Below are 72,089 nucleotides of genomic sequence, written 5' to 3'. Positions count from 1 at the left end.
TTGAGACGAAGATTAAAACCTCGTCCATGTAGGAAAAGCAACATCGGATTCTCGGGTCGTAGATCAACATCGTATCGAGAGCCAACATTACAAATTTGGGATAAGAATAACACCGTGGCGAGGAAGCAACAGAGAGAGAGTTTTGAACATTTTCAATGTGTAAAGGACAATAACTAAGAGCTGGGAATGAATATAGATAAGAAATACGATAAAATTTAACAAAATACTTAATTCAGTACTCCCACAAGAAAAGAAACTATGGATGTCTCCTCCCACATTCTCGCAAGAGAGCTCGAGCGAGAATGTGGGGGAGGCTCTTAGATCAGCTCGTGGTGTCTCTCCTCGCCTCGTGCTGTCTCCGATTGTAGTCAGTGTCAGTCTTAGGTCCATGAGTCAAAGAAGACCTTCCACAGTTTCTCTTTTGCTCGTGCCGGGAGAGAGACCAAAGTTTTGGTCACTTTGTTTCCTTCTTAATTCAGAACGATCAAACGGATGACGATCGTACAAAATACCGCCGATCCTTCCACATTTATTAATGCAGAGAATATAATCAAATGCAATTACTCGCCCTTTTAAATTATTCATGCTACAAGTTGTGTAAAGAAATTAGTTTACCAAGCGAAATACAAGACTTCGTGAATTTTTTGCTATTTTATGCTAGAGGTTTTTTTTTTTAATTTTAATTCTGTAGTGCAGGGTTTCCAAAACTTTATAGCAAGCCAAGCGGATCAATTTCATAGACCAATATTCAGTGCGGACCTCTGTTATTAGTGTATAGATACTTGTAACGCGTAGTTAATGGAACTTAATTAAATTAACCGTAACTAATTCGAGGGGGACATCACTATTTAAAAAACACAGATAGGTAAACTTCATTCAGAATTTCTAGAGTACAACACTCAAATTGAACAGACAGAAATCAATAGTTAGCAAAATCATTAAAATTCTAAAAGTGAGCGAAGTAACTGGAAGAGTAACACACTGTTTTGACTTTCACAATTTTAATGTACTAAGTTTAATTTTTTCGAGTGTCGAGTAAGGAGTCGAGTGTCAAGGTTAGCACTTATATCGCTCGTTTTTTAGTTTTTGTGGCTGGCATTGATGGAAAATGCAGATTCACACACCATGGCTCGACTAGATGGCGCTGGCGCTTAACGGGCCTTGGCAATTTATTACTTTTCTGTGTTAAACCGATGCAGGTCATGCATCCACCAATCAATGTCAACGTTTCACAGTTTGCTAATTTTTGATTGGACGTCGCTCATTTTGACCGCATGAGGCGCCGCAGGGAACTCCTGCATCCACCAATCATTGGCAAGAAATGGAAACAGGGGGTTCCTAGTTGCGCCCTCTTTGTTGCAATGAGTTTCAGCGATTGTCATGACCTATAAAAAATTAAGTGGGGCCGTGCACAAATGTATGTTATGGAAAAAGAAAAAACATGATTTTCTTTTTCAATGATCAAGTTTCATTTCTTGTGTTCTAGACAAAGAGGGGGGTAGGGTTAATTGTCTTGGAAGGTAAGCTTAGCATTGCAGCCAGGAGTTATGTCTATCAAATATTCATTTTGACAGAAGTGAGCGGAGATATACTCCGGCATTAAAAGCGCAAAGAACTTCGGTAATAAAAGAGCAGTAAAGAACACAATGGATAACTCACCGAATAGTTTCTCCCTCCATGGCTATGACACGTTTGATGAGCTTCTGGCTCGGGTCTCTGGGGCACCTGCAAAACAATCAGCAACTAAGATGAATTTCCCTTCTTTTCCGTTCATCTCACGACCAGAGTGAGATGCAATTCAAATGATTGTAACCATTGGATCGCGACCCAAGTCTGGGTCGTGGATGTTTAAAATGGGTCACAAGTTGCAAACACTGAAAACATGGGAGCAGAAGTCGCATTCGTCAGATTTGAATGAACTACTTCCGCAAGTCCTCTCTACCATTTTCAATAGCTCCCTTGTCGACAACTGGGTTTTCAACTTTGAATTAAAATTAAATACAGAAATTGGCATCAAAGTAGCGATGCCATGTTGCGGATTAGATAAATTACATCAATTGAACCTAGAATAGGCAATGTAAGGTAAATAAGGATCAGCCGTAATGGCATAGGGACACTGTTTTACAGGATCTGGTATGAGAAATGAAGACATGTGGCTTAATGGTACCGCTTCGCGTTACCGGGTTCGACATTCGGCTTGGGCACGGTCAACTCAGCCTTTTATTTCTTCAGTAGGCTGATAAAATGAATACCAAGCTTGTTTGGGAACTAATCACTGGGGGTTCCACGTTCGGTTAACCCATTGACTGAAACATCTGTCCTGTACCCCAGAACCCTCGGTCACGAAAACTGTGATGAGCACAGTAGGTCTGGGCCTCTATGGGTTATTGTGCCACTGGGTTTAATTAATTTGTGTTTCTGAACTTTTAGGCTCGAGCATTACATCTTGAGCGTGTTGCATGGATCCCGTACAAAGGTTTGCCATTGAAATGGATCGGTTGTGAAATGAACTCTCTCGACTTTTCCAGGTTAAAGTATCAACGCTGTTAAAATTAGCAAAACCAGCGCACAAAATCCAACTTCCCGGGTGCGAAATTTGTTAACAGAAAGTGAATAACTCTAAGAAGATCAAACAGCTAATTACTCAGCGCAGAAATTTAGTATGTTTAATAGTAATGACGTCATTCTTTAATATACTAGACAGTCGCCCGTCATGGTATGAAGGGTGAAAATTGCTTCTACTCTTCTCCATTTGAACGAAGCAATTGTCTGTTTGGTGCTGTTTTGATAGTTGAAATTTTAACCCTAACCCCTGTGGATTAAGCCTAAACTCCAGTAGGCAGCATTCATTGTTAACCATTTTTTCCGTTTCTTCATTCCCCTGAAACTATATAGTCTTACCATTAAAACAGTTAAGTTGCCAGATCGAGTTCAGCCTTGTCACAATAAAGCCTGTCCCTGCATGTTAAACACTGCCAAAACACATTATCAAATCAAATTATCATTCCGTGGAGCGAATTTCATTGTTGAAACTCGAGGGTTACTCAATCATTGGCTATTATTTATATGAGGATGATTACATATGGAAAGTATTGGAGCGATAATTTATCCCAGAGCTAAAACTAATTTCAACTATTTTATGTGATATACGCAGCTTTTTACAAGAGGAATGATTCGCCTTCTTAACAGCATTTTCATCTACAAGTGCAAGCGCCGACATGTTATTTGCTTGAATGAGGATATATATATATATATATATATATATATATATATATATATATATATATATATATATATATATATATATTAAGTGCACTGTATTCGCACATAAATATGCCCAGCTAAAAAAAAAAAATGACGCAGCCATGAAAGAATATCTCTAAAGGATTCTCCACTAAACCTCATTTCCACGGTAGAAGAAACGTTTCCTCATTTTCGCAAACTTCATTTGGGCGAGTTTTCCCTTTTTACATAGGGCGCTCTGTCATCAAGAAACCATCAAGATGAAGAAGCTGTCGCCGTCGAAGAGATTTCTCATTGTTTCAGCCACAAAAGGCTTTGTTTTCTTCCTCCGGAGTTCGCTTCTGCTGAGGCTCATTTGAGACGACGCGGAAAGAAAAAAAAAGATGGCTGAAATTTAAAAGATAAATCTGGTGCTTTAGCATATCTGCTTGGGCAAACCCGAAGTACGTTCTTCGTGTTTAAAAAATAAATAAATAAATGAAAAATCATTGTAAGGTTCATAATATCGCTTCTCATGGTCTCAGGCTCATGAGTTCTTAAGGATTTGATGAAAATGGCATCAACTTTTGTGAATCTTACATGGACTACAGCCATACAGACTAGCATTTTGAGGCTGGTCATGCTGAAAAATTAGTTTTGGGTACGAAAAATTTCTGAAACTGTTTGGGTGTCAATAAAAAGCACAAAGTCGACCAGGAATTAGGCGCTTATTAGTAAGATACCTATTACTAATTAATTTCAGAAGCAGTGAAAAGAAGTTATTTCAAATATTAACTTAAACAAATAATTAACAAATTGAAAATATTACGGTAAACACTAGTACATTTTATTTATACAGTTATCATGCAAATATATTATTTCAATGTGAAATAATATATTTGCATGATATTCATCTTGTATGCAATTATTTAGTTATGACTACATGCAATAATGATAGATGGATAATATTGTCGACGATTTGAGGGGCCATGATCTCCCCTTGTAGAAATAGAATTTTACATAACCACTATTGTAACCTACTATTGTAAATATTGAGAGACGAATGTATTTCAAACATTAATTTTATTTTTAATTGACTTCAGCTAACCGAATGGTCACACTTATAAAGTACTAACATACTTTATATGTAATATACTAACATACAAACATACATACTAAAGCAATACAATAGTAAAGACTTGTATAAAACAATAATACAGTCTCGGTGATTTCACAAAACAATCGATGGAGGAAATTTAACGCAGGGATGGTTTTACATTTATCATTTCGAACTAAATTTTAATTGATCGATCAGAAAAATATATTTAGAATGGTTCAATGCAGTGATTTTTATCTATTATTTATTCTTGTGTTTAAATAACTTCGGTTCGCATGACTCACAATGATGCAGTAAATTGATTTTAAACTTTGAAATTGAATATTTGCGGCAAATAGAAAAAAGATTTGACAACAGTATATGGTGCTGATTTATGGTTAAACAAAAACGGTTTCAAATCCCTAACTAACATTTTCTAAACCATTAATTTGTCAGCATCTATCCCAAAGCACAGACCTCATTTCGCCGACTGTCGATGATGAGGATGACATATTTATTCATCCAAATGACGCAATCGATTTGAATTGGATCGTTTAATCCTACCCCTTCCACGTTCCATGCATCTATAGAAAAGCAATCGCAATGGTCACCCGGTGAGCTTTCCCGCGCATTCCCATTTCACGCACAATACCCTTCGATGAGACCATTAAATCGACGGAGCGAGAGGGGTCCATGGGACGAATGCAGATGAGTCCTGGCCCCTCCCAAACCGTGTCCCCAGATGGAGCGGTGATCATCTTTTCCCGAAGATCACGGTAAATAGGTTGAGGCAACTCGTCAGACATTTTGGATCCCCTTCTCTGTATTCTGATGCGTTTTGATTGTGTGTTCAAGTTATTGCGACACCAAGAAAATTATTTTGCTACGATAAACTGCCATTATGGGTGCCAAACTAAAACAGACTACACCCTCGGCAACGCCTGCTCAAATGTCACCACCTTTTCGGCATATTTGACAAAATGGCTGCTTGGAAAACGCCCCGAGTAAATTCCTCACTAAATTGACGAACGTTTAATGCGATTTGATAGATTGGATATTTAGTTTCTGACCCTGCACTGAAAGGATCGTCGTAAACGACGAAAGTTGTCTTACGACCGAAGAATCCTCGAAATTGAGCGATTCATTTGTGAAAGTGGCTTTCAATGCGGTAATAGTGCACTCAACAAATCACCGTAATCTGGGTGAACTTAGTTTTTACTTCTGGAATAAAAAGTGTCAATGAATCTGCGATTAGCAATACGAGTTAATACAATTATGGAGAGTCGATAATTTACGGGGAAACTCTTAACTTTCGTCGCTGTCGCGATGGATTACAAGCGCATCCTAACGCTGATTTAGAGGCACATTCAACTCTAACAGAATCCGATGGAATCAAATACGATCAGTTGTATTCACAAATAGAGAAATCAGAAATTTCCTTTACCCCCCCCCCTTCCCCCCAGAAAGAACTAGTGGACAGAATTTTATCAAATAGAACACATTTGAGTTGAACCAGGCCCTTAACTCCAGTTGCGACAAAGGAGGAGCATTTTATTCCTTTCCTTTTGTTAGACTTTCTGCGCACACCACTGCTCCCATATAATTTTATTCACACACACTCCTCTACCCCATCCCTAACTCTTTGGCTGTTCATTATTCCATCATTAAAAATCAATGCCACACAGAAAAGCACGATTTGTTAATTGAGCTATGATATACCATGGTACTCCGGTATCTCACGCGCCTGCAGATTTAATTAGTGTATCGGATTTGAATCATACGAGCGGGGACCCAAAAATAACCGGATTTTTGTTCTAAAACGTTTATATATTAGTATATTAGAACCTGGAACAAGTATTCCAGAACCTGGAACTAGTATATTAGAATCTGGAACAAGTATATCAGAACGTGGAACAAATATTCCAGAACCTGGAACAAGAATTATCAGAACCTGGAACAAGTAAATATGTCATGAGGAACGATTTTATTACTCCGAAGTCAGTTGATGCATTGGACAGGTGTCCAAGTATACGAGATTATGTGTTTATTCTTGAAGCTACTATTGACGCACTTGGGTGTAACATTGATGAATTTCCCATAGGTATCTTCAATTCAAAGAATTCGAATCGAAAAGCGGAAGGAGCACGAGGAAAGAATAAAATTGGTTTTCAGTACGAGGTACCACATGTAGTGAATTTACCTTGGGATATGAAAATGTTGCCTGCTTTGAGCGCTCAAAAATCAAATGAATATCGGTTATCTATGGTTATTTCATAAGCTGTGACAAACAACTCATTGCTGAATCTAAACTGGATAAATTTACAAGAAAAGAACAAAAACAGGCTGTTTGAAAGGCAGTTTTATATTGGAATCTTGAAGACAAAGTTCAAAACTCTTTTGTTGTGATACTGCAGCTTCCAAAACAGGTCCTTTCAGTAGTTCTTGCGCTATTCTTGAGCAAATATTTGATAGAGAAATGCTTTCCTTGGCTTGCCGCCATCATATATATGAACTGATCTATCCCACTAAAATACAGTGCTATGGAGGAGCTGCGGAGTTGTTCCGAATTGTACATTAACTTGGAAAATTTATTTGACTTTTACCGTGCTGAACTCGCTAATATTACGGTCAGGGATGGCTATAAAGAGTTGATAGAACTGCCTATCATATTTTTAGGTGGAGATACAGAAAATGAATTTAAGACCACCGGGAGCCATGCTCCAATCTCGATGGACGGCTCGAGCGATTTACTCCCTTCAACTATTACTATTTAGTTCACAACTAAAATTAGATACGAAGGAAAATGAAACATTGTTATGTCTCCTTTTTTTGTAGTAACAATATACGTGAAACCATGGCTTCAATGCGTTTTGGCACTCAAAGCACCCAACAAAGATTTGTGCTTTTTGAAAAAGTGTACGAAAATGTGGATCCAATTATTTCAAAAGCTGCTCTACAAAAATTCATCCAGCTTTTATGGTATGGTCAATAATATTTCATTCTTTGATGTGATAAAGACTGTCTCCATGTTAAGAGCAGTAAGCGATGCAGCTGAAAAAGAGGTAAAAATGATGCAGGACTTTCATGGTTTGCTTACAGCTGATGAGGAACAAAAACAATGTGTGTTACGTTGCGTTTAAGAGCACCAGAAGCTCTATCCTGACTGCAAAAAGCAAACATTGAAATAAAAATATGTACAGTAATGTTTCTTGTAGTCTAATATTGTTGTAAATATCTGCTTTAAATAAATTGATGTCACGTGTAGTAAAGAAATATACAGTTAGCAGTATTTTCACTGTAGTCGCTGTACAGGATTTCAGGTTCAAATTTGACCTCAAGTCGGCACGGGTTCCCGTTATTTTATAGCAATAAAACTTTTTTCTCATGTTTCTGAGGTGAAAAGGAAAAAATTTGGAGGGTATGCGTATTCGGTTTCAAAAATTTTTTTTTTCGCCATTATATCTTGGGACACCCTACCACACACTCATACCTACAAACAGACACAAACACACATGCCTACACACATACACATACCCCCTAAACACAAACACACATGCCTACATACACACACACACACTCGTGATTGCGAAAAACATAATTTGAATTCAAGAGGTCAAAATTCAAAAATTTTTTTCCAATCATTTCAACGATTTTTAAGTGCACATTTGGATAGTTTTTACGGGGGGGGGGGGAGTCGAGCTGCCTCATAGTTTCCGCAAATTTCACACCGTTTTCAGAAAACTTTACTTGAGTCCCCTTGCACCCCTTTCTAGCGTGCAGGCTTGCTATGGCTTTTCATCGACGACAATATCTTTTTGGTTTTACTTTGCATCATAGCACAAATAGATCGTGCGCTGACCGGAATGTATTCGTACTGACACGTTTGACGGTTTGAAAATTGCCACGGATAAGCCCCCCCCCCCCCCTCCCTCCCCAACATATGTTTTTTCTGTTTTCATTTGTTTTCTGTGTACTATATTACAGCTGTTTTGAGCTTCGCAAAGTATCGCGTCGCCAGCGTTCGCTTGCTTATGAATACACGTGCTATTTGCACGTTTAGGCCTTTAGGCGCAAGTCGGCACGGCAAGTCAAATTGCATGAAACTTTTTTTACAACGGTTTTGATGTAAAAGGAAAAAAATAAGAGGGTATGCGTTTAAAAAAAATCACTTTCATTTTTTTGGGACATCCCTAGTGTGTGGGTAGTTGTGTGTATGAGTGTTTGTGTGGGGGGGGGGAATGTGTATGTGTGTAGGCATATGTGTTTGTGTCTGTGTGGCAGGCATGAGTGTGTGGGTAGTTGTGTGTATGTGTAGGTGTCTGTATGTATGCGTGTTTGTGTATGTGTGTTTGGCGTTTGTGTATGTGTGTAGGCGTATGTATGTGTGTGTATATGTGTTTGTGAGTAGAGGGAAAAGGACAGTTCTGCGCCAGGAGGCGCAATGCGCAATATTGCGCCTCCCACTTCCTCCCCACCCCCTGCCGACCCCCCCCCCTCCACCTCCTCCCGACCTTGGGGTTGACCTTGGGGTTGCGCCTCGAACCTATCCGAAGAAGGTGACGAGGGTTTTTTCCCGTGATTTCGCTCTTCCTCGCTTCCGCTCTTCCTCGCTTTTGGCTCGGCTACGTTTTCGCTCTTCCTCGCTTCCGCTCGGCTACGTTTTCGCACCATGAAAGGTTACGAATAGTTTTCGCGCGCGTTTTTTTGAATATTTTCCCGCGTTTTCGGACTTAGAATATTTTTTTGCAATTTAACGTTATTTTTTTTCTTTGTAACCTTATATGATGGTTTTCGAGTGGCAACCTGTTTAGGGTATGGCAAAAACGTCACAATTGTTGTCATAAGAATGTGTGATACTTTTTGTCATGCCATCTTCATAAAAGTTGTACAGAGCTATTTCCAGTGTTTTTACAAACATATTGGACTATGTCGTTTTTAGATGCACCTGCCATTATAAATGATGATAGCTCATGTATTTCTATTTTATTCTTAAACATGCATCCTAGAGAAGAGGTTGTATGGATTACGGTCCTTTATCTGAGTTTATGTTGCGTCATGGGAATCATTTATATTTTTCTGACCAGGGAAATCGGATTTTGCTGTTGATTTTCTACTTAAACCAAATGATACCTCTAATTCACTCATTACGTTCCGAGGATGATTCATTTCAACGTGTCGAATAATCATTTTTCCTGCTGCAATGAAGAAGGCTTACCTGGAACCGGCTCAAGAAGCAAGTTTTGGCGGTGTCAATGCATTATTTCGTGCTTTGGAAGGAGAAGAAAGCAAGAAAGCCATTCAGAATTATCTAGCGGGAGTCGATGCGTACACTCTGCACAAACCTGTGAGAAAGAAATTCCCGACGAATCGCGTATTCGTTCATCATAAAGATTTCCAATGGCAAGCAGACCTCGCCGATTTAGGAAGTTTACAGAAACATAATCGTGGTTATCGGTATATATTAACATGTATCGACATTTTTTCAAAATATGCATGGGCGAAGCCTTTAAAAACGAAGCAGGGCCGAGAGATTGTCGACGCTTTCCAATCTATTTTTACAGAGAGAAAACCCAAGTTACTCCAAACGGATCAAGGTGGTGAATTTAAAAATGCACTGTTTCAAAAGTTTCTACGAGACAATCAAGTCAAGTTCTTCACAACGTTCAACGCAACAAAGGCTTCAGTAGTGGAAAGATTCAATCGTACTTTGAAAACTAAAATGTGGAAATATTTCACGAGTCAAAACACTTACAACTATATTGACGTGTTAGATGATTTGATAAAGAGTTATAATACTACTTACCATTCCACCATCAAGAGGGCACCTGTTGAAGTGAATGCGAATAATGAAGGACAAGTGTATTTCGCGATCTACGGAGATAATCAAGATGCGGAAAGGAAACCGTGTGTTTACAACGTTGGTGAAGTCGTTCGTATTTCTAAACAAAAACTCACTTTTGAAAAAGGATACGAGATGAATTGGACGGAGGAATTATTCATCGTCACCGAATGTGTCAAAAGAACTATTCCCGTGTACCGTGTGAAAGATTTAATGGGTGAACCCATCCAAGGAACTTTTTATCCTCAAGAATTACAAAAAGTCAAACTGAAAGAAGATTATACTGTCGAAAAAATATTACGAAAGAGAAAAAAGGAAAACAAAACTGAATATTTTGTCAAGTTTCGTGGTTATCCGGAAAAATTTAACCAATGGATTCCGGCCTCTCATTTATCCAACCTATAAATACTTGAGACACGATATCATTTGCTCACTCTGCAAGATGGGCTCGTTCTATGTGACTTTGCCCAGCGACAGCTCATTAAACTATTTCCCAGATAATAAAATATCCCATTTTATTACACGTCTACCGACCCCAATTGAACTGACTGGACATTGGGATTGTGCGCTGGTAGAAGTCATTTACCCGCATACTTGGTATAATGTGAATCGAGAGAATAATTTAATTGGATTCGATCTAGGTGATGGAAAAGAATTAGGAAGAAATATTCCACCCGGATGTTACGAAAATGTTTCTGATATTTTGAAAGCCTTAAGCATACCTGATCATGATAATAAGATTTCCTTCAATTACAATCATGTGACGAAACGTGTGCGAGCTAAAGTGAAAAACAATGCACGCGTTGTCTTTCATGAAGGATTATCGCAGATGTTAGGATTTCCCCCAATGGTTATAGGGGGTGATAGCGATAAAAATGTGGAACAGACCGTGTTCAGTCCACAGATTGCAGATCCTAATGCACATTTCAGAGTGCTAATGGTTTATACGGATATAATCGAACCTCAAATCATAGGCGACGTGTATGCTCCGCTCCTGCGAACAATTAAAGTCAGCGGTTCCGACGGAGAAATGGTCAGCGTGGAATATGAAAGACCTCACTATTTGCCCGTGAGTCGAAAAATTATTGACACTATCGAAATCGTTATAAGAACCAACACAGGAATGTTAGTGCCATTCGAGCGTGGAAGGTCGTACGTGAAACTTCACTTTCGTCAGAAATTCCTCTCATGATGTATGTTCCATATCAATGCTGTCAAAAATCCTTCGAGGATTACTACACTCATCAATCTGGAAATGGACTTAATTATTATCAAGGTGCACCCTATCAAAGAGGCTATGGCTTCGGTGGACTCTTTAAATCTTTCTTCAGAGCTGCTGTCCCGCTTTTCAAGTCGGGTGCCAAAGCAGTTGGAAAACAAATTTTGAACAGCGGAGTAGATGTATTCAACGACGTGTCACGTGGTGAAAATCTGAAAGTGGCTGCTAAACGGCGTTTGAAGGAAGCCGGTAAAAACTTGACGGATAAAGCTGCAGTTAAATTAAAGACCATGATCGGCTCCGGCAGAAGGAATAAAAAGCGCAAACTTCCCAAGAAACAAGTCAGTGTTCGTAAAACCAAGAGAGTGAAAACACATCACGATATTTTCTCTTAAAAAAATGTCTTCTCTCATTCATCGCGATTCTCCAGTGTGTGTGAAATCAGAACTGGACTTATTCACACTGCCTCCCACTCAAGCTGCTATTGAAAAAGGACAATTTGTCGAATATCATCCCATCGCAAGCATTCGAGACGGATCGCCTCTCGAATTTTCAATATCTGGAAGCGGCGTGGAATATACAGATCTCAACGCATCCTACATTTACGTGAAAGCGAAAATCGTCAAAGCGGATGGATCCCCCATATCACCGAAAACCTCCAAGCCCGATGGATCGGAAGTTGAAGAAGTTGTAGTGCCAACCAACTTATTTCTCCATTCTCTGTTCTCGCAAATCGACATCAGTTTGAATGAACGAAATATTTCATCTGCAAGCAACACTTATCCATATCGTGCATACATAGAAACTCTGCTAAATTATGGAGAAGATGCTAAGAAAAGTCAACTTACCTGTGAGCTGTTTTACAAAGATGAACAACCTGAAGAAATCGACCCCAAGGCTGTGAACGCTGGACCCGGATTGAAATCAAGATATGAACTCAGTAAACACAGTAAAACATTTGATATGATCGGACAATTACATTGCGACTTGTTTAATCAGAACCGTCTTTTACTAAATTTGGTCGATATTAAAATTAAAATGACTCGAAGCAATGCAGCGTTTTGTCTTCTATCGTCAAAAGTGGATGCTGCATACAAAGTGGTATTAGAACATGCGTCATTATTTATACGAAAAGTTCAAGTGAGTCCTGGAGTTTCACTCGGTCATGCAAAAGCTTTGGAAAAAAGTTCTGCCAAGTATCCCATCGACAGAGTTTTATGTAAAACTTATTCCATTTCGAAAGGAAGTTTTTCCTTCATGCAAGATAATGTATTTTTAGGTGTGATGCCGAAAAGAGTCGTGATTGCCTGCGTCGAAAATGCCGCTATGAACGGGCATTATTCAAAAAATCCTTTCCTATTTTCACATCATGATGTGAATTTCATCTCTATATATGTTGACGGTCAACCCGTACCAAGTAAACCTATGGAATTGGATTTTAAAAATAATAATTACATTCGTGCTTATCACAGTTTGTTTGACGGATTTAATAGTGATAAAGGCATCTATTTGTCTCGTGAACAATTCGCACGAGGTACGACACTTTACAATTTTGATCTCTCAGCAGACTTATGCAACGGTCCTCATTTAAATTTACAACATCAAGGAAATTTGAGAGTTGAAATTAAATTTAGCACAGCCATCGAAGAAACGCTCTCGTTATTGATTTATGCCGAATTTCAAAACGTGATTGAAATTACAAAATCTCGTCACGTGCTGTGTGATTTTGCAAATTAAAATGGATTCGAATCAAATACAGAATATTCTACAAAGTGACTCAATTACCAAAAAATATTTTCTGGGTGTGTTTCCCAGTGATCATCTGGCGGACATTGTCATCGATACAACCCCCACCTGTTTTATTGCAAACGTGGATACTTCGAAAGAATCCGGAAGCCATTGGGTGGCTTTTCATGTCGACGGAAAACAATTGGAATTTTTTGATTCTTATGGAAATCCGCCTTCTTTTTTCAAAGGAGCTATTGATGATTTTGTATCACAATTTTCGAATGTAAACTTTAATCCCATGACATTGCAAAGTAATGTCACGGCAGTATGTGGTCAATATTGTATTTATTATTTGTATTCAAAATGTCGCGGTCATTCATTGAAAAATATATTGTCTTCTTTTATAGATTCGCATGTTTGTAATGATAAGATTGTATACAATTTTATTGCGAAACGTTTTCATGTATTTCCGAGTTTTAATCAATAAATATATTTAAACGAATATTTTCTTTGTCTGTCTCTCATTCGCCATGGAGTTTCCAAAGTTGGAGGTTCCTTTTACGATGGTCGCAGCCGGACCAACTTCTTCGGGAAAGTCATTTTTCATTGCCGATCTCATCAAACATAAACGTGAGATGTTTTCAATTGTCCCCGACAAAATTGTATGGTTCTACGGGATCTATCAAGAATTATATGATACGATCCCCGATGTGACGTTTGTGGAAGGATTTCCTTCAAATTATCGAGAGTATTTGGGGAATTATACGGTTTACATAATTGATGATTTAATGCATTCTTGCGGTAAAAATGAAGTCATGACTAAATTGTTCACGCGTGGAAGTCATCATATGAATATATCTGTAATTTTCATCACACAAAACTTTTTCCACAAAGGAAAAGAAATGCGTGAAATTACTTTAAACGCACATTATATTCTTCTTTTCAAAAATAGGAGAGATTTGAGTCAAGTGACTCATTTAGGAAAACAGATTTTTCCCAGACATTTAAAATTTTTTCAAGAAGTGTATGAGGATGCGACGAAGGAGAAATTTTCATATCTGTTAATCGATTTGAAAAATGAAACACCCGAGGAAATGCGTCTGCGCACAAATATTTTACCCAATCAAACACAGTACATATATCAGAGAAAAATAGTATAAAGTGAAAGGATATAAATAATAACATTCATTTGTCATCATGACAATTACCAAGCAACAGCTGAGCGAGCTACATCTTCTGCAGATTTGTCCAGCAAAACTTCAAAAAGAGTTATTAAAAAAGATTGATGTGAAATGTATCAAGGCAATTTGTGAGTGCTGTCACAACACATTGAAAGGAAATATTCCTCTATCAAAACATCAAAAGAAGAACTTGTCAAAGCACAAGACAACTTTGCGCAAATTAGCAAATCGTAAATTAGCTTTGTCGAAAAAGCGAAAGCTGGTTGTTCAAAAAGGTGGATTTTTGAATTTTCTCATTCCTGCAGCTGTAAGTGTGCTATCAACTATACTCGGAAATGGAACACGCTAAGAAATATTCCTTGGTTCCCGAGGAAATATTTCTGAAACATACAGTCACTTCCAATCAGTTGAGTGAATTGGATCGTGAAATGTTAAAGATTTTACAGAGCAAGTTAGCGGATCATGAAAAGTTATTGAAATATACAGAATTGCTACAAAGGAAGTTGAACATGACAGAATTCAACCCAAGATGGACCCAACCTCAAGAAAATAAAGTTATTGAAAAAGAAGAAGAAGAAGAAAGAAAAATAACAAAAACTGAAAATTATGAACCTATGATACTGAAAAGTGTTGCAAAGAATTACCTGCATCAAGCAAGAAATCTGTTGGATCTCCTGAAGAAACATTCCGATCTTTTATCATGGAATGAAAAAGGACAAATTATTTATAAAAAACAAAACATTCCGAATAGTAATATTGCGGATCTGATGAATTTAATTTTCAGCAATCGAAAAAATATTCATGTACCATGGAAAGATGAATTTTTACACATATTGAATGAAATAAATGTACCCAAACATTTTGTGAAAAATAAGTATTTAACAGATGTGACTCCAACTTTTGTACCTAAAGCTGTCAATATGTCTCTCGATACACCCCGAAAGAAAAGGGCGAAAAGACAGCCAGATTTTGTATGGGATACTTTGTATCAATAAAATATTTTAATTCAATATATCTGTCTCGATATTATTTTTATTGCATGCAAATGAAAACAAAATTGTACTTCATACTTTTCCACAGCTATGCGATATCAATCATTTTATATACAAACGCAATAAAATAGCATCAGACAATGTTTACTAAGCCTTTCTTTTCTCGCAGTAAGAAAAGAGTTGAACAATAGCAGAGGGGGTAGGATTTTCTTCAACAGGACATAGAAAAAGTCACTCGCTTTGTTAAACGCTTCCCCCAACCTATTCAAAGCGAAGGGCAAAATTCAATGGAGTGTGAAATTGGATTAGGAAATAAAATGTACTTTCGCGAAGGGTGTTAGAAGTATTTAATTTTCATCTATGGGTTTTTAAAAAATAAATTATTCTAGCAAAATTGAACTTCTTTGCATATTCTCAAGGAAGGGACATAGTCTTATCGCAATAGCGTCAGTGTCTGAACAACGCTCGCTATCAATGATGATTCATGTGCGCGTGATCACACGGGGGTCGAAAGGTGTAATCGTTGCTTGCTATGAGTGTGTTATCAGATGAATCAGAATCACGAGATCAGAGAGGGGGACTGATTTTGTATACGTCACCTTCTAAACTAATTTTAATTGGTCAGAAGTGATGTCACTTTTAAGATCCTGTATTGGTCGATTTCCTCTACGTCACATACCCTTGATTAATGAATTTAAACTTATTGGTTAACGAATTGACGTCATCGCGAGTATAAAAGGGCCTTGATTACGAAAATTACTCACTTCTGAGTTTCGCATCGACCTAACCAGACGTTCTCTCTTGCCTACGTGCATTCTTGCTTTTAAGCTTATTTTTTGAACTTGAATATTTTTAGCAGTTTTAGTAGTAGAAAATGTCTTCAAACATGGAAAACGCTGCCTCTACTTCTGGATCCAACGTAAGTTTAATTCTTAATTTGGTTTTATTCTTGTTATTCCTTTTACTTTTAATTCTTATTTTTGTAATTAATTTTTAACTTTGCAGTTAATTCTTAATTTTAGTTCGAAATTCTTAATATATTATTTTTGAAATTAAGTTTTACGATTAATTTAATTTTAACTTTTTAATTTAACTTTGCAATTAATTTTAACTTTGTAATTAATTTATTTTTTAAACTTTATGATTAATTGGTTTTAACTTTAGAAGTAATTGATTCTTAATTTAACTTTTTGATTTGGTTTTATAATTTAATTTTTAACTTTGCAGTTAATTCTTAATTTTAGTTCGAAATTCTTAATATATTAATTTTTTAATTTAGTTTATTGTTCACTGAGAATGTATTCTTTTTGTAGTTCATCGATTTCGGTTTGGATGTAGCTGAATGGGATCAATTGATGCGTGCCATTCCCGAAGACCAATTAAGACCTGCAGTTGTTATGCCTCCTCCTGGATTTGCACCAATTGTAAGTATTATTCCTTATTAATTATTGTAATTGATTTGGTGAATATGTGTTGTTATCATATTTTTGTTGAATATATATTTATTATTTTTATTATTTTGAAAACAGGCCGGCCCTAGTACCGCGACACCTCTTGTTGCGCAGCCCGCTACCCTGATGGCCCCGGATGTTTCGGTTGTAGTGCCCTCCCCCGCTGTCCCCTCCGGGTCGAAGACTGCTCATGTAAGTCCATTTCACATTTCAATGACGTTACATTTTCAGACATTAAACGTTTTTGATTGTTCATTACAAGTAAAAAATCTTTTTGATTGCTATAAGTAAAAACCTTTTTATAAGCTGAAAGAATACACTTGTATTAACATGTCTGAAACATAGTATCATGTGTTTAAAACATTTTGGATGGGAAAATGTATTTATGTGTTTTTAGATTCGCGATTTGGGATTTGCGTAAAAATATTGAATTGTTTACAACTATTTACGCTAGCCAAAAATTGTGATTGTTTTTCAAAGTCAGAGAAAAAAATGTATTTGTTTACTAGTTTGAGAAATTGATGAGAGAAAAATTTATTTACAGTTCAGAAGAAAAAAAAATTGTTTTGAGAAAATTTTGCTTCATGAAAATTGTTTTTGAGAAAATTTTGCTTAATGAAAATATTATTTTGTTAGTTTGAGAAAAAAAATTTTACATGTGAGAAAAATGGATTAAGATTTAGAAAAATTTTGTTTAGAAAATTTCGCTTAAGGAAAAACACTTTTGTTTAGAAAGATTTTCTTTTCAAAAAGCTTCCCTTTCTTTGCTATGAGCTGGCGAGGGTGAAGAAATTCGACACATTGAAAGTTGGACCCCCTACTGTTTCTCCGTTTGACGCATAGAACGTGACTAACTCCCCTCATGTTTACTTTGGTGATCAATGAAGCGTAAAATTTCTCCTCTGGTCTTTTTCACTGATAAAATGAAAGCACTTAGTGTTGAATTACATAACATGTTTTGGAAGGGGGGAAATTGTATTTCATGTGTTTTCAGACTCGTGCGGGGATTTATTAGAAATTGTATTTTTATGTGTTTTCAGGTTCGTGATAGTATATTGTGTTATTTGAGTGAATAATTTCAGATTCGGGATTGGGTTTATTAGAAATTGTATTTTTATGTGTTTTCAGACTCGCGCGGGGGTTTATTAGAAATTGTATTTTTGTGTTTTCAGATTCGCGATAGGGTTTTTTATTATGAAATGTGTTCGATTATTTTATTAGGATTTTCAGAGCGGCGAATAGGTTTTCGATGGTCATTTGATGGGAAATAAGCGTAGAGATTAGAATTTCGTTATAAACTTTAAGAATAGTTTCGTTAAGAATAAACGTAGAGAATAGCTTCGATGGGAAAACTTTGCTTTTTAAAGCCCGATTCTAAAAGAGATTTTTGTCTCTTTGATAGGTGTGTTCGACATGTGGAAAGACTTTTGCGGCAAAGTTCAATTTGAATCAGCATATAAAGACCCATATGGCGGTGAAACCGTTTTCGTGCACTGAATGTGGCAAAGGATTTACTCGTAACTCTGATTTGACTCGCCATATGCTGACTCATGCTTCAGCACCTGCTCCTGCCGCGCTAAAATGCAAGGATTGTGATATGGACTTTTCAAGATTGGACAATTTGAGGAGACACGAGCGTGCGACTCATGGAGAGCCTCTTCACACATGCTCACATTGTGAGCAGAAATTTTACCGAAAATCTAATTTGATGCAACATGTGAGAGTATCTCATAGCGCTCCAATTAAACGTAAGGCTGAATCTCACAGTCCTGCACCTAAACGCCAAAGGCCCGCACGTAGAAGTGCCCTCAATACATTCGCTACGGAGTTTTTCACACCCTCCCCCACGAATGCCGCCGACCTTAAAATGAGTTTCAAGGAACTCAAGCCACAAATACTTGCATTCTTGAAAGAAGAAATGATGGAAAAACAATCGATGAAGTGGAGAATTATCGTCAAGGCCCTTTTTTCAAGAATTGGATCCGACGGCGAGGAACAAATGAATTCAACATATCTTAGCTGTAAATTCGTGACGGAACTGGTTGAAGAAACCATTGAAAAACATTTAGATGAAGCCATGGTATGTGTTGAAAAAAATTTAGAAGAGTTCCAGCAGCTAGGATCTGGATGGATTTTAGAAGAGATACAACATGTGGAGATCCCAACAGCAAAATATCACCCCTTGGCAGCAAGCTCATACATTCCACTTCCTGGAAAACTTGCTGCCAAAAAAGCCATACTTAATATTCAAAACGAGGACCGAAAATGTTTGGTTTGGTGTCTGCTAGCAGCAAGAATGAATATTGATCGGGGAGATCATCCATATCGGGTGTCACACTACACGCAGCATGAGCAGGAAATAAAATTAGGAGAGGTTCCATGTCCCGTACCTGTGTCGAAGATTTCAACAATTGAAAAATTAAATAATCTGAGGATTAACATTTATGGTTATGAAGAAGAGGAAGTCTTCCCGCTCCATATATCCAAGCATAAAAATGAAGAATCAATAAATCTTTTACTAATATCTAATGACGTAACCCACCATTACTGCCTCATCAAGAATATGTCTCGTCTCCTCGCCGACCTCACCAAGCATGACGGTGCACGTTTTTACTGTGAGAGATGTCTGCATCGTTTCTCGCAGAAAAAACTTCTGGAAGATCATTTGAAGTATTGCAGTGAACACTCTCCACAGAACATTAAGATGCCGAAACTCGGTGAAAATATATTGAAATTTGAAAATGTCCATTATCAACACCCTTTGCCATATGTAATATATGCGGATTTCGAATCGATTATCGAAAAGATCGATGGAGATGTGAGACCGGAAAGTAATTCATATACTGAAAATGTTGCAGAACATACAGCATGCGGCTATGGATATGTCATCGTGGGACCTGATGGGAAATGCATCAAGCCGATACAAATATACAGAGGACCGGAGGCAGCACATCATTTTTTAATAAATATTTTAAAAGAAAAAGAAGAACTAGCTGAAATTATGACGAATATAGTCCCAATCAAGATGACACCACAAGATGAAGCAAATTTTAGGGCAGCTACTCACTGTTCAATATGCAAAAAAGTATTGAATAGGGATCGTGTGAGAGACCACGACCATATTAGTGGAGAATATAGAGGAGCCTTGCATAGTTCCTGTAATTTAAAATTTAGATTACAAAAGAAAATTCCCGTAGTGTTTCATAATCTGAAGCACTACGACGCCCATCTCATCATGCAAGAATTGGGAAAAATTCATGATCATGACATCCATGTAATTCCAACTACTATGGAAAAATATATTTCTTTCAGTATTACAAAAAAGCATAATAATATTAATGTATCCCTAAATTTCATTGATAGTTATCAATTCCTAACAGCATCCCTAGAAAAATTAGCCAAAAATTTAGATGAATCCAAATTTAAAATATTAAAAGCAAATATTAAACAAAATTACAATTTACTCCTCAGAAAAGGGATCTACCCATATGAATACATGGATGACTTCAAAAAATTTGAAGAAAGACAACTTCCTCATAAAAAATATTTCTACAGTAGTCTGACAGATGAAGAGATCAGCGATGATGATTATCAACATGCCAAGAATGTTTGGGACACATTCCAGATACATGATATGGGGGAATATCATGATTTGTATATGAAGGTCGACATTTTGCAGCTCTCCGACATATTCCAAAATTTCAGGGAACTTTGTCTTAATTTTTATTCCCTTGAATGCTTGAACTTGATGACTGCCGCAGGCCTCTCCTGGCAAAGTTGTTTAAAAATGGTTCAACAGCCATTAGAACTATTTACTGACCCAGATATGCATCTATTCATCGAACGCGGCATTCGTGGGGGCATTTCCATGATTGGACAAAGGTATTCGCATGCAAACAACGAATACATGAAAGAATATGATGCAACACAATCGTCTAAATATATCATGTATTTGGACGCCAACAACCTATATGGCTGGGCCATGACACAAAGTCTTCCCTATGGAGAATTTTCTTGGATTTCTGCAGAAGGAAAAACAGTGGAATGGCTGATGTCAATACCTGAAGATGCTGACACAGGATATATTTTGGAAGTTGATATGGACTATCCCGAACATTTGCATGATCATCATTCTGACTATCCGCTGGCGGTCGAAAAAATGAAGATCGAGTTTGCAGATCTTTCTCCCTTTGCTAAATCATTGCTACCGGAAGAAAAATATTTAGGTCAGGAAAAGTTAATCCCAAATTTGAAAGCAAAGAATAATTACGTCCTCCATTACAGAAATTTGCAATTTTATTTAGAACAAGGTTTAAAACTTAAAAAAATTCATAAAATTCTCCAATTTAAACAAAAACCATGGCTTAAAAAATATATTGATTTTAACACCGAGCAAAGAAAAAATTCAAAATCGAGCTTTGAAAAAGATTTTTTTAAGCTCATGAATAATAGCATCTATGGGAAGACGATGGAAAATATAAGAAATCGTGTGGACGTCCAATTAGTAAACAATGAGAAGAGGAGTAAAAAATTAGTTGCTTCTCCGGCCTTTAAACGATTTTCTATGTTCGATAATGATCTTGTAGCAGTGGAAAGGGAGAAAATCTCGCTCACTTTGTGTAAACCTCTTTACGTGGGCATGACGATTTTGGATTTAAGCAAGATTTTAATGTACAGATATCATTACAATGTAATCAAGAATACTTATGGATCAAAGGCCCGCCTACTTTTTACAGACACGGATTCTCTTTGTTATGAATTGGAAGGAAATAATTTTTTCAATCATATGTCCATGAATAAACATCTTTACGACACATCAGATTATGACAAGAATCATCCACTCTACTCTATTGAAAACAGGAAAAAAATAGGCTGCTTCAAGGACGAGTTGAATGGGAAACCAATTGTTGAATTTGTTGGACTTCGTCCAAAAATGTATTCAATCAAGACCGAAGAGACAGAGAAGAAAACGGCAAAGGGTGTTGCTAGGTCAGTCGTATGCAAGAAAATAAAGCATATAAATTATAAAGAATGTCTACAAAATTTCAAGACAACACGAGAAGTGCAATACAGAATTCAAAGTCAAAAACATCGACTATATACTGTGAAGCAAAGTAAAATTGCATTATGTGCCTTTGACGATAAGCGTTATATCATGGATGACGGCGTAACGACATATCCCTATGGCCATTACAGCATCATAAAATGAAGAAAAAAAAATTATGAAAACAGAAGAAAAAAAATTGAAAAAATTTGAAAACGGCAAAAAAAAAATTGTAAAAATTTGAAAACAGAAAAAAAATATTTGAGAAGAAATGAATATTGAAGAAAATTAAGTATTATAATGAGAAGACTGAAAATATAATATGAAGACATGAAAATTTTGTAAATACAATATGAAGACATGAAAATTTTGAAAATACAATGTGAAGACATGAAAATTTTGAAAACAGAAAAAAAGTAAAAAAATATTTGAAGAAATGTAGATTTGAAAATAGAAGATTGGATTGAAATGGATGACGGAGATAGAATCAGATGAGCTCTTTTTTTCTCTTATGGCCATTTAACTTAATGATTTTTTCAGCTTAACTGTAAACATTTATTTTTATTTTATTTTTGTAAAAAATTTAATTTTTAATTTTTTTTTATTTTTTAATTTTGATATTTATTTTTTGATTTTATCTTTATTTTAATTTTTCATTTTTATTTATTTTATTTTTATTTTATTTTTAAAGGTACCTTAGTGTATGCTTGTGATTAATGATTTTTTCCTTTCAGCATTTGCAGCAGATTTTTCATTATGTTTTAATTCCTTTGCTTTTCAGATGCAGCTTTTTTTTTTTGGCCACATTTTAATTGTATATAGTGTATATAGTTTTATATTTTAAATGCATGAGTGAATGTGAGAATGAATGTGTGAGTGAATGTGTGTGAATGTGTGAGTGAATGTGTGTGAATGTGTGACTGAATGTGTGTGATTTATGATTTCCTGGCTGAGCTGAGGAAGGGGACTGATACCTGGGTATCAAAAAACCCCTCGGTCTATGACGCCCTGAATGAAATCTCCAGGTGTCAGGAAATGATTATTTAATGAGTGAATTGCTTGAAACTCTTAATTATGATCCGCTAAAAGTCCCAAATGTATTTTAATATTTATGTGTGTTTGTTAACATAAAATCTATGTGCAGAATGAATTGAATGTGAGTGTTAAATATTCACACCTATGTTCATGTGCACTAAAAATCGTATATGTTGCTAGAAATTGATAGACTTAGTGATATGAAGTTAGCAACTCCAAGAGTGACAATGTAAAGTTGGTAAAAATAATCTGAAGAAGAAGAAGTCATCTGTTGGTGAGTCTACTTTTAAAAAGGACTTTAGAATTGAAACTTTCTTTGATGTTTCAGGAAAAATATTTTTAAAGGAAATTTTATTTCAGGAAATGATTTGGCATATTTTAAATTAATCTGCATTGGTATGCAAATTGCATCGGCAGATGAAAAAAAAAAGTTGATGGGGTGTATTTGATACACCGGGCTGGTTGGTGGGACCATCAACTTAAAACAAAAATTTATTTTCAACGTTCCTATTTCACTTCGAAAAAAAAAAATCACGGAAAATATTCTAAGTCCGAAAACGCGGGAAAATATTCAAAAAAACGCGCGAAAACTATTCGTAACCTTTCATGGTGCGAAAACGTAGCCGAGCGGAAGCGAGGAAGAGCGAAAACGTAGCCGAGCAAAAGCGAGGAAGAGCGGAAGCGAGGAAGAGCGAAATCACGGGAAAAAACCCTCGTCACCTTCTTCAAGTTCGAGGCGCAACCCCAAGGTCAACCCCAAGGTCGGGAGGAGGTGGAGGGGGGGGGGTCGGCAGGGGGTGGGGAGGAAGTGGGAGGCGCAATATTGCGCATTGCGCCTCCTGGCGCAGAACTGTCCTTTAAGGAAAGTTGAAATTTTACTAGCTCTGATCAAATACACTTTATTTACCCCGACTTCTTAACAGTTTCTTCCTTTCTGTATGAAGTAAATTTCACAAATATATATATATTAATTTGAATTTTTGGCATCTTGAATTCAAATTATGTTTTTCGCAATCACGAGCGTGTGTGTGCATGTATGCGCGTGTGTGTGTTTGTGTAGGCGTATGTGTGTGTGTTTGTGTAGGCGCATGTGTGTGGGTGCGTGTGTGTGTGAGAGTGTATGTATGCATGTGTGTGAGTGTTGTGTATGCAGTGCTGTGCGTGTAGGCGTTCTTGTGTGTATATGTAGGCATGTGTGTTTGTGTCTGTGTGCAGGCATGAGTGTGTGTATGTGTGTAGGAGTGTGTGTGTAGGTGTGTGAGTTTGTAGGTGTGTGTATGTATGCGTGCGTGTGTAAGATATGGACGCAACCTGGAGACGGTTTTCGCAAGAGGAGCAGCATCGTGAGCCGGTCGACGCAACGGTGGTGCTGGCAGAGGGTGCTGGCGGGAAAATAAAATGTAGGAATTCAAAACAGTCAAGTGAGAACAATAGGCAATCGTGATTGCGCAATAAAATATGGATTTGAGAAGTATTACATCCAACATGGATACCCATTTTCCAGCTATAAAAAATAATCAAACATTTTATCGGCGTAAAAAGAATTCGTGTGGTGTTCACGTCAGATTTTGCTTATGACGTTTCGTGAAGCAACTACGGCGCGAACACCTTGCTCGGCGCATACGCGGAATCGAAAGCAGCTTTGGAACCAAAATGTTGGGCCCCTCTACAGTGGCTGTACCCGCCTCTGCCCCAACAGAAGCCCGAAGTTCAGGCGGCAACCTCTGCGTCGGCGAAAGAACAGCAAGTGGGAGAGGAAAAGAAGAGCAGCAGAACGCCTGGACAGCATCGAACTGACCCCTACTGGGAGTGACACTACCCGGTGAATAGAACTTCATTATCGCCAGGACGTGTGCTCAATTTATTCAGAAAGAGGGCCTCAGACTTGGGTTATCACAGCAAATGCTTACAATTCTCACCGAAGAGGTTGTGTGTGTATGTTTAACTCAGAAGATTTTTTTCCTTATTTAACACCATCAATCTTGTCAGTAAAATTTCATATAATGCACGTCAGTAAAATAGTGAGCCCAATCACTGGCCTTCCCAACGTTGTACCAGAGCATTAAAAATTTTTTTATAAGATAATTGTTTGAAATATTATCGTTTTATTATTGCTTAATTTAAATTGGTTGATTGTATTGTTAGTAGTAAGTACCCTGTAACGAGGGCAATAAAAAAAGAAAAAAAAAACATCCAGCATTCATTTGAATTTTGACGTATTGAATTCAAATTATGTTTCTCGCAATCACGAGTGTGTGTGTGTATGTAGGCGTGTGTATTTGTGTGTGGGGGGTATGTGTATGTGTGTAGGCATGTGTGTTTGTGTCTGTGTGCAGGTTTGAGTGTGTGGGTAGTTGTGTGTATGAGTGTTTGTGTGTGTGGGGGGGAAGAATGTGTATGTGTGTGTAGGCATATGTGTTTGTGTCTGTGTGCAGACATGAGTGTGTGGGTAGGGTGTGTGTATGTGCAGGTGTCTGTATGTATGCGTGTTTATGTGTTTGTGTGTATATGTGTGTGTAGGTGCATACATGTGTGTGTATGTGTTTGTGTATGTGCGTGTATGTACGCGTGTAAGTGTAGGATATGGACGCAACCTCGAGACGGTTCTCGCTAGAGGAGCAGCATCGTGAGGCGGCCGGTCGACGTTGGTGCTGCAGAGGGTGCTGGTGAGAAAATAAAATCATAGGACATCAAAAGTCAAATAAAAGCAATAAACAATCGTGATTGCTCAAAAAAAAAAAAAAAAAGATGATTAGGATGCGGTAATGAAGATAAAGATTTTATGGCCGATAACCACCAATACACTTAACATAAAGATTATTTACAGCTTATCTTAAATATATAAAAATCTTCTGTGCGTACGTTTGTCACCATAAGGCTTTTAAACGGCTGGACCGATTTTGATCAAATTTTTTGTGTGTAATTAAGTTATGGAAAGCATGGTTTCGAAGCGCAATGGATCGAATCGGAAACGTTTTTGTTAAATAATTAATTAATTTAAACATTGAATGGCAAAATCTCCCAAATGATTAATACTAGCTGCGTTGCCCGGCTTTGCCCGGTCTATTTTGAAAACAAAAATTGTGTCAAGTGACGTATATTCAACAATCAGGCATAAATAAAAGAAAAAAAAAATCATCATGCTAAATTTCAACTCCAAACAATGACGACAGATATTAAAATACTTTTAAGAAATTAAAATAAAAGGAGAAAGATGGATTTAAAAAGCGTAACTATGGAAACACAAAATAAAATAAGTTTCAGAATTGAAAATGAGAAAGATAGAAACAATGGATTCAAAAAGCGTTACCGTGGAAACGCAAAATAAAATGGTTAAAAACTTGAACACAGAACAGATTTTTGAACTTCATTTAATTCGCTTGTAACTTTTTTTCTAATGGAGATAGAGAATTAAACTTCCGACCATAGGTCTAGTTAGATCTGGAGTAAAAAAGGTAGCTCTTTTCAATGGTGTCAAAACGAAAACTGTAGGACAATTCATTCACTTTTTATTGATAAATTTAATGAAGAAAGTAGTGCCTAAATTTCAGCAAAGCCTAAACAAATTCGAGCTAAAAACGTGAATAACTCCCGCCGCAATTAAGTTAGAGCGTTGGAACAAATTGCGTAGAACGCGGAAAATTCTTCCCTTTCCAACGATATATAATATTACTAATTGCGAGTAATTTTTAACCCCCATATTCGGGAATTTATGTGAAAATAGGGCCTAAATTGGAATAAAAAAAGAACTATTCATCGAATTTTTTTCGAACTGGTCTGCACACCTTCTCAGGACTTAAAGGAACAAATTGTGAAAATTTCAGCGAAATCAGCCGGGTAGTTCTCGAGTTTTTCGAGTTCAAACAAACAGACGCTTTTTGGACACTTCATTTTATACTATGTAGAGATTTATTTTAACCTATTGTTGAGCGAAAACTGAAATAAATATTTAACCCGTTGCCAAAGAAAGGACAATAACAAAGCCAGCTCTGCTTTTTGTAATGAAATTTCCTACTGTGATATGTCAACTGAGAATAGATAAAACGTAGAGAGTGAGAGTGAAGCCTTCATTTCTTGAAAGCAACGATTTTAGGTCCAGTGGGAACTACTTTGATATACCCCCCCCCCCTCCCCCAAATCTGAAATTTGGCGACTTTTTTTCTCGCCTAGCAAAATACCTGTTTTTGGCGCCTTTTTTTCCTCCTTCAGATCCCTAGACTGCAGCCTTCAACAATCCAACCTCCATCAAAAAATCAATTAACATCTGCATATCCTGAGCCAAATAATGCACAAATAAACAATTAACAATACCTGGCCTTCCAACTGTCGGCCTACCCGACGAAAATGAAGAACAGAACTATCAATTTTCCGACTCAAACTGAAACTTTTCAACAATACTATATACAGTAGGCATATTGAAAGCTAAAAGATAAAAATAACTAATAGAAATGAATATAATTGGACAATTCAAACAGATTTTCAGCAAAATACAGCAAGTCAGAAATCTGCTTGATCACTTCACAAAGAAATGGCCACTAAAACATATATGAAATCCGAAAATTGTTGTCACAAAACTTTAAAAAAAAATCAAAAGATGGTACAAAATACAAGACAATACTAAATTTAAAAACTTAAAAGCTGAAAAAACCTAAATTGGCAACACCAAAATAAGAAACAGCAACCCTAAAAAGTCCGTAGGGAGTGCCAGATTTGGCGCGTAATTTTTGGGGAGTATATCAAAGTTATACCGTCCAGTGACATATTTTAAAGTAAAGTACTGCAAGGTTCACGCAAAACGTGTATTCTGTTGTCGTAGTTGAACCATGTGACGGATCGGTGCTTTAGGTTTTCCTAACCAAATGATCAGAAAGAACCGTACCTTGCAACATTTGTTTCTCGGCTGAAATCCATCTGAGTTTTGGAAGAATACTTTAAAGATTATCTAAATAATCAGGACATTATTAAAGGAAAAGATGATGGAATTTAAAGACGAATCAAATTTTATTTTCGTCCAGATAAATTACAATATTCTGTACACAAAAGATCAGTGCAGTGGAAGATCTTTATCTTTGGTGGAAAGAACAAATTAGGCAATATGAAGCTTAAAAAGTTTTGGTTCAAAAGATCGGACCACTAATCGGTCGGAGTTGGCTTCGCTCACTGATCGGTTGGATTACAGTAACGTGGTGGCTTGGTGACTTTGGCTATAAGCAATAAAGTTGCGCAATCATTTGTTTACATTTTAAAGATACTGTTAATGTAATTTATTGTATTTTTTGTTTATTTGGCGAAATATTTCAAATTGCAAAGAATTGTTTTTCGATTTTAAAGAGGTCTTAGTCATTTTAGTTGAAGAATGTGTTTATTTTCCATCGGAAGGGGGGGGGGAGGGATGAGTGATTTTCGCTTATTCAGAGAACTGTTTTTATTTTTCTAAACGATATCCTTTCGATTGCTTTATTCTTTTTGATATGGGGGATATTGCAGCGGAATTTCCCGTTTGTTATAGATGGGTAATTAGATTTTTACACTTAATATCTGAGGACACTTTTTATCTTTTGAGTATGGCTGAAAGAACAAACCATCAAGTACGAGAGAAAAAATAGTTAAAAAAACAACTGCTCAGTGGGCATTAGATAACTCAAGTCGTAATAAATAGACGAATTCTGACACCATAGCAGCTTAAAACATTTTTTTTTACTTCTTTTTTTCAACAGAACGGTTCAAACACTTGATAGTTTATTGAAATTTTTTAACTCAACTTATAAAGTTTGAGCAGAACAACGTCTGTCGAGTCCTCCAGTAACAGTTATGTATTTTTGTTTCTTACCAATCTCAAATGATGGGAATTGGTGATCAGGAAATTTTGTATTTTGTTGAAATTTCGCTTTTTAAGTTCATCTATGTTGATTTTTTTCCAGGAAAAAAAAAACGTTAATTTTACACGCCCCCCTCCCTTTTTTCTTAAAAAAAGTAAAATCTTATTAGGTTAAAACTTGAATGAACGTAAACAACGATTTGTACTTATGGAGACGAAAATTTGTCCTCTTAATAAATATTAAAATCATTAAGAGGGAATAATTAGCTTATTCTCGTAGTCATGGCAATCTGAAAAATCAGATCAACATCAACTTTGGTCTAGTGAGGATAATAAGCAATTGGTGATTGCTTTAAAAAAACTTATCGCCACTGATTTTAGAGCCTTCAACTTAGTTGAGCTGTAGATTTTCATTCGTGTTTTCGTGCTCTAATTCTGACGAAAATTCGACAGAAATCAAAGTACAGCGGAAAGAATAGAACCTTCACAGCAAAGAGAGCGTCATTGCTAGATAAAAAGTTTTACAGAAAAGCGCAAAGAGTTAAACCATAAATTCTGGCTCCGTTTCAACCCGTATTTTAGGGTTGTACTCTATAACATTTTTACTTTCTTCTATATCTAATATATAGAAGAAAGTATTGGATTCGTGCAAATTTTCGAATTTCGAAGGATTCGAACGTTTTGAGGTGTACTGAGTCCATTTCGACTATTTTTGGAAAATGTCTGTCTGTCTGTGTGTATGTGTGTGTGTGTGTGTGTATTGTGTGTCACGTCTGTATGTGACCATTTTTTTGTGGCCGCTCTACAGCAAAAACTACCGCATGAAATCGAACGAAATTTGGTACACATATGTGCCGCTATGTGAACTTGTGCCCATTGGTTTTTGGCGCGAATTCCTCCAAGGGGGGTGGAGCAATTGGACGTTTTTTGAGTTGCGCGTGCTTGCTATTACTCAGGAAGTAACTGGCGGAATCAAACAAAATTTGGTCCATATGTTGCCATTAACAGGAACAGGTGCTGATTCAATTTTGGTGTCAATAACTCAAACGGGGGTTGAGCTATAGAACGTTTTTCGTCGTCAATTGTGACTGCTGTATCTCAAGAAATAATGAACAGAATGAAAGAAAAATTTATCGGCAAGTAGCCCTTAGTGGGTATAAGAGCTGATTTTATTTTGGTGTCAACAGCTAAAAAGGGGGGGTAGCGAAATCGCAAGTTCTTTTTTTCCATTGTGAGTGTCCTATCTCAAGAAGTAATGCTACGTTCTGGCTAAAATTTGAAATATATGTGAATCCATATGTAAACAGGCTTTGGTTCAATTTTGACGCCAATCGCTCCAAGAGGTGTTGATTTTTTTTTTTTGAGCAATCACGATTGCTTATTGCTTTTATTTGGCTGTTTTGATGTCCTATCATTTTATCTTCCCACCGCCCCCCTCCGCACCATCACCGTGGACCGGCCGCCTCACGATGCTGCTCCTATAGCGAAAGTCGGCTCCAAGTTGCGTCAATATCCTACACTTACACGCATACATACACGCACGTGCAAACAAACACATACACACGCATACATACACCTACACACATACACAAACGCATACATACACCTACACACATACACAAACACATACATACACCTACACACATACACAAACACATACACACACACGCATACATACAGACACCTACACATACACACACACAACTACCCACACACTCATGCCTACACACACATGCACATTCCCCCCCCCCCACCACAAACACTCATACACACAACTGCCCACACACTCATACCTGCACACAGGCACAAACACACACGCCTACATACACACACACACACACACTCGTGATTGCGAATAACATAATTTTAATTTCAGATGTCAAAATTCAAATTATATATTTTTTTTTTTTTTTTGCGAACAAAAATAGCTTTATTAATGCAACAATAAGAAAGATAAATCGTAATATATTGTCTTCTGCGTATTTCTCGTGATTTTAATTGTATGGAAATGATCGGAAATATTATCTCAATGATTTAAAATTTTTAACTGTTGCCATCTTATGTTTGTTAACAAATAAAATATTTGTAATTAATTCAAGCAAGGCTTTTAAAATAACTTTCAATTTTCGCTCTTTGCTTTGCTTTTGCAATAATTTAGACATTGGGATGGTCGTCAAGTTTTTGCATGTGTAATTTCGTTTTTGTTGGGAATATTGCTTCCTCGTCAAGCATGGGGAGGGATCAGAAAAAAAAGAAAAATATAGAAGAAAGTTTCGTGATAGCCACAACATACTAGTTTACAACTATAAACAGTTTATTTATTCTTTAATCAGTCTATATTCTCTGGAACTAGCAAAACTTATAATTCACATTCTGCTTTCCGCAAAACATTTGTCGAGAAGAAATGAAAAAACACTCGATGCTTTTCTGTAAAACAGGTTTTTCAGCAATAATGGCGCTTTTGCTGTGAAGCGATCTACTTTGTCAGCCACGAGTTAGAATCGGAACGCGCAAACATGAATGAAAATTGGACTCTTAACTAAGTTGAAGGCGCTAAATTCAGTAATGATATTTTTTTTCCCATTAAAAAAAATGAAGTGCTTTAAAGATACAGATAAAAAAAAAAGATGAAACAAAAGATAGGCAATTCCACGGGTAACTGACTGGCATTTTTAGAGCAAAACAGCGTGTATTTTGCAACGTTCAATGCAAAATATACGTTGTACAAACGATCTTTTCTCCTGGATTATTGCATTTTCTAAACTGAATTTAATGAACTAATCGAATTTTTGAAGTATATTTTGGTTTATTTTAAAAAATTGTTAAAAACAGGGAGTTTAAAACAAAATGTATTTCAAGAACTCCATTATAAGAAAATCGCCTAGAATATCAGAAATTATAGTGACCAAGAACTACCCCAACAGACCAAGAACTACCCCAAACACTTCAGTAAACTGAGGTATAAATCAGTATACTTTTAACACTAACATTTTTTTTAAAGGAAAAAATATTGAAGGAATGAAAAAGCGCTTAGAACATTTGCTATTAAAGAACAACACACAGAAAATTGTTCCTTTAAAAGTTTTTCACCAACGGGAATTAGAAATCAAGATTTTCTGAGACAATCTTTTTTTGAAGATGTTTTTATAGAAGTGTAAAACTCTTTTTTTTTCTCTTGCTTACTTCACTGTTACATTGTTTTTGCCCTTGATATAGGAAAATTGAATGTATACATTAGGGTGGTTTAAAAATACATGTGAAAAAAAAAGGTTCTCCTAGATAACAGGACATCCTCAATATTTTTACACTAGTGAATAATAATATACTGGAGGAATTTTAGCTTCCTATTTCAACTGAAAGACGGTGCTCAACCCCCTCCCCTCAAACTTTCTAAGTATGGGGAGGGGGTTTAAAAATACATTGAACTGAAAAACAATGCTACATATTATAATGTACACTAGTAATATGCATATACATTGCAATAAACATACTTACTAGCCCCTGACTAGCCCTTCAACTCGGACTTACTACAATTGAAGGGCTTGGGGCAAGAACATGATAAGCCACATGATGTGAATTTTTCAGTAGGCCAATTTCCAACTTAAAAAAATATTCGTAAAACTTTTCAAAGGCATTATACATTCTATATTCTGCAATACTAAAACCAGATACGTTTTTCTCCAAATGACATAACCCATTGTCATGTTTATTACAATTTTAGTAATGAGAAACAAAAAATTTGATCGAAAAGTCACTCCTTGTGGCTTATCAAATTTTTGCCCCGAGCCCTTCAACTTAGGTTTTTTTTTAGCAATCACATTGCTTATTGTTCTCACTTGACTGTCCTTGGCGTTACGCTGATTTTATTTTCCCCCCGCCTCCCTCTGCAGCACCACCGTCTACCGGCCTCACGATGCTAATCCTATAGCGAAAACAGTCTCCAGGTTGCGTCCATGTCCTACACACACGCGCATACATACACGCACCTACACACACATACACACAGCTACACACACATACACACAGCTACACACACATACACACCTACACACACCTACACATACATACATGCACACACCTGCATACATACACCTACACATACATACATACACACACCTACACACATACATACACACACCTACACACCCACACACACAATTTTACATACACACACCTACACAATCATACACACACACGCATACTTAAACACACCTATACCCTCAGACACCTACACACAATCCTACACATACACACACTTACACACACATTCATGCCTGCACAGAGACACAAACACACACACACACACACTAGTGATTGCGAAAAACATAATTTGAATTCCAGATGTCAAAATTCAAATTATTATTATTATTATTTTTTTATGTAAAAACATTTTTCAACGGTAAAATGTTGGTAACTATTATTTACCCCGAAAAAAGAGTGACCCATAATTCTTCCCTGTGACCCTAAGTATTATAGTATTTGTCATAAACAAAAAGCTTAAACTGCCATTTTCCTACGTTTGGACAATTTAACTCTTATGTGACTATTTCTTCAAGCTATTTGTCGATGAACTTTGAACATATTTTAAAATTTATTTAATTCATTCACTAATTTATTTTTTCCGTTTCAAGCATCAACAAGAAGTTCGGCTTAGAACTAAACGAGCCTACTTTCTCGTAAATCAACATCAACTTTCTAGTATCTAATCAATATTTTATGAATTAGCCAAGACTTCAAATTATGTCAAAATACCTTTTTAACATTTTAAGCTGGTTTCTGGAAACAAAATATGCCACGCTCATTTTGTCGAAATAAACATGTAAAAAATAAAAATTATAAATATTTTATTAAAAACTAAAAACATGTTCTTAATACTAAATACAGCTCCATGGAATGTGAAACGAGTCAAACAGTATTTTGGCGCCATATTAAAATAGAATTAGAGATTTAAAATTTTCTTGGGAAAAAAAAGGTTTTTTTTAAATCAAAAATCCAGATAACCCTTTTCAAAAACCCGGATTTTTCAAACTCCAATTTCAAATCGTTTTTTTGAGTTGTAATATAAATAAATTCAGTTATTTATATTTATTTATTTATTTTATTTATTTTATTTTATTATTTTTTTATTTTTTTATTTATTTTATTTATTTATTTATTTATTTATTTTTTGCAACAAAAGAAAAAGAAATTCATCAGCCTGTTTTCTCTAGAATTGACTGAAGTTCTAACTTAAATCTTGAACCACTTGTACCGCACGTATAATATAATAGGACTGAACAAACAGTGGACTGGAAAAACTCCCGTTTAGTTCACCACATGACATGCAATAAAATTTTAAAAAAACTAATGAAAAATAAAACCAGTTTGTTTGGCACTCTTGGCTTCCTTAAGATGTTTTCCATCTCCAGCTCAGTCACTTTCCTATGCCGGGATGATGAGTGCTAATAAGCACAAAACTGCAGTCCTCGGCTGGAAATGACTGAGCTGGCGGTGTATTTCACGTATTTAAAAAGCACTTTGAACTTTTCTGTAAAACACGTTTTTTAGCAATAGCGGTATCTTTGCGGTGAAGCGATCTATCCTCCGCCTCGCGTTAGTTAAGGCTGAGGTTTCCCAATCATTCGCGAATGAAGTCTCAGACTCAAGAACACGCTAACACGAATGGAAACTTGTCGCCTATGTTGAAAGCACTGAGTTCAATGGCTAGGGTCTTTTTTTAATTTAAATAATAATAAATAATGAGCTTTGGAGATAATTGAAAAAGAAAAAAAAAAGATTTTTTAAAAAAAGAAAGAAAGATACAAGTCCATAAATACCAATAAAAGAAAAAAGTCTAACTGATCCATAATATTGGCACATTAAAGGAAGTAATAATGGACGCAGCATTATCGGTAACTACAAGTTAACTAAGTATACCAGGTGCCGGAGTATTGGCGAGGGGGTTTGAAGGTCAATACCCCGCCCCCACAAGAATTTTTGGTTTTAACACATATTACCAAGCCTGTACCTAGCACGAAACTGAATATTGTCTCGTACAGCGATTCTCAACCGGTGAACCGACACCGGTCCGCAGAAAAATTTGACCGTTTTCCTCGTCCACGTTAAAAAAATTTCCTTTCTCAAAAAAAAAAAAAAAAAGGGAAACGCCATAATAACAGAGAACAAATATTCAGAACAACATCTTTTACTTGAATTTTGTGATTAATTTTTTACTTTTCTATGACTTTTCAGCAATGTTCATTACTTCTGTATAACAATAATTACTTATCTTATTCTTAACACGTAAATATTTTTTGTAACAGTATGTAACTTTTGCGCTCCACCAAGTAATACAAAGTTCCATTCAAATATTTATTTTCTTATTATGATGATCATATTTTGGGAAGAAGGAAAAAAAAAATCTTTAGTCGTTCGCGAAATGTTTCCAAGTATTTATAACGGTTCTCGAGTTCAAAGGTTTTCTTTTCTTTCTTCCTTTATTATTATTTTTTTTTTTTTTTGCAAAAAAAAGAAAAGAGAAAGAAAGAAAGAAAGAAAATAGGAGAAAAATCTTAACAGTCCATAAAAAAATCACAGGTTTTTAACAATCCACAATGATGGTTCTTTCTTTTTCTTTTCTTTTTTCGCAAAAAATAAAAGAAAAAAAGAAAGGTAAGAAAAGATTAAGAAAAGAAAACACATCACCGGTAAGCTAGTTTCTTTTCGAAAGCTCCCGCTGCAGTGGGGTGAAAACACTAAAAAGCGCTTTAAAACATTTTCAAACCTCTCTCGCTTGTTTGTTTACACAGGCATGTTATTATGGAGTTTTTTCGATTTGTTTGGGACTTGGGCCCAAAGTTCGCAGGTTTACGCAGCTAATTCCTTTTCAGGGTTTTTTTACAGACCATTGATGACTAATTAATATTAATTTCTAAGAGGACATTTTTTTGTAGAGTTTTTGAAAAAAATATCCCAAGTTTTCGGGGCTAATCAAAACCGATTTTTCGGTTTGAGAACTCAATTATTCGTATTTTTCGTCCTAATACTATCGTTGGATACCGAGAAAAATTTTAATATACCCGCCTTTAATAAGAAAAAAATGTATTAGACTGCTTAAAAGCAATTTCTTTAAAAATCCGGCACTCATGGTTCTTCAACTTTCTAAAAGGCTCCCTTCAGCTTTGTAGTGGACGAAGGGCTCTAAAATTCCAGTTCTGGTTGCCTAAGAGGTAGGCCTGTGCAGATTTATTAATCCTTAATTGGTTGAATATAGGGAAAAAATCATTTATGAGCACTTTTTTGGCGTTTTCGCCCCACTGTGCGCCGGTCCTCAAGTCAAAAAAGGTTGAGAAACGTTAGTCTAGTAGAACTTCTGAGAATTGCGAGCAAACGTGGCAGTGTATTAGGGATGTAGTGAAGATTGGATGAGATAAGAATTCAAATTAAATTTAAAAAAAACATTACACACAGGTCTACAATCGTTTCTTTTAAAAAAAATAAAAATTTTAGTATTGTAAGAGCAATACTTCCCAGCATTTTATTTTCACTTGTTACCATTCGTTCTTCTTTCGGGGGGGGGGGGGGGACTCGAAATAAAATTCCAGCGAAACACGAAAACGAGACTTCCATTCGCTTGGTCACCTTTATTGAATTCAAACCATAGAGAAAAATCTGAACACGGTTGAAAATGAAAGAAACTTCCCTTTTTTTCGACTGCCAAGGAATCTACGCATTTTTTTCTCTCCCGTCAAATCAATTTCCTCTCAGAGTTTCCAGCGCGATTACGCATTTTTCCCGAATGACGAAAAAAGCCTCATTCGATCGCAAGATATGAGCTCTAGTTTGCTCATCAGCATATCTTTCCTTTTCACGTAGTCCGGGAATAAACGAGGTTCTCCGGGGGAAAAAATGGTAGATAAATGGTTTCTAATGTTCATCTGAAACGTGATCGCTGCCGCTCCTGGTATTTTTTCCTACATAAATGAGTTCTCGTTTGCAAATATTCGGGCCCAAAAGAAGTTTGGTTAGCATGAATATCCTGCTCCTATGTCTTTCGGGGAAATCTGTGTTTTTAATGGCTGGGGTAATTTATCAACCCAAAATACCATATAGTAGAACATACTAACATACATGGTGAAAAGATATTATAGACGAAAGTTTACTCTTTTGCTTCAATTGTCCCAAAATCGTAGAAGTTTTCGACATAATTATAACTTTTTTAAGTCAAAAAAAAAAAAAAAAAAAGTTGAAATTCCGATGAATTTTACCATAAAAATCAAGTTAGTGGGATTATATTTCGAGATGATACTTTAAAAAGGGGGGGGGGGTCATGTGACTGGCCAAGCCAATCAAAGGGGCATGGTTTGTCCCTTTACAACGTATAGGTCAAAGTGAAAGCAATAAGCAATTTTCTTGATTGCTCCGTATGAAAAAGAGAGAGAGAGACGGCCTAACCTCCCCTCTGGTCAAACTTCTCTAGTTTCCCCTACTCTTTTCGCTAAAAAAGCGATACTCTTCTCCCATTACCTTTTTGCAAATGGGAGTTTGATTTATCAATATTATTTTTTAGCGATAACTCCAATGACCAGCAAATGAGAAACCAGTAAAAAATAAAATAAATGAATGCTATTTATACTAGCACACGTTTTCATCAGGTTAAGTTAGAAAAGGCAGATACAAAAAAAGGATTCATGCTCCAATTTTTTTTTTTTGGGGGGGGGAGGGGGGAATATTTCCGAGTTTTCTACGAGTACTCTCAATATTATATAAGAGCTGTCGTAGTGCGTGTTTAGCTATCATTAACCCTCCAATTTTCCAAAAATTTGGCTTTTTAAAAATTAAGAACACTTTGAAGGATATTATGCTGCCAAGCAAACAAGTTTTCAATACAGGGGCATGCTTGAGTATGGACGCCTGTTGACCTTTTCTAGGTTTTACATAAAAATTGCGTTTCTCCCTGAGATTTAAAAAAGATTTCAAACTCCTTCAGAGTTTTAAGTTTCCCCCAAGGCGTATAAACACTGAAAGGCTACATGGGGTTTAAATGAAAAAAGAACTTAGTAAGTTTTTTGTTGAAAAATAGTTACACGAATCTGAAAAAAATCGATTACCTCCTTTAAATACAAAAAAAGAAAAAAGAAAGACAAAAATTAAAATGACTTTCTTCAAAATCAATTCACTGCAAACAATACGCAACCCATGATTGCTCAAAATAATAATAACAATAATATTTTTTTAAAGAAAATAACACTGAAAAAAACATGACACACATATTACACACACGAAAAACGCTTGTAAAAAACGTTAGGGCAGACAGTGGCACAGCCAAAATTTTCTCTTGAGGGTGGGGAATGGTTGTTGGTTTATCACAATTCTTACATGCATGCAGATTTGCATACTAGGATTGAAACTACAACTTAAAATTAAGGGGGGGGGGGGAGACCTTTGGTAAACTATCTACTAACTCTAAAAAACTGGAAAATATTTTTACAAAAATTCTAAATAGGATCTGATGCCATCCATACATCTTGCATCAAAGTAAAACGCACTCTGCAAAAGATTTACTCTCGCGGCTAAAATATATCGTTTCATTTTCACGAACGTTTTCCCTCCAGCTTATCCCCGACGGACGATATTTCTTCATTCACGGGATTCCGCGTCCGGGCGCATGCTCCGGTTCGATCAGAGAGGCGCGGGAGAGAGGGGGAGGGGGCAGCAGACGATCCGGAGCCCCTACTTCCATTTTGCGGGAGGTGCCTCGTGCCATCCAGACACCTGTCTGGTCCCAGAGAACGCAAAGACATCCAGGTAAGTCGCAGCATCCCCTTCTTCATCGCGGGAACGGGATCCCGACCCGGGGGCATACGGGGGGAGGGGGCGCGAAAACGATGCATCCCCGGGACGGATGTTCCGGGCATATTGGTTAAGCGCGATCAACCTTCGCTTCCTCTTCCGCATCCCGAAACATACTCGGAATCGTTAAAACCGATCCCGCTACTGCGAATCATCGGGAAAATGAAGTTGTAAAAAACCGATTCACATTAAATAGACATCGCAAAGGAGGAAGAGCGTTGGAGGAAATAATTGTTTACAGTGAAATCTCGTCTAAACAAACGCCGTTAGAAAAAAAAAAATTGTGCCAAAGATTTTTTTTTCGCGGGCGTTTTAGGAAACGGGTGCATTTTCGGGGTTAAAAGTGGGTTTCGATCACACGTGACAGTTTTAGAGAAATTATTTATTTTACTTATTTAAAGCTACCTTTTGGGAACATTAATCTCCAAAATATTGTGCGAAACTTCAGCTCGTCCTATTTATAAGTCCCATCCTGATAATTCCATTTATCTTCGAGCTAATCTTCCAAAACACACGAGACATCCGAACACACTTTTTCACTCAAAACATCTTCACTTAAAATAAATAGAACAATTTTTTTTTTTTTTTTTGGAGGGGAGGGGATATTTACAGTTAAATCTCACTTGAAAGAATATCGTTAAAAGGATTTTTTCCTTTTTTAAGATTTCAGAGATTTGTTCATTTTCATTGCTAAACACAAACATTTCGGCAGACTTCAATTATATTATGACGTTTTTTAAACAATAAATAAAAGTTTCATTTAGTCAAAGCTCTATATTGCGAACGTTGGCCAAAATTTTAGCTTTCATTTTAAGAGTTCTTTTATTAATCCATAGTTAAGATTCAAAAACCAATTAAAAACATTAAATTTAATGAGATTAAATAGATGTTTTCTTATGTCATTATTATTATCACTAGAAAATCTTCCTGCATGTTAACCAAAACATATACCATTACCAAAACATGTTATCAAATTATCATGCCTTGGCACAAGTTTCATTGTTAATGCAATCAGGAGCGTTTACTCGATCATTGGCTATTACATATATAATGATTATAACTTGTTTTGTTTAGTTCGAAATTCAACGAAGTTTTCATTTCTGTTTAAAGCTAAAACATTGTTTGCGTCCCTACTTTTTTTTCACCTTTGTAATGAAAAAACTTCCAATTACAAGAGGAACTCAGTTATCCGAATCTATTACCTCAAACTCCTTAAATTAAATTTACATTTATTTATTTTGGTGAGCAAACAATATCACTTCAAGGTCACTGGAGAAAGGTCGTTCCTGCTAAAGGCTCCAAATTATCTCCTTGCATTTCTATCACTTCTGTTTTCGTCTTCCTCACAACATTAAATTTTTGAAACACTCTAAAAATTACTAATTTTAATAATTAATCTAATCACTCTAAATATTTAATTTGAAATGCTATTCATGTCGAAAACGATCGAAACTGAAAGAAAAGTGCAGCTGTGCTAAGTAATGACTTTTGTAACCACTTTTTACTTCCTTTTACAAACTAGTATGTTGTGGCCATCACGAAACTTTCTTCTATATTTTTCTTTTTTTTTCTGATCCCTCCCCATGCTTGACGAGGAAGCAATATTCCCAACAAAAACAAAATTACACATGCAAAAACTTGACTACCATCCCAATGTCTGAATTATTTTAAAAGCAAAGCAAAAGAGCGAAAACTGAAAGTTATTTTAAAAGCCTTGCTTGAATGAATTACAAATATTTTATTTGTTAACAAACATAAGATGGCAACAGTTAAAAATTTTAAATCATTGAGATAATATTTCCTACCATTTCCATACAATTAAAATCACGAGAAATACGCAGACGACAATCTATTACGATTTATCTTTCTTATTGTTGCATTAATAAAAATATTTTTATTCGCAAAAAAAAAAAAAAAAATCAACACCTCTTGGAGCGATTGGCGTCAAAATAGAACCAAAGCCTGTTTACATATGGATTCACATATATTCCAAATTTCAACCAGAACGTAGCATTACTTCTTGAGATAGGGCACTCAAAATGGAAAAAAAGAACGGGTGATTGCGCTACCCCCCTTTTTAGCTGTTGACACAAAAATAAAATCAGTTTTTATACCCACTAAGGGCTACTTGCCGATAAATTTTTCTTTCATTCCGTTCATTATTTCTTGAGATACAGCAGTCACAATTGACGACAAAAAACGTTCTATAGCTCAACCCCCGTTTGAGTTATTGACACCAAAATTGAATCAGCACCTGTTCCTGTTAGTACCAACATATGGACCAAATTTTGTTTGATTCCGCCAGTAACTTCCTGAGGAATAGCAAGCACGCGTAACTCGAAAAACGTCCCATTGCTCCACCCCCCTTGGAGGAATTCGCGCCAAAAACTAATGGGCACAAGTTCACATAGGGGCACATATGTGTACCAAATTTCGTTCGATTTCATGCGGTAGTTTTTGTTGTAGAGCGGCCACAAAAAACTGGTCACACACAGACGTGACACACATACATACACACACACACACACACACACACATACATACACACACACAGACAGACAGACATTTTCCAAAAATAGTCGAAATGGACTCAGCACACCTCAAAACGTTCGAATCCGTCAAAATTCGAAATTCGAAAATTTGCACGAATCCAATACTTTCTTCTATATATTAGATATAGAAGAAAGTAAAAAGGAAGTATTGTATTCGCGAAAAAAATTTCACCGAAAAATTGGCCTTAATTTCCTTTTTCCTCACCCCCAAATGAATGTTGAGTTTTTTTTCCAACCCAACCATACGTGGATATGTGCCTAGGAACGTACAGACACCCGAAATATCGATTTTGACGATCCCCGAGTTATTTACGACGAGTTTTCTCGTGACGTCTGTATGTACGTATGTATGTGCGTATGCGTGTATGTATGTTGCATAACTGAAGAACGGAATGTCCTAGAAAGTTAAAATTTGGTACGTAGACTCCGAGTGGGGTCTAGTTGTGCACCTTCCTTTTTGGTTGCCTTCGTATGCTCCAAAGGGGGTCTTTTGCCCCTTTTTGGGGGGAAATCATTGTTAATTTCGATGTAAACTCACGTGGTGTTATAATTTGGCGGACACTTGGTGATATATCGCCAGTCTTTTGGTCGCCAAGTTTTCTCGCAAACTAGGCGACAAATTTGGCGATTTTTTTTAATTTTTTTTTAAAATCTGGTTTTAATTTGGCCACTGTTGGTGATATTTAGAGAGTAACTATTGAATCATATTAAAACTGCCAATGATGAGAAAATGACATTAAATTGGAGTAAAAGGAAGTCATGTGATGCACACATCAGCTCGTTTTTTTATAACAGAAACAAGAAATTAAGTTCATTGAGTTTTTATAATGCAATAGAGGTTGAAGTGTACAATGTTATGTCTTCTTAAATTTACATTGCATTTTCTAAGTTATTGACTCAGTTTATTGTTTGTAGTTATATGGTTGCTGCCGCTTATATGAATTACGTTTGTTCTAAGCAGTTTTGATTCCATAAAGCGGTTGATTCAATTAAGCGGCTAATTCAATAAAGCTGGCTTTTGCTCTGTTTTTGAAGATTTTATTCATTAAAGCTGCTGAGTCAATTAACCACTGATTCAATTGACCGGCGTCCACTGTACTAATATAGTTGAAAAGATTTCTTTTATTTGTCATTTTGTTGGTTTGGTTTGGTTTGTTTATTTTTTATGGCGCAAGAGCCCTTGAGGGCTATACTGCGCCAAACGATTTTTCGGAATAAATTATATAGATAAATATAAAAGTAAGCGTGTTTTCAGGTGAAAGGTATAAACATGGGTAGTTTAAAATAAGTAATAAAAAACATGTAGACATTAAAAACATTTAAAAAGCGTATGAAATAATATGTTGACAAAAAACCTTGAGTAACAAGAAAAAGAAAAAATCACATTTTGATGACACAAACACTAAATTAAAAAGGAGAATCCAATCTCCTGGAGGAAGGAGTATAAATTGCGATGGGCTGGGTCCCCAAGCAACTCCTGTAAAGAGGGGTTAAAATTATTAAAATATTTAAAACGTATTTGGTTAAAATTTGGGCAGTTACTTAAAATATGTAACACTGTCTGATTCACATTACATATAATGCACGTTGGAGCAGGTTCGCGACATAAGAGGTATTTATGAGTGAACCTTGTATGACCAATGCGAAGTCGAGCTAATAATACTTGTTCTCTCCTGGTAAGTTGTAAAGATTTGAAATCTTTAGCCGAGGGCTGGATGGAATGCAATTTATTTTGTGTTTCAAGATTCCAATTCCGCTGCCAATGCGTGTTAAGAGATTCAGGAATGACGTTTTTAATGTCATCAAAAGAGACAGTATCATCAACCAGGATACTTGCGGCTCTGGCAGTTGAATTAGTCATTTTGTGAAAGTGTTCGTACGTATTTACTACTAGATCCCTAGGAAGAGCTAAGGATTCTGCGATCTCCTGGCAGTCATTTTAAAGTCCCTCCAAAAAATTTTCGATTAAACGAAAGAGGTTCTTTTCCGATCACTTTGATTAGTCGAGGTCTTACTGAAATTTAAAATGAATATTGTCGACGCATGCGTAGTCACGAAGGTGTAATCACAGCTGGCAAGTTTTTCGAAAACGGAAAAACCACGGAAAAAGCCATGGAAAACAAAAAAAAAAAAAAAAAAAAAAAACGACCGGAAGAAATCGGTTTCATCCAAGTGAAAGAAATGGGAGAAATTAATTTTGCGATTTACAATTTGGTACGGTAAAACAGATGTATTTTTGAAGAAAATTTTAAGAACATAAACCATATTGTTACAAATATAAACATAAAGCACACATGATAAATTAATAGTTAGACTATTTAATACTAATAGCAACTTCAAACTGAACAGCGCACAATGTACAGCAATATTTATTGATTTCATAAAAATTAGAAGTCCTAGACAAAGTGGCTACAGTAAAAGTATGAATTGTAACAAGAGTTGGGGCAAACCTAACCTGGCAACACTGCGATGACTACGCAGATCCTAATTACAGCGCTGCCAGGTTAAGTTTGCTCCAAGTATTAGTGAAATTTAAATTTTTAAAGCTAATTACCAGCTCGCCTAAAAGAATTCAGTAAAAAATTGGAAAAAACAAAACAAAACAAAAATTAATTTGAATTTTGACATCTGGAATTCAAATTACGTTTTTCGCAATCACGACTGTGTGTGTGTATGTAGGCGTGTGTGTTTGTGTCTGTGCGCAGGCATGAGTGTGTGTATGTGTATTTGTGTGTGTGTGTAGGTGTGTATGTAGGAGTGTGTATGTAGGAGTGTGTATGTGTGTGTATGTAGTAGTGTGTGTGTAGGTGTGTATGTAGGAGTGTGTGTATGCGTGTGTATGTAGGAGTGTGTGTGTGTGTAGGTGTGTATGTATTTGTGTGTGTGTAGGTGTGTATGTATTTGTGTGTGTGTAGGTGTGTGTATGTAGGTGTGTGTGTGTAGGTGTGTGTATGTATGCGTGTGTATGTATGCGTGTGTGTGTAGGATATGGACGCAACCTAGAGACTGTTTTCACTAGAGGAGCAGCATCGTGAAGCCGGTCGACGGTGGTGCTACAGAGGGAGGCGGGAGGAAAATAAAATCAGCGTAACGTCAAGGACAGTCAAATGAGAACAATAAGCAATCATGATTGCTCAAAAAAATCTTAACATTACTTACTAATCATGTTCCACATACTTCATTAGGGTGATACTAACATAAGATATAAAAATATCCAAACACATTAGAAAAATAGTATTTTCACATTGTTAATACGATACAAACGCTGGAATAAATAGATATTTTTTTTTTCAGTTTGGGACTAAAATTTTTAGTATAACATATACTAGGGGTTCCTAAAGTGGGTGCCGCAAGAAGCCAAGGGGGGGGGGGGGCTGCCGCCAAGCGCCCACGATATTAATTTATATACGCATACATAATAATAGAGATAGGCGGGTGCCGTTAGAAATTTCTAATTCTACAAAGAGTGCCGCGAGTCAGAAAAGTTAGAAAGACTCTGATATACAGTAGGGTAGGGGAATGTGGGCCAATGGGAAATAGTTGGGACAACTTACCTTTTTCAAAACTAACAAATTTGTTTTGAAAACTATAGTATTTAAAAAAATAACAATGCATTTTATAATAAAACACGCATTGAAACATTATTTATCCATTTTGGTTATAAATTTGTATCTTCAAAAAAAAAAAAAAGTGTACAATTCGGTCACGCGTGCAACAAGTACAACGCTTTTTTTTTTTTTTTAGGTACAAGAAAGCTTTTTAGAAAGTGGATACTTCATATTATGATCAAAATGGTTCCTTACATTCTAATATATGAGAAATTAAAAGAAAAAATAACAAAATTCCGAGAATATGCGCAAAAACGTCGCATCTGTGCAAATGGATTGGAATGAACGATGGTCACGTTTTTTTCAGGACTCCTTAAATAACTTATTGTAAGTTATTATTTAAACTAATAATAATATTGATATGTATAAATAAATAAACACCGGTGGACAATACACAGAAAGAGAAACTTGTATAATTGAAATGAGAAATTTCAATAATACTTTTTTTTTTCAAACAAATTGCTACTCTAGTCTGTGGCAAAAGAATCGACTTAAACGCCGCTATCATTCTCTATTCAATACTGCCGTGGGCAGGTAAACGGCAGTATCTTCAGAAATGAGTTTTCGAGATATTTGATAAAATGCGTTTTGGATTCAATACTAACAACAGAGAAATGTTGGAATTAGAGCTCTTTTTCGCGCTTTTTTTTTCAACGGAAATCAAACAAGCAAGCTTGTATAATAAAGCTAACGTACAATAGATAAAAAAATTTCAAAAAGCGAGCTGATGTGTGCATCACATGACTTCCTTTTACTCCAATTTAAAGATAATAGTGCCTCGAAGTGAGCAAAAAAACACTTTAAATACTTTCATTCCAAGTCTGTTGAGAACCGAAGCAAAGAAAACGTTTTATACAGATAAATTTTCCCAATATTGTCAGTTTTAATGTGATTCAATATGGTTAACTCTCTAATGGCCAAACTGAAACCAGATTTTAAAAAAACCGCCAAATTCGTCGTCAAGTTGGCGACCAAAAGCTTGGCGATATATTGCCAAATTATAGCACTGCTTGAGTTTACATTGAAATTAACAATGATTTCTCCCCAAAAAGGTGTAAAAGACCCCCTTTAGAACATCCGAATGCAACCAAAAGAGAAGGTGCACAACTACACCCCACTTGGAGTCTATGTGTCAAATTTCAACTTTCTAGGACATACCGTTCTTGAGTTATGCGAAATACATACACACATACGCACATACATACGTACATACGGACATCACGAGAAAACTCGTTGTAATTGACTCGGGGATCGTCAAAATGGATTCTTCAGGTGTCTATACGTTCTAAGGCATGTATCCACGTGTAGCCGGGTTGAAAAAAAAAAATCAATATTCATTTGGGGGCGAGCAAAATGGAAATTAAGGCTGATATTTGAGTGAAATTTTTTTCGCGAATACAATACTTCCTTTTTTGTAAAAGGAAGTAAAAAAAGGAAAGGGGGAAAAATGAAAAATTTGCTGTTACTACCCTTTACCCTTTACCTACCCACGGAAGAATAGCAGATCAAATTAGTGGACAATTTTGAGCTCTTCTAGTGGACAATACATTTTTGGTACATCTTTGTGCAGATGGTGAAATAAAAAGATGAACCAATGAGGAATCCAAATCCATGCTTAACTCATACAGTTGTTGTTGTTGTTGTTGTTGACGTGTCCAAGGTGCAAAAATGTTAAATGGAGCCAAAGGTACGAAGTTCTGCTTTGGCCACTTCTTCGGCATGGCCAGAGAAAACGATGTCTTTGTCCAGTTGATGTCGATGCTGAAGACAGCCGAAGCCATAGCTGGACAATAGAAAAGATGGTGATGGTCTAGTTGTGTAGATGGACAGTGTGGACATATTGAATCTAAGTTCTGGACCCATCAGGCAAGATTGACGTGCCATTTAAGTGCCCAGTCGTAAGTCTTAGAATGGTGGTGGTGACCTCTCGGGAGCATTTGAGCTGTGCAGTAGGGTACTTCCTTCGCGGGCGAATAGACAGTCTATGTTTGGCAACTGCGTTGGCGTCGGCCAGTGTGTTAACGAACGATGAGGTGGTATCGAGAGTTCTGTCTTCTTTAGCTAGAGAGTCAGATTGCTCAATTTCCGGCAATGTCTATATGGGCTGGAAGCTGGAATCCAATGTTAAATGCACTTCTTGCCCTTTTCCACGACATTGTTTAGGATGGTGTTAATCTCTTGACCTAAAAAATTGTTGCCTCCCTGTATCGCTTGTAGTGCAGACTTGCAATCTGAGAAAATGGAAGTGCCATCAGGAACCTTATGATGAGTTGTGGATGGAAAGAGCGTCTCTGATAGCAACGAGATCATTAGTAAAATTTGAGGCAATCACTGTTTTTAGCTACTGCCGTCGAGATAAATGTAGAAAATGCCAGCACCTCCTCTGTCAGTCTGATGAACCGTCCGTGTACACAGCCACCATTTCAGAAGCCGAAATCCTGGTGACGGTCTTTGGGCCTTTTTGCTGATAATTTCTTGAGGTAAACTTATACAGTGCCTTCGAAGTGGTCACCTTAAATCAATGAAATTTTCCGAGGCATCCAAAAACTTTGAAATTTGTTCCAACTGTTCTTCTGATCAGGCTTCACCAAAACACATTCTAGCGTGCTTGGGGCTCTCGAAACAAGGTTTAACTGACATTCTTTTAACGGTGTTGGATTTTTTTCAGGGTATACGATATCATGGACCTGGTCTAGCACAGCTGACCAACAGGGGCGTGCAACAACAACACTGAAATCCAGTTGCAACTAATATAGAGTAAGAGCCCATGGGTGCCAGACATACGTCATAGTATAAAGGCCCAAAATTTTACTGCGTAAGCGCACTGGAGCAGGTATGAAGGGTTCGCTATTAGTTAAGCTGACTCGCGCTGACTTTGGCGGGCCAGAGGTAGCAAAGGCGCGAAAAAATGGTGAACAAAAACATCATAGTATAACGCGTGATTTTTTAATATTTTTATTAGGGGTACTATTACGAGTTAAACCTTACAAAGCCGGACACTTAGCACGCTGGCTTTGCGCAGCCAGACACTTCAAAGCAGGGGAAAAATGGTGCAAAAAAACATCATAGTATAAAGCGCGATTTTTTTATATATTGTAAGGGGTGCTACTAGGAGTTACGCCTTACAATGCCAGACACTTCGCACGCTGGCCTTGCGCGGCCAGACACTTCAAAGTTGGGAAAAATCGTGTCCAAAAACATCATAGTATAAAGCGTGATTTTTTTTATATTTTGTAAGGGGTGCTACTAGGAGTTATGCCTTACAATGCCAGACACTTCGCACGCTGGCCTTGCGCAGCCAGACACTTCAAAGTTGGGAAAAATCGTGTCCAAAAACATCATAGTATAAAGCGCGATTTTTTTTATATGTTGTAAGGGGTGCTACTAGGAGTTACGCCTTACAATGCCAGACACTTCGCACGCTGGCCTTGCGCAGCCAGACACTTCAAAGTTAGGAAAAATCGTGTCCAAAAACATCATAGTATAAAGCGTGATTTTTTTATATATTGTAAGGGGTGCTTCTAGAAGTTACGCCTTACAATGCCAGACACTTCGCACGCTGGCCTTACGCAGCCAGACACTTCAAAGTTGGGAAAAATCGTGTCCAAAAAACATCATAGTATAAAGCGTGATTTTTTTATATTTTGTAAGGGGTGCTACTAGGAGTTATGCCTTACAATGCCAGACACTTCGCACGCTGGCCTTGCGCAGCCAGACACTTCAAAGTTGGGAAAAATCGTGTCCAAAAACATCATAGTATAAAGCGTGATTTTTTTATATTTTGTAAGGGGTGCTACTAGGAGTTACGCCTTACAATGCCAGACACTTCGCACGCTGGCCTTGCGCAGCCAGACACTTCAAAGTTGGGAAAAATCGTGTCCAAAAACATCATAGTATAAAGCGTGATTTTTTTATATTTTGTAAAGGGTGCTACTAGGAGTTACGCCTTACAATGCCAGACACTTCGCACGCTGGCCTTGAGCAGCCAGACACTTCAAAGTAAATCGTGTCCAAAAAATATCATAGTTATAAAGCGTGATTTTTTTTTATATTTTGTAAGGGGTGCTACTAGGAGTTACGCCTTACAATGCCAGACACTTCGCACGCTGGCCTTGCGCAGCCAGACACTTCAAAGTTAGGAAAAAAATCGTGTCCAAAAAACATCATAGTATAAAGCGTGATTTTTTTTATATATTGTAAGGGGGTGCTTCTAGAAGTTACGCCTTACAATGCCAGACACTTCGCACGCTGGCCTTACGCAGCCAGACACTTCAAAGTTGGGAAAAATCGTGTCCAAAAACATCATAGTATAAAGCGTGATTTTTTTTATATTTTGTAAGGGGTGCTACTAGGAGTTATGCCTTACAATGCCAGACACTTCGCACGCTGGCCTTGCGCAGCCAGACACTTCAAAGTTTGGGAAAAATCGTGTCCAAAAAACATCATAGTATAAAGCGTGATTTTTTTTATATTTTTGTAAGGGGTGCTACTAGGAGTTACGCCTTACAATGCCAGACACTTCGCACGCTGGCCTTGCGCAGCCAGGACACTTCAAAGTTGGGAAAAAAATCGTGTCCAAAAAACATCATAGTATAAAGCGTGATTTTTTTTATATTTTGTAAAGGGTGCTACTAGGAGTTTACGCCTTACAATGCCAGACACTTCGCACGCTGGCCTTGAGCAGCCAGGACACTTCAAAGTAAATCGTGTCCAAAAAATATCATAGTATAAAGCGTGATTTTTTTTTATATTTTTGTAAGGGGTGCTTACTAGGAGTTACGCCTTACAATGCCAGACACTTCGCACGCTGGCCTTGCACAGCCAGACACTTCAAAGTTAGGAAAAAATCGTGATGGAAACAGCCCCTTTACGAAATTTTGAAAACTGTTTTTTTTACTTTGTTCGATATCAATAACCTTGACCTATGTGTATAAGAGTGACGGTGTTTCTTTCTTTCTTTGTCTGTTTGTTTGTTTGTACCCGATGGGCAGAAGACCCCATAGCACCTGCAGCTTTTGAAACTTGCCATAAAATTCGAACGTACCCCGGGGGTATGCACCTCGAAGCCCAAATTCTAAACTTTTGATTATATTTTTTCTTAATTAAATGTTTTATGTTTTTTTTTTGTTTTGTTACAGACCCCCCAACCAATCGCGCCGGGAAAATAATTTTTTAAACATTAGTGCAGGGAATTTAATTTTAAGATATGAGGGCCCGAAAAAATTTGAAGATTTTGGTTTTTTTTTTACGAACTTTTGAAATAACCCTTTATTTTACGTTTTTTTCCTGTGTTTAATTTTTTTCTAAAACCCATCCCGCAAAAAAGTATGGGAATTTCTTTCTGAAAATTTAGTATGTAGTAGTCAAAAACATTTATCCCTCTTCAGAAGAAGAAAGTTTTCATATATACGCGATAGCTTTTTTTTTTTTTTTTTTTCAATTTTTTTAATGAAACTTCGAAAAAAAAAAGTTTTTTGAATTTTTTTTTTTTTTGCGTTTTTAATCTTTCTAAACCCATCCCACAAAAAGATGCGAGATTTCTTTCAGAAAATTTAATATGTAGTAGTAAAAACATTTCACCTTCTTAAGAATTTTTTTTCCAAAAATATGCAATTGCTCATTTTTTTACAATTTTTTAAAACACATCGTATCTTCCAGCAATGGCTCACGGGGAATCAACTTCCTTCCTTTCACAACCTAGCTGTGACGTCCATAATAGTGCGAAAAGGTTCCTTCCAATTGCTGTGACGTCCTGCCTAGATTTCGATTCGATATTGACTAATTAAATCTAATTCGCTGCAAACGTTTCTTTCTTTTCTTTTTTTTTTTTTTTTTTTTTTTTTTTTGCTAACGGTAGCACTTGCTTTTTTATTTACTTTTTTTAACTTAGGAATGCTTTCTTTTTTGAATCATCCCTCCCCCGCCGGACGTTTCGCTGTATCATTTTTACGTTACATATTTGCGTAATTAATTTAATTAAAATATGTTTTTTTTTTTTTTTTTTGGCAAATGCTACTTCTTGCACACTACGGGAAACAAGGAGGGGTTTTTTTTTTGCGCTATTTAATTAAATGAATTAAGCTCCTAATAGCACCATTTACAAAATATAAAAAAAATCACGCTTTATACTATGATGTTTTTGGACAAAAATTTTTCCGAACTTTGAAGTGTCCTGGCTGCGCAAGGCCAGCGTGCGAAAGTGTCCTGGCATTGTAACGCATAAACTCCTAGTAGCACCCCTTACAAAATATAAAAAAATCACGCTTTATACTATGATGTTTTTTGGACACGATTTTTCCCAACTTTGAAGTGTCTGGCTGCGCAAGGCCAGCGTGCGAAGTGTCTGGCATTGTAAAGCGTAAACTCCTAGTAGCACCCCCTTACAAAATATAAAAAAATCACGCTTTATACTGTGATGTTTTTGGACACGATTTTTTCCCCAACTTTGAAGTGTCTGGCTGCGCAAGGCCAGCGTGCGAAGTGTCTGGCATTGTAAACGCATAACTCCTAGTAACAACCCCTTACAAAATATAAAAAAATCACGCTTTATACTATGATGTTTTTTGGACACGATTTTTTCCCAACTTTGAAGTGTCCTGGCTGCGCAAGGCCAGCGTGCGAAGTGTTCTGGCATTGTAAGGCGTAAACTCCTAGTAGCACCCCTTACAATATATAAAAAAAATCGCGCTTTATTACTATGATGTTTTTGTGCACCATTTTTTCCCTGCTTTGAAGTGTCCTGGCTGCGCAAAGCCAGCGTGCTAAGTGTCTGGCTTTGTAAGGTTTTAACTCGTAATAGTACCCCCTAATAAAATATTAAAAAATCACGCGTTTATACCTATGATGTTTTTGTTCACAATTTTTTCTTGCCCGCCAAAGCCAGCGCGAGTCAGCTTAAACTAATAGCGAAACCCTTCATACCTTCTCCAAAGCGCTTACGCAGTAAAATTTTGGTCCTTTATACTATGGACGTATGTCTGGCTATCATGGGGCTCTTGGACTAATACCAACACAAACGAATTAAATTTTCAGTTCCTATTTTAAATTCTATTACAGAGCTTGCAGTCCATGATAACGAAATACCCGTTTAAAAACGAACAAAAGTTGCGGTCTCTGCAAGTTGGTTGGAAAGGGAATTCGCTGTATTAAAACTTTTGACCTAAAACCACACCATTGGGGCCCATATGGGGGGGGGGCAAGTGGGGGATCAAGCTCCCCTTAGAAATTAGAACTTCCTTGGTTTTAGTACTTTTTTTTTAGCAAAAAATATAAAAAACATAGCCATTAATGAATAAGTAATTAAAAAATGTCAAATTTTCATAACTCTAATCTGCAGTGAAATTGGTTTTCCATACGGAAAAATATCTTGCTAAACCATGGGGAAAATACCTGCCCCCCCCCCCCTTTAAATTTTTGCATACGGACGCCCATGACCACTACCACTTCAACCCGCCAGAACCATGTGGCCACATTAAACCACTACCATGTGATGGTAAAGGTCATAAAATGTATTGACGTTTTTTCAGCGTGAAAACGAATGAATTTTTTAATTTCCTTTTGATGTTTTCCTAACATTGTGCTTGAGGATGCATCCTACTAAGAATGATTTTTTTTCCCCCCGTTTGCTTGAAAGTCGTTAAATAGAGCACTGAAAAAACACATTGTAGGTCAAGGGACAATGCCCCGCCCCAGGTCTGTCCGTGACTACTGAAGAAGCCCGCGATGCGCTTCCCACTTGAAGAGAGACGAAACTCTATTCCAAGAGAAGGAAAATAAACGTGTTTCATTAAAAAACCTCACGTTCGCTTCCATCCACGGAGAAAAGGCACGATCCGAATTCCGGAGGAGGAAAGAAAAAAGAGGAGAGGAGGGGAAAAAAAAAAAATTCCCGCACCACTTAAATCAGTAGCGGAGCAGATTTGAAAGGCTCCTTCTTTTTTCCTCCATCGATCTCCGCTTAAAGAGAGGCCTCGGAAAAGGAAGCACTTTTATTTGTTTATTTATTGCATCTTCCGAAAACTGCGGGGTTTTTGCATATTTTCAAAAACCGAGTTAGGAATGTTACTAAATTTTAATATACTCAACGTAAGTTTCAAAAAATTCTTTTGATGTTGATTTTATTTTTATGCGTCCTGCTTCTATAAAATAAGTATTTGGCGATTTTACACTGCGGATAAGTTTCCGTTTTTCTTAAATATAATTATTTTCGTATGATACATTAATCACGGGTTTTGAATTTCAAAAATTGCATCTACAGTATTTTATTTGTAGTGGTCTTCCCCACCGACAAAATTTTAGCTTAGTTACCAAAGAGCCAAAAGCGTTTCATTGGTTCTGCGTGATTTAGTCGAAGCGTCCTCGTGCTTCTGCCGCATTCTAATTGGGTGTCATTTTTTTCTGTCATTAAAAATCAAAGCTGCTTCACTGGATCCCAGAGAGTAAAAGTTTGTTGGTTTATCTAAAATGTAAAATGAAATAAGAAATCGCATTTGTGCAGAAAATCTGTTGAAGCAAACGACAGCAAACGTATTTTTGTCACCGTCACGGGTAGTGAGAAATCAGCAGGAGAGTCCAACTCAGGTTGAGGATGACGACGAAAAAAAAAAAGCCGTAAACCAAAAATATTCCACTATAATTTTTGATATTTAGATTTAACTTTGATATACCTATCCCCCCCCCCCCCAAAAAAAAAAAAAAAAAAATTACGCGCCAAATCTGGCATTCCCTACGGACTTTTTAGGGTTGCTGTTTTCTTATTTTGGTGTTGCCAATTTAGGTTTTTTTCTTCTTCTTTCTTTCTTTTGGTGCTTAATTGCACAGGTATATTTTGATAAGGACTACAATCTGTGTGCCTTGCCTGCCTTGCGCATGATTTAGGTTTTTTTCAGCTTTTAGGTTTTTCCTGTCTGCCAAATTTAGTATTTTTTTTGTATTTTTGTACCATTTTTTTGAGTTTTTTTTTTTTAAAGTTTTGTGGCAACAATTTTTTGGATTTCATATATGTTTTAGCGCCATTTCATTCATTCGCCATTTCTTTGTGAAGTGATCAAGCAGATTTCTGACAGTAAACGGGTATTTTGCTTGGCGAGAAAAAAAAAAAGTCGCCAAATTTCCGATTGGGGGGGGGGGGGGTATATCAAAGTAGTTTCCGATATTTTAATTCTCATTTACTGGTGGTTAAACGTCCTTTAATCTAATCACAGCGTAAATTATCCCTCGAAAAAAATTAAATCGTAATCCTTTGAATATGAGCTTATTGGAATCCTTTTTACGTTAGTTTACTACATCTAATTACGTAGCACTTCAATAAACAAAAAGGTAGTTAATCATTTGTTTTTTACCCTGATTGTCCAGTCCAAAAGCATTCGCCATCGTTTTGACTTATTACAGTTTTCTCCCACGCCGGCGTTTCGCTTCCTGCCTACTATACAACGAAATCATCAAAATACTCTCTGGTTTATGTTTCCAACGTACAATCTTCGAAATGAATGAGGATTTAACGTTGCTTCACTATCGGGGCAGGGACACGTTATAGCTTGACGTTGTTGCGAGACCATGCCAGAAATTTTTGTGAGACTTGGTAGAATCAAATTATTTTTATCGCTGCAGCGACGTGGCCCCCAACTTTAGTAATTCATTCTAAACAGAATAAGTAGCCAGATTCTTTGACATGGTACTGTCCACCTCTGGCAAGTTGAGCTCCGCTGCCCGACCGATTCAACGATTCCATTAGTTGAAATAGGGGTGAGGAAAAACGGCTTAAGAACTTGCGGATTTTAGTTTGCAGTGTTACTGTCCATTTGGCGAATAATATTACGATTCAGGTAAGAAGTAGCAAGCGGTACAGGGTTTTCTCTCCATTTAAAAGGGTTGCAATCGTAGCCCAATTCTGCGCAAAAACAATTCCTCTTCTTATATTGATACAGGGGCGCAACCAGAGGGGGGCACAGGGCCCGTGCCCCCCCCCCCCCAGAACGCTAATTTGAACAATTTTCAAAAATACTCTTTTTTTTTTTTTTTTTTTTCGGACGAAGATGAACGCGCTTTGAGAAAACGAAGTTGTTCCAAAGTAAGCAGGGACGACGAGAGGTCATTTAAAACTTCCCCCTCTCTCCTTTTCGGCATTTGTTTTTTCTTTAGTTAGGAACTAAAGATCGTATCCCACTGCCTATTTCTTCTGCTTACCTACCGCGGAGCGATTGTTTTCAACATTGCGTCGTCTCAAGTCCTATTTTTAAGAAGCACAATGATGCAAGAACGCTTAAATGGATTAGCACAGCTTTATATCAACAAAGACATAGTTGTAGAACCAGATGAAGATATTGAAGAACTAACCAAGAAACAACGACGGTTAAACTTTGTATGGTAGACAATAAGACAATTTTATAAGTGTACATATGCAATGTGGATATTTAGGACTCATCACGTGTAAGTGATTTTATTGATTATTTTGTTGTATTTTTCAGTGATTTCATGCCATTTAACGTGTTTCTTTTTTTTTTCTTTCCTTGAGTGATCTTAAAAATATGAATAGTTTAGAGCTTTTGGTGATAAAAATTCGTGTGCATTTTGATTTATTTCATTAATATAGTAAACGAAGTAATAGCAAGTATTGAATTTCATTTACTAATTTGAACATCTTACCGCCATACTGTTGTTTCAAGTACTTTAAAGTTTATTCTTAACGAGATTTCAATTCTGGCATAAGAACAATTAATGTTTTTGCAACATTTTTTGAATAAATTGCAAAACTTATACAATTTTAAGGAAGTTTACTAAATAATATTAATAAAAATAATAAATACAGTTGGCTCTCTGTTTAACGACTCTCAAGGGACCACAAAAAATCGTCCTTAAGTAGAAAACGTCCTAAAATAGAATGCTTTTAGCACTACAGTGGACCATCTGGGACCGTGAAAAGCCGTCGTTAAATAGAGAAAGTCGTTAAATAGAGCGTCGTTAAACAGAGAGCCAACTGTATATATTGATGTAAAGAGAGAGAGAGAACGCTGATAGAGTGTTGTGGAAAAAAAATTGTGCCCCCCCCCCCACCCTAAAAATATTTTCTGGTTGAGCTCCTGTACTGATAGCTCTCCCTTGAAAGAAATAGACTTGCTCAAGGCCATAGCTCAACTTCTCAGAGGTAGACAGTACCTTTATTGAAAAATTCCAAATTTCCCCACTAAACGAAGAGCTTGATATTCTCACTGAAGAAAAGACAACATGGTCTTTTCAAAAAAAAAAAAAAAACTCTTTGAAGCATTTCGTTAGTTAAACGTTATCGCTACCTTTAGGAAACAAACATTGTAACAACTGTACTGACAGCTATTGAATTTTTCTTTTATCTTTTAAGACAGGAACTTATCCGTCCTCTGGAAAATAAATGTGTAATCATTGTTATCTTTTCTCCCACAGGAAATACATTTTGTTTCATATCTCCGCTGACAGTTATTGATTTTTCTTTTACCATTTAAGACAGCCAACAGGTCCTAGGCTCAAAAATTAATGTGCGAAGAACTAAACCATCTTCCCTGGGATATGATGAATGCTTCAGGAAAAATCTTTTAATTTTTCCTCTTTAAGATAAAGATATCAGAAACTAGTGCATTAAGAGCGTTAGTCATTTAACATTGTCAACAGTTAGATGCATTGTTTGAGGTGTCTACAACATCGAAAAGGATAATTATTCCTTCGATGCAATTCAGACGACAGCGGACTTTTGTGAAAGTGATGATGAATCTATATATATAAAAATGAATGTTTGTCTGTATGTCATCCATGAACTCAAAAACTACCCGGCAGATTTGGCTGAAACTTTCACCGTTTGTTATTTTTGGTACTGGGAATGTTTATAGACCAGTTCGAAAAAAATCCGATCGATACTTCCTTTTTTATTCCAATTTAAGTCACAATCCATTGGATAAATACGAATAAAATGCAGAAATTAATTCGCGTGAAAGATCTCATTGATAAGAAGTTAGCTGTTGCCATTTTTCTTGAGTTTGAACAAATAAATTCTTTCTTCATTGTTTTATGGCTTTTCATGCAACGGGGGGATTTAAAACTTTTTCTATTTGATATTTTTAGCGATGGATCGATCTTGCAAACTGCGTGAGTACAAAATTTGAGTATAGTCACGGCTTCACTTGATACCTGGACCGATTGTTATGAAAATTGCTATATATATGTATTTTTCCACGGAGAAGGTGCATAATATGCTCATTGAAGCCACTCGCCACCAGGTGGCACTGCAGAGTAGCAACCCGTTCAACCGATTGACATGAAAATCAGTATAATGATGTCTTTTTTTGTTGGCGTAGCAACGCGCGTCGGGTACAGCTAGTAACTCTATAAAAGAACCTTACACCCCCCCCCCGTCCCCCGTCTCTCTTTCCAGTAGCGCAAATGTCTGTACCGTCAAATCAAGTTTAACTTAATGAAATCATTCATTAATGCATTACTGTTGCGTACTGTAACACAGTAGACCCTCGTTTTACGCGGGGGGTTACGTTCCTCGGAAATGCCACGTAAATCGAAACCGCCTACATTGAGGCCTAATACTAGTGTTAAAATAAGGAATAGGGACCGTAGATAACAAAATACTTCATTCTAGTGATGACTAATTGTATAATAAGCTTACTGTGTACTTATATCGGCTTTTATGCACAACATGCATAAAGAAAACATAAATTAATTTAGCGCTCTCTTTATAAAGAAGAGATGGCTATGATATTCTTTTGGCAGTCATCAAGAATTTTTATCTGTAATTCTTTGCAGAGCATTAACGCATCCATGATCACTTGCGTCACTTCCATGATAAAATCTTCCTTCACTAACAATCCAGAAAGATCATTTCTATTGTCTAGGAATGGCTCTTTGGTGAAAGTTTTTGGTTGTGCGTCACCGACGTCGGTATCCTCGTTGGTTTTGGCCTCCTTTGTCACTCCTGAAAGCTCTTCTTCTAGTGAGTTCTGAACTGTGAGAGTTTAATAACTTTACTTCTGGAAAGAGCTCTGGAACCAATCGCATAAAATGTCTCCAGTGGCCCAAGCTCGATTATTAGCACGAAAAAAATGCAGTTGATTACGTGCAATCTGCAATCTTTAGGAGTTTGGATTTTGAACGAGGGGAAAATGTTATCTGTTTGCATTGCCGCATCCGCGTAAAACCGAAACTCCCCCGCGTAAAATAAAATAAAGGTATCAAATCTTAAACCGCGTATAATCGAAACCGCGTAAAATAAACCCGCGTAAAACGAGGGTCTACTGTAATACTAATTTCAAAAAAAGCATCACTGTTGACACTCTTGGACTAACACATTACATTTCTGTTTTAGTAGATTGTGTTTAAATCAAATTTGAATTTCCGAACTCTCTTTCTCAGAATGGCGTTTTACCGCTAACGATGTTATTGCCCCCAGCTACTCAATCGTTGTATTCCTTCCGAGAGATAAATTTCCTTGGAACAAATTCTCGTTATATCTCTTTTGAGGAATAAATGCGTCGGAAACTAAAACAGCGTTACTTCTTTCTTTCAAATCTTCAGAAACAAAATCATTGAGGACGTTCTTAACTTAAATGCAGCGATTCAATTTTGACATCTTTTCTTTTCTCTTTTTTTTTTTTTTTTTTTTTTGGTGGCGGTGGTGGGAGAGGGGGGGACTTAGTTCTATATTTTCTGCTCTCGGCGCTTGCACGCTTATGTGTTGAAAAAATGTGCTTGCTTTTAAACACTTGCTGCAAAATATGAATAGTTTTAAGTAATTGAAGTACAATGTTTCTAGCAGTTTGAAAAGGTGAATTTGATAGCAGGTGGCGTAGTGATCTTTTACGTCCAAAATCGCGCGGATTCAAGCCCGTTCTTGGTCGGATTTTTATGATGCGGAAAGTCGTCAGTGCCTATGTCAAATAATTATAAAAGATCTCTTAAATACCTATTTGGCTTGAATACGCACGGCTAAATTAAATTTCAGGCGCAATATCACACTATAAGAGCACACGTGCCTCCATTTGGCGAGAAGTAGGCGACAGAATTTTCGAATGGTAATGGCATCCGTTGATAGTGATGCAGCATGAAAGAATGGATACCAGCACCAGTATCTTGGAAATGCCGAGTCAAATTAAAACGCACAACAACAAACAACAGCTTTCACTATAGCCCTTCATCAGTTATGTTTCAAGTAAAAAAAAAAAAACTTATTTTGAGATAAGTAATTTCACCATTAAAACTATATATTTGAAAAAATTTGAAGCAGTAACAAAAACTTACACGGCGACGAATTAATTTTGGAAACGATGTTGGTAAGCAGACTTGAAGACCAGTTCAACCTCGCTTATCCGGACTAACTGGACCAAAGGCAAGCCGGATAAACGAAAATGCTGTTCATCCGGGTAAAATGGGTAATAATTAATAATCAAAACACATCCTCATATAAATAATAGCCGATGATCGAGTAACGCGAGTGTTTCAACAATGAAACTCGCGCCAAGGCATGATCATTTGATAATGTGTGTTGGTAATGTTTAACATGCAGGGAAAGGCTTTATCGTGTCAAGGCTGAACTCGATCCGGTCACTTGACTGTTTTGCTGGTAAGACTGTCATTTCAGGGGAATGAAGAAACGAAAACAATGAACGCTAGCTACTGGAGTTTAGGGTTCATCCACTGGAGTTAGGGTTACCATTTCAACTATCAAACTATCACCAAACAGGCAATGGCTTCGTTCAAATGCAGAAGCAGTTTTCACCCGTCATACCTACGGGCGATTATCTAGTTTAAAATATAAAGTGTGAAAATACGCATGAATACATTTTGGAAACGTATTTTCGATTTTCAGTGCGCGTAACACACACACACTTACACTGCCTCTCTGGGAGACAATGCACGCCATGACAGGTCCGGATTCCGTAATTACGCCGCTATAACACAATGCGGCAAAGTTAATTGAAAGCGACCGATCCTTCTTCGGTGCGCGGGGTCGTCACCTCGGCATCGACCGGGCGGAAAAGGAAATCGATGGCTTCTTTTGATCCGCTCCACGAAATGAAAAGATAAAAGGATCTCCTTCGCCAGACAAAAACCATTCTCCGAATCTCCCAAACAATGGGAAATCCGGCTACGAGACCTGCTCCGAAAGAATAGAAATAAGTAAATGCCCGAGAACTGTAGGACACCTTATAAAATTCAATGTGAAAAATTCAGAGAGAGTAGCAAAATAATTTCATCATCACCTACTTGGGTTGCACGCATTTGAATCATTGAGAAGAGATAAAAATGAGGGAGTGAAGTCTTTCTTACGTGAACCAAAGATCCCAAGTCAGGTGACAGATTTCAAAGCAAAGTATTGGAAGAAATCAGGTTTCTTTCGCTTGTTTCACGCAAAACCATTCGTCGTTGCTGAGTCACGTGACTTGAAATCGTAGCCTCAACTTTTGATAGGCCAATGGTTGGACTAGCTTTATATTGATACTCTAAGATTTGAATCTTATATAATTAAAAACATAAGCGTATGTATCTATGTATGTACCTATGTTTCTATGTAGTCATCTGTGTATCTATGTCCTATTTTCTTCTCCCGAACGACAGTGAACTGACCATCGAAACAGGTATCGATGAATTCGTAATCTTCCCGTCTTTATGTTTGGCTATTTAACATAATCCTCCGATAACAATTAGCGGAGATATCAATTAAAAACTATTCATTATGACACTTAGATTACGACATAAAATCCCTAATTTGCGAAGGCTTTCCTCCATTCAAATTATTATTCAGTGCCTCATCTCAACTTTCCGCAATAATGCTTTTATTGAAATATGTAGCGTGAAGACATTCATTGAGACGAAAGATCTGTTGCCGTTTTTTGTCTCGACTATGAGCAAATAAAATTCTGGGTTTTGTTTTAAATGCTTCTCATGTAATCGGAAGATTTAAAATGCTTATTTTTTGGTTATTTTTCCGATTTTTTTTTTTTGGTTCAAGCCTGATCGTTGAACACGCGTCACTTGACATAAGTTTTATTTTCGAGGTGCACCGTGCAAAGCCGGGCGACGTAGCTAGTACGTATTTACGCGATGTCATCAGAGGCGCACCGGTGGGAGGTCACTGTGACCTTGCAAAAATTTTCCCATTCGGCAAATTTTGTGAGACGATTCGGCAAAATTTGGAGTTACATTCTGCAAAATTATCATCGTTCGGCGAAATTTGAAGTTCCGTTCGGCCTCCCAAAAATATAAGTTCGGGGCGCCCCTGGATGTCACTCACACTTGAGTGAAGTTTTTTGATTCGTTCTATAACTGTGTAACTCGGAGGGATACAACACTATGTCCCTTTTTTTCCCCCAAAATGACATTACCGAGTTAAAATCAGCTTTTCTCGTATTTTCTAGAGGCATAGAGCACTATGTCCAAAACCAGTTATTAATTAATGGATGTGGCGTATTTTAAAAGAACATCAAATCCACTTTCACTTAGAAGGATAGAACACCAAGTGGTTAAAACTACTCATCTGTAAAATTATGAAAATGGACATAGTGTTGTATCCCTCCGAGGTACAGAAATAGACTGAAGTATTTATGGAATTAATGTGATTAGCTGCTACTGTCCCCTATGGGACAATTTATGATACAGTGCAGCACAAAAATTTAAGCACAGAGCAAATATTTAAAGGAAATTTGTCGAAGGAATGCTTTGAAATTCCTACAGTACGTGGATAATATCCACCTACTTTGCATGGCATCCCGAAGTATCCTGCACCTACCGTTTACACGGTTTATCAGTTTTAGATATCCTGGATTTATCTGGACAAATGGGACTTCAGAAATATCCACCTGCAGTAGACAAACAAATTTTTCTTGTAAAGAGTCGTTGCTTACAGTAAGAAATAAGTTTCAAAAGAAAATTCGTGCCAAACTTCCTGATAAGGAGCACACAGTGAACCTCTTGATCTCCGTATCGCACTTACTGCCCTTGACCATTGCCTACGAGTTCAAAGTTTTCCACCGAGCGCAATGAATGCTGAGACACACTATATTTTGTTTTCTTAAATAGTGTAGGAGAGTAACCGCACCAGTAACGGACATGCTTAAGACATCGCTCTCAGGTTAACTCCATTTTCTGAGTATTTTAATCTATTTAGACTTTAAAAACAATTTTTCTATTTGCTCAATTTCGAAAAAAGATCCGATCCCCCAATAACAGGCACCGAAAATTCTGATGATACCCAGTAACAGATATGATGAGGAAAGGATGAGTCATGGGCAGAATTCTCCTTTTCTCTTCAAAACGTGCGAAAGTTCTTTATTTTTAGATTTAAAACCTTATTAAATTCAAATGAACATGGAACACCGGAAGACTTCGTGGTATCTGTTCATAACCTTCCACCACTGCCTTGTAAATACCAACTGGCTCATAAAATTCACTCTGATAACGCTAGATGGTACTCTGTGTTCATGGGTAGCTGGTAGCAGCAACATGAGTTTTATCCCCCTGAAATACCTATTACTTAAATCCAAACTTACGACTGTGTTTTACTGGACCCTTGTCTGCTATTGGTGCTGTTACCCTATGTAATAAAACTTGGGTTTTAAGAAACGTCTCCTGCAACTGTAACAGATAATCGCAACAGACCGTAGTAGACATAGAGTAAAGAAATTTACACTATGTAAATATTACACTATGTAGAGTAATTTCTTTACTCTATGGTAGTATACTAAGTTAACGGTTATACTCCCAGACGCATCAGTTTAAGTTTAGTCATTTTGGATCGGACTTTTCATTGTTGCGGTGCTTGGGTTACCACAGTAAAGTCTAGTGTTTCGGCAAGTTTGCCGTAAATAATATTTTCTTACTAATATTATATATGCGAAAGTTTGTCTGTATGGATGTATGGATGTTTGTTACTCTTTCACGCAAAAACTACTGAACGGATTTTGATGAAACTTTACAATAATATAGCTTATGCATCAGAATAACACATAGGGTAGTTTTCGTCCCGTTATGGGGGGCAAAACCCCCTTAGGGGGGCAATAAAACACAATTTTTGTATAAATTCTCTAATATTGGGATGAAAATATACTTGCACATATTTACATTATATGTCCATCGAAAGCTCTGATTTTTCTGCTGAAGATGGCACCTGTTCGAAATTTCTAAATAGAATAAAAAACGAGTTATGAGCTTTTTAGATCCATGTTCGAAGGCTTTCCTCAACTCAAACAGTATTTAGTGTATCATCTCAACTCCCTGTCGATAGTGACAATTGTTGTATTGTTGACTTTCTTTGCTTTTCGTGATTGTTCAAGGCTTTTCTCAAGTCAAATCTTGAAGTAAGATTTTTGCACAAGATTGGCAAATAATACATGATTTGGCTGATGATTTTCCATTTAAACGGAACTTTAATGTAATTAATGGTTTTTATTATTATTTATGCTGATTGAACACTTACTCATTATCCAAACAACCAGCAGATCGCCAAAATTTTTGCAGAAAGATTTCCGTAGCTGATGCATTTGGCAGTTTTTTCAACGTTGCTGTTTTTGAAGCCGAAGACTACGTCATAATGTTTATCAGCTTTCACCATGTAAACAAAATATCGCCAATCAAAGAATTTTCAAAAGACTTTTTTTACTGTGTTAAATAATTCATCAACTAAATTAGGCAAATCCATAAACAGCACAAAAACTTCCATTAATTTTCCTTTTTGCACAATTTCAAACAATCACCAAATTTTATTACTTATTTTGGTAACATTTCGGATGAAACTGTTTAGCGCCATTTTATGGTGACCAAAAATATCTCAGCATCTGGCGACGATATCTCTGTAACGAAAATTAATATCATATCGTTTTACAAAGTAAGGAAAGAATGGTGGAGCATCATCGAAGGTACCCCGAAACGACTTTCGCAAATTCGGTAAAATCGCACCAAGAGCCACAATGATTGAAATTTCCCGAAATAACTAAAGCAAGTATAAGGGGATTACGAGCGCAGCTACTTTTTTTTAATCACTTCGTACTTCATTAGCCATACAGAGAAGGTTTTAGACTCCATGTTAAAAAAAAAGTATCAACAGATTAATCTTTTTAAACATGAGAAGATTAATTTCATGTTTTTTAAATTTGTATATGCTTAAATATAGTGCTTTCGGTTCTAAATCAATACTACTTTGTTCTTTATACTTATTGCTATTTTAGTTTTATGGGTAAGGAAGAAACTCGATTTTTAATCACGTCAAAAAAGATGTGTTTTAAATTCTTTCACTTAAAACAGAAAACAAAAGCAAGTAACGATTTTTTCTAATAATTATTACTGACCCAGGCAACGCCGGGTATTTTTGCTAGTATTTAATAAATAATTCATGTGCCACTAATAATCTCTCGCAGTGAACAATCACCAAACGCGATAACTTGCCAGAAAGGACAACCACTCAAACACACACTCCGATCCAAAATGCTGAACTGAAGCTGATGCGTCGGCTCGTATATATAGGGGCCTTAACTCCAACTAAAAATTTTAAGATAATTTTATTAACAACCAAAATACACATACATAACAGTAAGCAAAATTAAAAAAAGTAAAGTTAAAAAACTTACAAATTATAAAACATAAATTACAAACTTCATAACAAAACATTAAGAAAATCTTAACTATAGTTCAACACGAGTTAGTATTAAATTCAACACTAAAGAGCGCCAAAGGCACTGTCCGCAGTGTTTTTTAATTGATTTAGTATGGAGTACAAACACAAATATGTATTAACAGAAATATTTACAAATTAATTTTACACAAGTAGTAAAAATTTTACACAGAACAATTATTGGACTGTTTGACTCCAGAAAAAAAAAAACACAATAACTCGCAACACAATATCTAAGGCCCCCATATTTACGAGCCGGCGCATCAGCTTAAGATCAGCCTTTTTGGATCGGAGCGCGTGTTTGAGTGGTTGTCTTTTCTGGCGATTGTTCGCGTTTGGTGATTGTTCACTGTGAGCAATTATTAGCGGCACGTGAATTGTTTATAAAATAAAATATTATTTTCTGCAAATTTGGCGAAATCTGAAACTTTGCTGTGGTAACCCTAGCAGTGCAACAATGAAAAATCCGATCCAAAATGGCTGGACTTAAGCTGATGCGTCGGTCTATCTATATAGGGGCTCTAACTCCCAACAAACTCGTTTCTGGCTACGTCACAAATGACGCACAGGTGCCACGTTCCCACATCGCCATTTCTGACCACCTCCCTCGTCGTCTCCCCGCAGGTGCAAAGGAACCAAGAGCGGGATGCGCCCCATCCGGGCCCCCTGAAGAAGATGGGTGGGCCATGAGGGCGGCGCGCGTGCTGCTGCTCCTCCTGCCGCCGCTTCTCCGTCCCGCCGCCCCGAGCTGCCCCGGGCCCTGCGCCTGCGCACTCCCACGCACCGCCGACTGCTCGGGGCGCGGCCTCTCCAGCGTGCCCCGGGACATCCCCCCGGACCTGGAGGCCCTGCTCCTCTCCGATAACCAGCTCACGGACCTCTACGGACAGCTGCCCGAACTGCCGGACCTGCAGATGCTCGACCTCTCCTCCAATCAGGTAATCCCATCTCGTCCTGTCGGTCGAATCTATCGAACAGAGGTCAAAGTAGAACGCGTAGCACACCTGTCAACTCTCCCGAATTCTCATCAAAACAGCAAAGTTCGCTCAGATCAAAATTTGTTTTCGGTAAAACGATCGCGATCAGAAAAACAAAACCTTTTCACACACGTGTCTGAAAATTGTATTTGTTCGATTAGTTTTGAAACATGTTTATTTCATTTACTCTCTTTCAAATTTTTTCTCAAAAAATTCGTTAAAAACGCTCTCTACTTTCTCTAAGCATCCTAAATTTGTACCTGCTGCAAAAAATGCTTATTATTATTAAATTTAAAAAAAAACTCAAGCCTTTAAAAAAATGAATAAATAAATAAGCCTTAAAGTTGCAGTTCAAAAAAGTAATTGTAATAATAGTGTTTGTTCTCAATTTCCGAATTTCGGGGTCTGCCGGATTTCCGAGGGCCGAATTTCAAGTCCTACAGAGGTTAATTTAAGAAAACCCTGCTTAGCTGAAACAGAATTAAGAAGCACTAATAGTTGTTTTTTAACACAAAAGAGGCGGTATTTACATTACCTAAAAAAGTAACCCCGTAATGACAAAGAGATGCAAAATTAAGAACGATTATCTCTGTTGTTGAAGGTAATTTTTTTAGAACTTATACGATTCAAAATAAGAAAGCACTTGAGATGAAAGAAAAGTACATTTGAAATTAATTGTCTTGCTTGCTGCAGGTGAAACAACTGGGCCGAGGTCTTATCTTCCACAACTTAGGCGAGCTACGAACCTTGAACCTCTCATACAACGACTTCCGGACCGTCTTCAATGGCGTCTTCCGGGGCATCCACAAGCTGAGGTTGCTGGCCATGACGCACGTCCAGATCAAGTTCATCGAGGAGCACGTCTTCGACGGCCTCAAGGAGCTGAGGCGACTCCACCTGTCCCACAACCAGCTCAACGCCATCTTCCCGGAGTGGTTCCGCGATTTGGGGCGCTTGGAGGAGCTGAGACTCGAGAACAATCACATCTCCTACGTCAACAGCGGGACCTTTTCGGGCCTGGTCGCCTTGAAGAGGCTGTCACTGAGCGGGAACAGAATCAGGGGCATCAGCGAACACGCCTTCGACAGTCTCGAGAACCTCACGACGCTCGACCTGGAGGATAATCAGCTAGTAAAGGTGCCCTCGGCGTCTTTCAAGGCCACAAAGAGCATCAAGGTCCTTAAGCTCGGCGGAAACTCGTTCCCGCAGCTGCAGACGGGCGACTTCGTGCACCTCTCGCTGGAAGAAGCCTTCGTGGAAAACATACCCGAGCTGGTGCTCGTGGACAGGGGCGCCTTCTGGGACTTGCCATACCTGAAGGCGCTCCATCTGCACCACAATGCCAAGCTCCGGTTCATCGACGCCCACGCTTTCATCAAAGTGCCCAACCTCAGAATACTGTCTCTGCACGCGAACAACTTGTCCGCCGTCAGCAGGGAAGTGGTGAGAGGCTTCGCGAAACCCGTGCAAGTCAGCCTGTACGAAAACCCGCTGCTGTGCGATTGCAACGTCAAGTGGATACACGAGATGGCGAACGTCAACTCCAACCGGGTGCGAATTCTGAAGACGGAGAGGATGCTGTGCGACCGGCCGCCGAGCCTCCACCGCACCCCCCTGAAAACTCTGAACAGAACGCTCATTCCCGACAACTGCCCTCCAGTTCTAGTGGGTCCTGCCAATCTAACAGTCGACAAGAAGATCGGAGACAAGCACGTGTTCCAATGCAGGGCCCACGGAATTCCTGTTCCTAACGTCCACTGGATTCTGCCCAACGGCGCTGTCCTCAACCAAACGTCCAACGACATCCACTTTCATCTCAACTCTCCCGGTAGCCTCGGTATCTACCACTTGAAACCCAAAGACTCCGGTACCTACACCTGCCAGGCGGAGAACTTTCTCGGTGAGGCCATCAGCCTCACCCACCTGACCGTGGAGAACATCGACATCAACCTCTTTCCCCTGGGGGTTGCCTCCACGTTCGTGACTGTGGTGTGGAACGGCACCGCCCGGAACGCCTTCCCCGAATACGAGATCGTGTACAGGAAGGAGAACGGGGCGAAGAAGGAGTATCAGTCGGTGACCGTCAGCCAGTTCTTCAGGTCCTACACCATCAACAACTTGGAGCCCCGAAGCAGGTACAAGTTCTGCATAGGCGTCAAGTCCAAAGAGGACAAGCAGTACGTCCGATTCTCGTGCATGTGGGTGCAGACCAGGGACGAGAGCTTCATGCTCCAGGGCATCCACCACACGAGCAACGTGGCGGTGGCGGCAGTCTTGGGCATCGTCACCACCATGAGTGTGGTGGTGTGCGTGCTGCTCGTGGTGGCCAGGAAATATCGACAGCGGTACTACGACACGCCAGAAAAGTCCCTCGTCAGCAACATGGCACAGATACCGATGGAAAATCTGCACAGCCCTCTCGTGTCCCAAGCCGGACTATAGAGATTTGCTCAATAGATAAAAGAAACACAAAAACGTAGCGTATACGTTACTCCTGCTTTTCCTTGAGAGCTATTTGTTAACATGGCGAATGCGTGTAACATCAGGAAAAAGTTTACAAGATGACAGACAAAAATATAACGCATAAATAAATGCCTGTTATGACAGCTCATATATGTGAGTGTCCCAGCATTTCACACAAACGTTCTAAATTTTTCTATCGAATAAGCTATACGGGAGGGGAGTTAATGTGACGCGCAGACTAAAAGAAATGTTGATAACTCAAGACATCCATCAAATCTTACGTTATTTTCACAAATTGAAAATATTTCGAATATCATATCAAACTTTAACTGCCAATGTTTAGACGAAGACACATTATTCAATGAAAATAAGGTAAAAAATTAAGAGAGAAAGTATACTTTTATAATGCAGTTGAAACATTAAAAAAGACTGATTCGTATTTTTCATTGTAACCCACTGATTTTGTCCTTTGAATCAGAAACGAAATTCGAGTTTATACACTTTTTGCCCTTATGACAAATCTTATCCAGCAGTTGCCATAAGTCATTATACTTTTTCCTATCTTTCTTGGATATTTTGTTTTAATTAATGCTCGCTTTCTTATAATTTACAATTTATTCGATGCATTGATGTATAATTTATGCTTAGCATGTTCTATTGACATGCAACTTATATTTTTGCTCAAAAACGATAGCCTTGAAATCTTAAACGCTTTTTCTCAGCTCGTTTGAAAGGACAATTTTCAAAACAGGCAAAACAGGTATAGTAATGAATGCTTCATATGCATTATCAACATTAATGTATTCAAACTTGTATTGACATGAAAACGGAGCCGATGTATTGATCAATGACAATGTAGTTCAATTGTTTTTCGATGACAACAAATCGTAGGGAAAATTCTCAGTGCCGAAAAAGGAAAACTAAAATTTTCGTAAGCACAAATCATCAAAAAGGTAGGGGCTTTTTTTTTTTTTTTTTTTTTGGTCAAATAACCAAATAAATGCAAGAGTTATCAAAGGAAAAGATAGACAGAGAAAAAGAGGAACGATAGATGAACATACAGGCTCACGCTTTCAGTACATACGTTTCCAGAATCTATTAAAATCATAAAATGTCGCCCATCTGCTGTAACTAGCGGATGAATCTTTATGGCGAGATGCATTCGTATCCATGATAACAATTAGCTCACAAAACCGTTTAGCAGCTACCAAATAATGCTCACGAAATAGCCACTTAGAGGTTGCATAGATCAAGGAAGATATCAATACAAAGTGCATTAGTGTGACGATTATCTTTAAGGAAATCAAGCGGTAGTTGTCAGAAGGAAAAAAAAAAAAAAAGTTGCAAAGCCCAATATTAGTAAAAGTAGATGAATAACACTGCAGTCAGACTTCACATGAGAAAACTGAACCCGTTTGAGTTGTCTAAGAATGACTGCAATATGTGACGATCGAATGAAAATGCATTAGGATTGTTTTCAAAAAGATCATACGACGTCCATTACTCGAGCACAGCTCAACCTAAACTAACTGGAGGCGGACCACCCTAACGGTATCTCTGCCCTCGTTATATCGCTTCTCAGGGCCTGACTAACTAAAAGAGTGGCCCTAGGCCCACAATAATTTTGAGGCCCCCTGAAGACCCTATAGCGGAGTGCAGTGGTTGATTTACAGGTTTGGGATCCTTCGGAATGCATACATGTATTTTTCGTATAGTTGTAATGCTATCATAGCTGCCAACCTCAAGATAAAAAAAATAGGAGCACTTAAGGGTGAAAATAGGAGCAATGAGGGTTAAAATAGGAGCACGAAATCGTTCTCCTATTCAAAAATATTCTTTCATACATATCCTATATGCATTGAAAATGCATTGCATAAGAACATATTGAAGATTAAAACACAATTACTTCTTATACTTCGAAGTAAAACAACTTCATGGTAAAGGTCAAGATCCGGAAATTTTCTAAGTGGCCAGCGGCCACTAGACTCCAAAAACTTAGTGGCTACCACTGTCGCCAAGTTTTGAAATACAAACTGGAGGGGGGGAGGCAGTTTTTACAGCTTTCATAAGAAAAATAGATGAATAGGACTCTCTCTTTGCACATTCTAAAAGAGAGTTATTCAATACTTTTTTGCACATGGAAAATTTAGGTTAAAATAGTTTTCTGAATTATCTAAAAAAAAAAAAAAAGAGAGAAGTCAGCAGAAACCTTAATTTTCGATGAAATAGTTTTAGTTTTTGGCAAAGCCTCCTAGGCAATGAGAGAGGATCAAATACAGATAAAATTTCCCCTTCAAGAAAATAATTAAAAAAAAAAAAAACATAACTTTTTGCCTTTTGTTATTTTTAATAGTTTGCATTGAGACAAACAACCAATTCTGTTTTCGGAAACTTAGGCTATTAATAGTTTAGTCTACTTCCATGTTGCAAATGACCAAACATGGCGACAACGCGAAAAGTTAAAGATGATAGATTTTTGAATTTTTCGCATTAAAAGTAATTATAAATAATTAATAATCCTTAAAAAACTAAAATTTAGATGAAATAGTCAGTTTTTAGCATAAGAAGTGTCTAAAGCAATGAGGATAAAATAATATTCTGAAGAAAAAAACTTTGAATTTTAAGAGAAAAAATTTTGAATTTTAAGAAAAAAAAATTACGAATTTTCCGAAAAAAAAAAACAGCCCATTTTTGCATTATTTTCAATAGTTTGCATTGAAATAAACATCTAGTTCCGATTTTGAAAACTTAGCCACTTAAGTATCTTGTGTACTTAAATCTCGCAAATGACCAAATATGGCGACTAAGTCAAAAATTCAGATATAAAATTTTGAATTTGTTGCATGAAAATAATTTTAAAATAAAAAATCCCCATGAAACTACAATTTAATTGATAATTTTTAGCACATTCGTGCCCAAAGCAATAAGGTAAGATGAAATTTTAAAAAGAGTATAATTGTTTTCATTTCTCAATAAAATTATTTAAAATAACCAAAAAAAAAATTTTGCAGCACATGTTGCTTATTTTTATAAGTTTTCAGTTAAAAGAAACACCCAATTCCGCTTTGTCTTTGAAAACGAAGGCACTTAAGCATCGTCAACCTCCATCTTGTGAATGACCAAACATGGCGGCTACGTTTTACACGTAGCTGAAATGCTCGATGAATAAACGACGTTCTCCGATTGACGTTCCCCCCTTTGGTGTTTATCTTGACACTAATGCTTCCAAAGCATCAAATTGGCTTCTCTTTTGTTGTGTTTGTGCACGATTCCTGCCTTCGAGGATAAGGAAATTTCTTTTTTCCTCAGAAATCGAAAAGTGCACTACTAGCAAAGTCAAAAAAACGGAGTTTTTTGGAATAAATCGGATTTTCGGAGCAAGCAATAAAAATCGGAAAAACTCCGGGAAAAACGGAGCACTTGGCAGCATAGCAGCTATGCATAATTCTTTAAGCAATTTTTTGGCCCCTTAGGAAGATTGGGCCCCAGGCCCAGGCCTGTGCTGTTATCAGGCCCTGTTGCTTCTGCGCTTGTCATGAGACAAGCGCAGAAACGATGTAACTATTTAATGACGTAGTTCTGGTTGGGCTCAGGCTCGAGTACGGACGCAGTTTCACTTAGATAACTGTATTACAAAGTTCCATAAAGATAGGATGTGGCAGAATTACCTATTGCTTTCAGTGTATGGATTTGAGAAAGAGTAGTTTCGTGGTTATTGGAAAACCGGTGAATTCACTCTCCATTTGTTGCTGCCAGAACATGGCACATACAGTCGAATATTTCCAAAGACTTTTTAATCACATTAAATAGAAAGTTTTCAACGATATGCAGCGTTTCCATTGTGTCGCAGTAGAACGAAATATATCAATCAACGCGTCAGCCAAATTTACAGCTTTTAGCACTCTATCCATAATAACAAATGACACACAAGATATTACGTTACATCGAGTTACTTTTTTTTTTTTTTTTTGAAAGAAAAAAAAATTCTGAGGTACAGTCATACAGGGTAGGGTACGGATCTTTTCCGTTCAGAACAAGATAGCATTCTGAAAGACGTTATGTTATTCTGCCACGCCTAGTGTAATCAGGTACAATAATTTTAATAAAGAAAGTCTATTCCAACCACTAAAAACATTGAAGACATATTTATTTATTTGTTTTGTAATATACAGTGTCGTAGAAAAATTCTGATTGAGCATAGGGTTGCTTTGAAGCATGTCAATGTCTATCAAGGAGGTCAGATGACTCATTTAGCCACTTGCACTGGAAGAATCGAGATGCTTTTGCCACAAAATCGCTAGAAACGTGCTGTACACGTCGTCAGGAAATTTTCACGGAAATAAAAATGATATGTGGGGAAGGTTGCTTTTTAATTCTTTTAATGCAAAAAACATATTTAA

At 37.1% G+C, this 72,089-nt stretch overlaps 1 protein-coding gene across 1 annotated transcript; it reads left to right on the top strand.

Annotated features, from left to right (window-relative positions):
- The first annotated feature begins 18,595 nt into the window (after positions 1–18,595).
- On the top strand, positions 18,596–67,668 carry LOC129216812 (leucine-rich repeat neuronal protein 1-like). The gene is made up of 3 exons (XM_054851028.1): positions 18,596–19,343; positions 64,766–65,187; positions 65,920–67,668. Exons 1-3 carry the CDS (start codon positions 18,596–18,598, stop codon positions 67,666–67,668), a joined length of 2,919 nt encoding a protein of 972 aa, XP_054707003.1.
- The last annotated feature ends 4,421 nt before the right edge of the window (positions 67,669–72,089 follow it).

Source organism: Uloborus diversus, chromosome 2 (genome assembly GCF_026930045.1).
Source record: "Uloborus diversus isolate 005 chromosome 2, Udiv.v.3.1, whole genome shotgun sequence".
NCBI lineage: Eukaryota > Metazoa > Arthropoda > Arachnida > Araneae > Uloboridae > Uloborus > Uloborus diversus.
The sequence above is the reverse complement of the archived record's forward strand: the minus strand, read 5'-3'. Positions and strand labels throughout refer to the sequence as shown.

What these genes read in the sequence shown, in the direction of transcription:
- LOC129216812 (XM_054851028.1), top strand. Translation starts at nt 18,596, where the DNA reads ATGAGTTTCAAGGAACTCAAGCCACAAATACTTGCATTCTTGAAAGAA. An exon ending in TGACGGTGCACGTTTTTACT is followed by an intron (nt 19,344 to 64,765) that starts GTGAGAGATGTC and finishes CTATCTATATAG; the next exon opens with GGGCTCTAACTCCCAACAAA. An exon ending in TCGACCTCTCCTCCAATCAG is followed by an intron (nt 65,188 to 65,919) that starts GTAATCCCATCT and finishes TGCTTGCTGCAG; the next exon opens with GTGAAACAACTGGGCCGAGG.